The following is a 72,089-nucleotide window of genomic DNA, read 5'->3' as shown; positions in this document are numbered from 1 at the left end:
CCTTTTTTAAATAACTTCTATTTCGGTTTATACCCTGAAATTCTGAAACTTTTAAGATCTCTTTTAGTCAATGCCTAGAGGTCCATATCCTTTTATAATCACATACTCACTTGATTTGGCTGACCTTACCCCATGCTACCTTCTTCAGTACAACTTGAAAGGGTCATTACACCTTCCTAACCTTTAACTGGGTATTTCTGATTAACACAATACTGGAAAAGAGCAGAATATAACCATGCCATGGATTTAGGATTACATTTTCTTGCCATGTCATGTTAAGACCAACTGGACTGAGTAGGCTAAAACTGAGTGACTTGTAATGTGAACTTGACTGTCAACTCAGAGGGTTTACAATTTAAGACACCAAAACTTGTTGACTGTTAAATTGAAAATGGACTCAAAAAAACCTCTCCGAATGAGGCAAACTGACAAAAATCAAACTCAATACACTTGATCTGGTTTCAACTACTAGATAAACAGAGGTTGTCCAAACCAGCACCTTCAAATCAATAGCAGCTCATCGTTTACAAATTCTTTACTTAATTGCAAGTTGGCTTAGTTGAGTGGTTTTGAGTAGACTTGGGTGCCAGCCAACTCTTCGTGTTCGTCTTTGTGTTCTTCTTCTAGGGGGAAAAAAATCTTCATATTCCACTAATATTCGCCCGTTCCTGTGTTTGGTTTGGGCGAATATTCGTGTACATTCTTCGTGTTCGTTTTTTTATAGTCCGGCGCTCAACATGAGATGCTGGCACCGCGACGGAGTCACGGAGAGTAAGGGGCGCCAAGCGGTTGCCGAGAACTTCACGAGCAACCGCTCGGCGCCCCTGACCGGGACTTAGATTAAAGCATCGTTTTTTTTTTTAAACTTTATTTAACATCAATGATGTTAAATAAAGTTAAAAAAAAAAAAACAAAAAAAAACAAACGATGCTTCTAAGTCCCGGTCAGGCGCCCCTGCAACCATGGCGCCCTGTGCGGTCGCACAGGTCGCACACCCCTAAGGCCGGCCCTGTATATAGACACCGATAATAACACAAATTCTGTACAGCATACAATCAAGCCTAATTAGCGTACTGCAGTGTTTTGGAAGTGGCCAGTGACACTGCACATTGTATATGCCTTAGTCGTTGAATTGTACATTATACAGGGCCAGCTCAGCCCTTCTTACTTTTAGTTACTTCAAGGATAGTGAAGAAAGGAAGCCGAAACCACAACTATCTTGCAAACGCTCTCTTTAGTGAAAAACACCATTGTTTCTGTCTATAACATTTACATTTAATTGTTTCAGTACAGATTTGTACATTCACTTACATTGTAGCATTTCTTGTGATTATAGTCTTATTCTATGACTTAAAAGATGTTAATTATACATCGGCATGACAATCTTTTTTTGGCTGATATAGTTTACTACAAAAGCTACGTTTTTCCCCCCTCTGCTTGCAAAGCTGAGCAATCGTTACTTTTTTCTATAAATGTCTTTATTTTGAAATTAAATGTTTTATTATCTATAAAAATATAAAATTAATTATTTTTTTTGGAAGGAGGCACCAAAAAGCCCTCTTGCCTGGGTTGCCATTTGGTCTAGGACAGCACTGCATCTGATATTGTGGATATTTTATATATTTATACTGTATATGCCATATTAGCTAGTCTAGCAATTATATATGAAGCACCTTGTCTTAAAACTTTTTTTATTTGACGGGCAATATTACTGGGGAAAAAAGGAAATTGTTCTAATCTCTTATTTTTTCATTAAAAAAATCGGAGGATGCTAGAGGTATAATCAATCATAACTTACCATTAATATTACATTGGACGGATGCTTACTTCATTTCACAAAATAAAATACTGAATATGTGAACAGCAGAGATAATGATTTTGTCAGGCCTGTAGACAGATGAAAGGAGGTGGAAATCCACTCATCTATGTTATGATCTAACAAGACCCTTGACTGATCCATGAGTAAATGTTACGCATAGCAGAGCATAAAATGTAAAACATAATGCAATGCAGGAAGTGTACTGTGGAGAGAGAGAGAAAGTAAACAAAGCATAATAAATACATCAAGCAAGAAATAGGGTGTTTACATTATGCTGCTTTTTATACTATCGCTAGCCTTCAGTGCATTCAGTGTGCCACAAGAGTAAGTGTGTGCTGGTGTGTGTTACTTTTTTTTATTTTATTTTGCGTTGAGGGGGTTGCAGTAGGTGGGGAGTGGTAGAGCAGCAAGCCACTTACCCTCTTTAATCCGGTGGAAAAAGGTAAGAGTCCTACCTGTATACATATACAGAGAGAAATGAAGATAATATGTAAGAACATACGGTATTTCATATAAAGGCTCTCTAGGATGTACTAAACATATTCTTCCTTTGTACTATTGTGAAATCTACCAAGTATGTCTGCTTTACATATATTAAGACAAAATGATACATAAAAAAAGTTTGCACATCTGGTAGCAATCAAGTGAGAGATAACAGGGCAGATATTGCTTAAAAGCACCTGACTTTTTCATATAAAGAAAACTATTTACAGAACTAAGATAATGTAATAGAAGTATTTTAAGATACAAATCTTTATTTGCACTGAGAAAACAAAAAAATATTACCTTATCTGTGCAGTTTGACATTGAAATTGAAATTAATAATATCAACTTATTTTTTTTTATTATTTGATAAGGTCATTTTTTTGACTTATTGATGCCATGCTTTTAGTGAAATGAGCAGTGACCTCTGTGCCTACTAATGCTCCATCCCCATTCACAGACATTGCGGCCACACATTCAATGGTAAAATATCTGTAAATGTATAAACTCAATAGGGATTTGCAGGAGAGTTGCAGTTTCAGTCCATGAGACATTCTAAAAAGACCAAATCTGGCAAGATGCTCCTACAGAGTGTGGTTGAGCAGGTTGAGAAAATAGAAAGTGATTAGAGAGGATAGCTTCACAAATAGATTCAAACTGATATCACCAAGATCAATAACAATAAATCTCTCATACTAACTCATACAAATCTCTACTGTTATATATGTATATCTGACACACCAAGAAAAAGCCCAGTAGGATACTGGCGACAGCCAGAAGATTGTGCATCCTTAAAGGTCCTTAAAGGTGACATTTATGACCTTTAGCTATAGGGTTTTGTCACATATATTCTTGTATATAATAATATATAAGACTTTTGCATTTGGATCCGTATGAATTGCAAATTTACGGAATTTTGGTACATTGGGTGATTCATACAAAGCCATGAAAACGAGGCCCCACATTCATTCACATGTTCACTCTCTCCCGCTCACATTGTTGTTCACTCTCTTTCATTCTCTAAATGTTTCCCTACCTTCTCTGCCGACCACTTCTGTATCTTCATCTTCTATCTTTTATCTTCTCCAATCTGCTATCTTCAATCACCTATCTTCTTCCTCAGCTCCACGGACATAACCCAGCAAGAACATGCGCCAAAGTGTCCGGTGACATCTTCTCCCTGGTCCTTTAATCGGGGGAGAGGACATCACAGAAACCACCATCACTTTAAGTCAGGACAATATTTTGGCAGAAGTGCCCAATGTGTTTTGTCCGCTGAGTTGCGAATGAAGACGCAAGATAGAAGATTGAAGAGAAGGTAGAAGAGTAAAAGACAGAAGATGCGAAATTGGTAGGCAGAAGCTGTAAGAAATTAAAGAGTTATTCTTTTAGGGAATGCGTGACAAATAAAGCACGAATACAAGTATATCGAAAAACGTATAATGAAATAGAATTAGGTCCCTGTTACAGGTTATAAAACATATAACATACACAAAACATGCAATAATACAAAATAAAAGGGATACTTAAGCATTCTGATACTCATTTTTTTAATTTAGTGCAGATGGATAGCTTGTGTGCATTCAAAGTCTTTGGTTTCATTTACCATATTTTTAACTGTTAAATATAGATAAGAATCATTTATATGCAGATAAGATGCAAATTGCTAGGAACTATAACACATTTATTGTATTTTTGTCTCTGGTTTTAGAAAAGGTGATATAAGTGTCTTGGACAATGTGAAAATCCCACAATAATCAACACATTTAGAAGGTGCTATGTAAAAAAAAAGTGTCTTAATTAAAAGGTATTATGGAATGATGTACATTACACCAGAAATAAACATGTATATGAATTAAAAGGACATTCTAGTGTCACGCGCAGCCTTACCAACCTGTTAAAACAAAAAAATAAAGACTTACCTTTGGGTGAAGTTGTGGATGAAGGGCACCCCCCCCCCTCCCAGTGGTCCCATTTTCACACCACAGTACTTTAAGAAGCCATTGAGTGCAAGAGCAGAGTTCTGGTTAGATTGAACAAGCACTGGAGTTTAATGGAGGCAAAAACAGCATGTAGGTGGAATCCCTCCATGCAAAGGAGGACCATACAAAAATGTAATGGGGACACAATATGCATATGATGTCTAGGTTCCCCTTACAAGAACACACACAAAGTTAAGGTCTGACTGGACATCAGGGAAGAAACATTTTGCAGGCATGACATGTGAAGCCGAGATTAGATACCCTTAAGGAAGGGAGTATGTGTTTATAGCTTTGACATCAAGGTAATCATTGAAGAACACAATTTCCCTGTCAGAATTCTTCTCTTCAAGTCTAATGCCCTGCATTCCACTGACTTTTCCACTTAATATCTATTTTCTTTGTGTGAACTTTGTTTGTACTAAGCTACTATCGCTTACTTCATTTACTTATATCTCCCACAGCCAATGTGTGTTTGGACCAGATGCTGAAGTTTATTAATTACACATAGATGGCCTTTAAACAAGTGCTTATCTCACAAACATTTTTGTGCGCATTACAGCAGTGTCTAAGGACCTGACTCCATGGAGAATGTATAAAGTATAGTACAGCTATTTCTAAGCCTCCTACATTATTTCCTGTGTGCATCGTAAAAATCTGTCCGTTTTCTTTGATATTACGAGAATAAGCGACAACTTTTTTTCTCATATTGTAATTTTTGTCCAAACTACTGGTAGATATTTCTTCTGGAATACCTGTGCATACTGTGCATTTTTAAAATAATTATGCCAAAATTTCACTAGTTTTATTTTTACAGATTAGTTTAATGACAATACTAAGAAGGTATTGAAAAATACATCCAGATGCTATAATATATATATATATATATATATACATATATATATGCGGAACAGGCCTGACAAAGGCTAACTGCCCAACAGGGCGATCAGTGCCTAGCAAAGCTGCCAAGGTGCTGCTACCCCCTGGACTTGCCACCATAGGACAAGGCCTAATCAGCCTATGCACGTATATATCATTATACACACAGTATACACAAGTGAAGTAATTAAAAGCAGACTGGGCTGGCCAGCAGACACACCGTTTAAATGCCTGGTGGGCTGATGCCTGAAGGCACCTTCTAAATACCTTGCTGTGCTTTAGTGTGTGGCCACCAGCTGGATACATATAGCTGCACAAGGAAAATGTTTACGTGCGTAGTGCCCAGCTGCCATTCGCACATATGCCATTTATCCGTCTCTGATCCCCAGTCCAGCACTGATTCTATGCATGGCTTTTTTCTAAAATTGCAAGAATAGGGGAAAAAAGGGATGAGGAATGGAGTAGAACACGGGTCTACGATCAATTAGATAACATATACTGTTTTATGTATTGGGATTATGTATGTTAAGGCAATCACTTAACATCATTGCAAATAAATAATTTGTGAACATTTCGCTCATATGCACAAAAGACAACAAATAATGTGTAATAATACACTACCTTTGTATTTAACTAGCCTCCTGACAGCAGGGGGCAAGAGCAGACTTCTGCTTCCAATTAGTACATTCAGTTAGAGAGAACATTTTAGTATTTTTCACACAACTGAGAGTTATTATACTATTTGAGAGGGTATCATAATAATTATTTGTGATACCGATGTTGACAAATGTTGGGAGAATGTGCCCCTAGATGGGCAATTTGCAGTACTAAACAGATTAGCTAAAATGTGTTCTTAATATACAGTCCCGAGGTCAGTATTGTGTTTGATCTATGTGAAAGTACAATATAATGTAATTAAAGGTTCAAAAGAAAGTTCATCCTTTGGTCATATCTATCTACCTATCTACAAAAGAAAAAAAAAAACTATTTCAAACAAAATACCATAATACCCATATAAAAATACATTCTTTTGGTAGTACAATAATATTGCCTGGTCTAGCCTTAAAGGCAGATGATTAATTTCTGGAAATTGCTTTTGATATGAACCTTAATTTATATGTGTGTTTTCATAGTCACTTACCTTAAACGTGCTTTTACACTTAGAATAACACATTAATTGCATCTTGTAGTATCTTAAGCACATAAACTTTATCTGTCATTTTATTCTCTCTTGACGTAAAAACAACTTGCTGTAAAAGTTTCCATGGCAACATCCTATCAGAGGCAACCTTTACATGATTGACATGATTAAAGAATGTTACATAATGGTACATGTATAATCTAAAATCTTATAGAAGTCCTTCCAAGCTAATGTTCTCCAAAAAATTGGCATATTTAGTAACATGCAGGTTGCTTGCGAGTGCATGCAAGGGAGTTCTACAATAATATTTTGAATATTCCTCCCCGTTAGGTTGTATGCGCCATATTGTCAAGTTGTTGATGTTATTACCTCCAAATATTGCTTGTACCCATGCTACAAGCAATGTCAGTGACATCTTTAAGGATTGCTACATTAGTTCATATATTTTACATAGCTTGCCCTACTTAGATTTGGGGGACCAAAAGCGACTTTTCATTGTAAATACATTTATTTCTATTCACATAAGGAACTATTATTCTGTAACATTACAGCTGTGCTTTAATACTCATGATGGTTATGTTAGTTTAAGCTGTTGGTTTCGAGTCACAGGTGATTGATCCCTAAAAGCAGACCACTTCTTTGGTTCCTATTTATTGCCAAATTCAAACCGATCTTTAGTGGTCTGTGTTATTTTTTGTCCTAGGTGATCCTTTTGTATTGTGATGCACCACCATGCTGGGTCAGGGATGTGGCCAAACACAGCTTTACCTCAGGACCACCTACACAATTTGAGTTTTATAAGTGCATCTGTTCGTAGCCTGCTGAGAAGCAACTTCAGCTTTCCTCCAAGGTATTTCTTACTGTTGTCTTTGTTCACTGTCACTTGATGACAGGCCTGATGTCAAAGGGGACCTCTCTTCTCACTGGCATGTCAAGAACCTTTTCATGTATGCGCAGATCATAGAAATACAAGAGGAGTGGTCAAAGGAGAATAACATCTGTTTACAACTTGAAAATATGGTTTCTACATTGAAACACTTTAAATTCCTCTAATATAGAGATTTGAATTCACGCATCCTCAGTCCAAAACAAGAGGAAAAACATTAGGAAAGTATATTGCAACCAAATCATTTGAAATCCTACACAGTTTGTGGCTGTGGCTAGTAAAATAGAATGCATGCTGATGCAGAGGAGATGCAGAACAAGTAGCTTTGGTTTGTTTCCATGACTGGTATAGATATGCCCACTTCTTTGGGCAATTCTAACACCCTGGCCATATAGCACAGAGGTTTTGGGATGCATGAGCCTGGATCCAACTGCATTGGGGATACATAGGGCTTTATTCAATAAGCCACGCTAATCTTTACTGTGGTTGAAATCCTATGGTTTGGAATTCACCTACATGTCCATAAACAAGGTAGCGGTCATGGAATCTGGATTGCAGCTGCTGAAAAAAAAAATAACATAAAAAGCAAAAGGAAATATCTTCACCTAAGCAGCTTAAATGAGACCAGAGAGGTGGTGCGTCGAAATGTATACATTTCACTCAAGCTTTCTAGATGTTAAGAAACTAAATCTAGAAATATTTAGAGCGTTCTAAACACTGTTCAAAGGTAAAATAAATGGCCAGCATATGTGGTTTGACACATAACACAGACAATTAAACCCTTTTAATGTCATATTAAATTCATTAAATATGCACCAGCACTGATACGGTTGAACATTTTTTGCTGGGTTCATATGATTATTTTTTTCCTCTTAATATGATTAATAGTTTTCTGCATTTCTGAGCTTTATGCCACAGAAATATTAGTACTCAATTAATATAACCATGTGAAGGTTATTTCATTCAAGCGCTTGCTGCAAATGTATACATTTTAAATATTTACATACATTTGCTTTGTGAAATGGGAATTCCATCAATTAAGATTGATATCTAAATAACACTGATTTAAAAGGTTCACGAGTTTGATAATAAACTAATGCTTGGTTGTCTATTACCTGGCTCAGTTATATATATTATATATATTATATATTGTATTTTTAGTTTTAATGTAGTTGTATAGTGGTAACAATTTACACAGCAGTTGACGCAGAACATATTGTAGAACAAATGCAGATAGACAAGGACAAACTAGTACCTAAAGTAAAGTACGAACACCTATATTTAATCACATGCAATGGTTGGTGTATTATGTTCTACAATATATCGTAGCGTTGTACATTTAATATTGATCTGTTATTATTGGCAATCATTTCAGACTTACCTTCTAGCTTCCGCTGCTGGGTCGTCAAATCATAACACAGTTTTTCAATTTTTCCTCAATAATAGTCTTTGCTGCGTTTCCCCCTTAACATTTCTACTTATCTAATTCAGATAAGAACAGTAATAGAACCAAACCCGGCTCTTGTGAGACAAAAAAAATGTACAATATCATGTTTCAGAAAATGTTTTAAACACGACATTAAGGAATGAAAAATAACAAACCTGGGGTTTTAATAACAACAACTCATCAATCACATGTCACTTTATTATATTACTATTCACCGACGCAAGCATACTGACAGGAGGTGGCAAAATAATGAATGAGAAACTCCAAAGACAGATACCAAATGTTGATATTATATTGGAGTTGTAGTAGAACTTTATTACAGATCTACGAGTGCCGTGGTTTGCATCTCAATGAGATTGCCTTGAGGGAAGACAGTCCAAATTTCACTTACTATATTTATAATATATTTATTTAAAATACTAGCAATTTTAAAGAGGCAGTCATGCATTTTAATCTGTGAAGCACTGATAATCTTTTCCGCATTCATGTCATTGCGCATGCATTGGCACAAGGGGGAAAGGGCATTTTCCTTTGAACAAGCTCAGTAGCCATATAAATTTAAATATTCTGAGTAGGGCATTAATATGAGTTTACAGCCTCAGATATCTATACCAAGAAACAGTGTTAATCTGAACAGATTTGTAACTCTAAAATTGACATATGGAGTTTGTATGTAACTTTTGTGTCTAACTTAATTTATCATTTGGTTTTTTACATTTCTAGGGCCCCCCAAAAATTTACCGCTACGTCTATGGGGAATTTTCAAATTATAGCATTAACTTTACGAAGACGAGAAAAAAAACAAAGAATCTTATTAAAACGATTTTTAAAACTTGTGAGCTGAGCAGCATCTAATCACATATTGCCGATGCTGAGCAGTGTGCAGTGTGCTCATAATATGATATTGATAATTAATGGAAAATTATGTTTTGCTATATGGTTAAGCAGTGACAAAATTCTATAAATGCATTTGATGTTAGTTAATAAACCTAATTAAATAAGAACCAAATTATTTTCCTGATAAGTAGTTTCTATGAATTGTAATGTGAAAAAATGCATTTAATTTGACCTGTCAAATGTTGTTTTGGCTGTCAAAAAGCCAAAAATCTGATGAGTGATTTGTATGGGCTACAGAGATGTAGTATGTTAGCGTATGATATATTAAGGCCGTATGCAATCATAAGCAGGGCTATCATCACCACACAGATTTAGCTTATTACTTATTCAGTAACTAAGAATTATTGCAAGAAAGAGACACAATATAAAATAGCTCATTTATTTTAAAGTCAGCAAATTGTCTTCTATTTTCATATGTTGCTATAATGGCTAAAGTGTATTATTGCTTCTTGTCCAATTGCGTAAGACAAAAAAAGTTGAAGGAAAAGGTAACTTTACCTAATCATGCCTTTTTAGATTTTACGTTAAACCTTGCTTGAAGCATTTTTCATTTAAACTCTGCTGCAAAGTAGCTAACTATATAATCAAAAGCACGAGGACTCCTGACCATCACACCTAAGTGAGCTTCTTGGACAACCCTTTCCAAACCCATGGGCAATAATATGGAGTTGCTGGCTATAACCTCCACTCTTCTGGGACGGCTTTCTTTTCCACAAGATTTTGGAGTGTGCCGATGGGAAAATATGCTCATTCATCCAAAAGATCATTTGTGAGACCGGCACTGATGTTGGATGAGAAGACATGGTTGACTATGAGCGGTTTGGAACCTTATGGTGAGCGATGACACAGAGGACAGGATTATTTTTACTCACTATGCGCTTCAGCACTTGGCAGTCCAGCTCTGTGAGTAAGCTTTATCTATTTAAAGGGCCCTCTCAGCTAACACATGCATTAAATTGCTTATTATGTCTGGAGAGTCCCATTAATAAAGAGCAATTCTGGTGGACAGTACTAAACATCATTAGGGGCATTAGTTTTGATTGCCAATTGCTTTTCTGTTTACTATCGGTTCTGATTTCAAATAACAGCTAAACGCTTGAAGGAATGATTGGAACTGGTTATCATCTCTGTTCACCAGTCTACCATACGCAAACTATTAAACAGACATCGGAGTCCATGGCAGGACACCACAAAGGAAGCCCCTGCTCTCCAATTTATTCACGGTATCACACATGATAATGACAAGGGGCTGTCCGCTGGCTAAAAATTAGTAGAATTTATGTAATGCAGCAGCACAATGACCTTGAGCATCAAACTAAATCTACTACAGAATAGTTTAAAAAAATAAAATCCACTTTTTGGAGAGGCCCTGTCAGAGCCCACACCTTAACCCATTTGAGACGCTGCGGAATGACCTCAAGAGAGCCGTTCAAACCAGACATCCTAAGAATATGGCTGAGTGTTTTCAGTTCTGTAAGGAAGATTAGTTTAAAATTCCTCCTTAATGTTTTTCTACCAGCACTTTGAATGTTTAATGGGTGTGTTCAAGCTAAAGCACATCGTGTTTGTCTATACTTGGGACTTAGCTGGTTTTCTGCAATCATTTTTCATAAAATGCAATCTGATCTACATCTAATTCCAAAGGGTTCTAACTTTTTCTTGCCACTGCACTTCATAATGCCAAGATATACAATAAGAACAAAAGAGTTGTTTCAGGAAGAATTTGTTTGCATGCATACAGGTATTTTATGTAATCAAGTATACATTTTGGCACCGTTTGCGGAAATGCTGCAGTGAAAAAACACGGCTGCAGAGTGCACTCAAGAAACACATCTAAGATGACATAAGAAATTATTTCATATCTTTAGAAACAGATCAGATTCAAGGTTTTGTGAGATCATCCATAAAAAAAGTAAACAAGATGGAACAAAAACACACCATACACCATGTAACTGTTTTTTTCAGTTTATTTTAGTGTTGTTGGGATTGTGAATAAGACTGTCTTCCTGTTGGCCTTCAGTAATAATATTTGTTGAAGTGAGGACCAGAGATGCAGAAATCTTATAAGTTATTGTGTGCTACGAAAAATAGTAGTAGATTGTACGTCACAGTCTGTTTCTAACTATAAACATATAAACATATTTTGCAAATACTAAAAAGTTTTCTAATTACCCTCCCTCGTGTCAAATTATAATATTTTTCAAGCATAGTTCTTTTAAAAAACACAATTTAAGACTAATAAAAAGACAATTTAAGACAGTTCGTTTTACAATTCTGGGTACATTGAAAAGAACATACATAATGGCATCTAGCGCTTTTAAGACATATAACACAAAGTGTTTAAAGTGCCACCTCTTCATCAAACACATTAAGCAATAATTCAGCACATTGTGTTGGTCCCAAAAAATGCCTATCCGTATACACAATATTTCCAACAGGCTAGGATACTAAGGATTTGGAAATGGGTAAGACTCGATTTCACATATTTGTTCTAAATACTGGCCTCTGCGAATTAACTCTCAGTTTCCCCATGCACATTCTCCATGTGCACTTTGAGGTAGTCGTTTCTTGTAAACTTCTTGTGGCAGAGCTGACACTCTGCCATCGGACGGTTCGGGTTGTGAGTCAGCTTGTGTCGGATCAACATCTTTTTAAGGCTGAATGACAGATCGCATACCTAACAAAATGGCAAAAGAAACGTGATTTTCATTTCTATAAAGTATATAAATTATAATTAAAAAAGTACAATTGCGTTATTATAGACATCAGAAAAAATATACCCCCAGATATAGATAGACTGTCTGCTACTAGATACATAGCTTTGAGCATGGTGCAGGGTGGAATTGCAAAGGCCAGAGAGGTCCACATACATATAGTTGTTTTAATCTTGTTAGATCACGCAAATGCATACACAAAAATATACAGTATATGCCCAACGCAACAACAAAAACACAATGACACAAGAAAATGCTCAGATATCTAAGATACAAGGTCATTAGCATCCACATGCTGACCTTATAATCAGAATATCCGGCCTAGTCTTCTACTGAGTTATTTGCTTAAGAGCAAAACGCCCAGACATACATGCAATTCAGGCTATAACACAAGAATAACTGCACAAGTATTGTGCGGTTTGTATTTAAGTGTTTAGCGTTTTTTTTTTTTTTTGTATTTACCTTATAAAAACAAGTAAATGAGAAGCCAGCAATACATAATTACAGGTGAAATGGTACTCAATACTTTTTTAGAATAAAAAGTGAAACTCACATCACACTGGAATGGCTTTTCTCCCGTATGGGTCCTCATGTGCTCATCCAGTCCCCGTTTCTGGCTGAAAGCCTTGTTACACTGGGTGCACTGGTATGGCTTTTCCTGTAGCGGATGACAATAGCGAGTGAGTCGACATAACTCGGAACTGATAAATTAAAAAAACAAAGGGTTTGCTAAAATGATGAAATATAGTTGTATGTCTTTAAAGTTGTATTTCCACCCAGAGCATCATTTGCATTAAGTGCAATGATATAGATAGTTTGGATAGTTAGAAAGTTTTGGCCGACTGCTTCGAGCTTTGCACTCACGGATCTGTATGTTAATCATCTAAGAAAACGGCCTAGCCATTATACAGAATTATGAGGTAACAATATGAAAACATGAAGTAAAAAGTGAAGTTGAAAAGCATTTTTAGTTTTCGTCAATTTATTACGGGAAAATGTGTATTTTCAGTAATAGTTTTAGAAGATCGTTACAATGGCATAGCAATACTATTCTTTGTGATCATGTATTCCCAAACATGTACCATCTGTACACAGTTAACATATAAACTGTCTCAATCTGAATTTGCGTAATTTGTAGTGTCCGTATAAATGTTTACGTGTCAGTGATTTTCTGATTACTAGCTTTCCCCAAACCACTCTGATCTCTCAGGTCTCACAACACACTGTGTCCAAATTCCCATGAGAACATAATCTAGCTTTCTGGCTAAAATAATTCCCAGCAGATCTTTTAAGTGGTAAGTTTGTTTTTATCCATAGTATATTTATTGTATCTATATATATATTATATATATATATATATATATATATATATATATATATATATATATATATACACACACACACACACACACACGTATATATATATAAAGTGGTAACAAGTAGAAAAAGGTGAAGCTAACAGAAAAATAGCCAGATGCTGATCTACAATTCTTATGATTCTTAGTCATCTGCTGATCTAGGAAGTAGTAGTGTCACAACATCTGGACAGCTGTTAGCTACCACCTGTTATTTGCCCCTGGTGTAAAAGATCATGTCCGCCCTGTGTAAATTACCATGGTAAACGGCAATCTTCATATTGGAATCATTGGTAAAAATGAAACAATTCTGTAACACAAACCATACAGTATCTTCAACACAACGGTAAAGCCAACAGTTTTGTTTATTACTCAGTACCCCCTCCTGAGAAAAGTTGACAGATATGAAGAAAGGGGATTTGAACTTATATCTGGAAGAGTTTAAAGGAACAAAATATAAGGGCATATATTGGCTTTATTTGAAGAAGAAGAAAAAAGAACAGATCTATTGGGCAAAGTATTGTGCTTAATGGTGACCGATAAAATCGAGCAAAGAGAGTATCCATTTCTAGATAACAATGCGTGTAAGCTGATTTATCGTTTCTGTATGTAATCTTGTTACGTTTTATGCTAATTGTGTCCTGTCTACCCTTTGTACAGTGCTGTTGAATGTGATGGTGCTATATAAAACAATAAATTATAATAATTTGGACACCGTCTGCTCTAACCCCTTAAGTGGCTGTAGTTGAGACACCCCCAAGTAATAAAATGAAAAAGAATTAAAATGAACCTAATATACATTACCAATTAAAGGTTTGGGGTACTTAGCTGTCTTCATGGAAAACAAGGACCTTTCTAGCTGTACCAACATAATTGCAAAAGGGTTTTCAATTAGCCTTTTTTGAACTTAAACTTGGATTAGCGAACACAACGTGCCATCGGAACACAGGAGCGATGGTTGCTAATGAAAGGCATCTGTACGCCTATGAAGAGATTCCATTAAAAATCAGCCGCTTCCAGCTACAATTAACAGCGTTTACACTGTATTTCTGATCCATTTCATGTTATTTTAATGTGCTTGTACATATATGCAGATTGTACCCAAAGCCCACTGAACTAATAATATATAATATCGGTTGTCTTTTCTGCATACAAAAAGGTTGCCTTCACACTTAAATGCAATTTGAATGCTAATGTAAAGTCACGTTCAAAGTAAGAGACAATTTAAATAAGCATTAAAATGATGTTAATAGGACGTTAAGAGGTCTGCTTACATTGTATACACCTAAGCTGGCTTTCCCATACAGGTACATTGCCTATTTTGACCAGCATATAGTGTTCCATGGGCTTCTTTAGTGTGCTAAACTGTAAAATGATCCACATTATATCTATAAAAAGGCACTCTTGAAGGGCTGGAGGGCAATGCTACAAAATGAAAGAACTCTGCCAAAGTACTGTGCCGTCTGATACAGGTTATGTGGAGGAAATCATAAAGCCTGGATATACGGTATCACAAAAGTGCTCTTCAAAAGTTTCTTATGTGTATCTTTCAGGAAGTTCATGTGATTATTTAAGGGTGCACACTAGAATTCTTATTTTTTTTTATTTTAGCCCTAATTAACTTGTGATTTTTGTCTTTCTTGAGCACCTTAGACGTGCATTAATACAAATGTAAAAAAAAAAAAATAATAATATTGTATATTAGTCTCCAAAAATCTGACTGATTAGTTAAAGTTGCTCTACGTAATCATTATTTTCTACCATGTACGTTTAAGCTAATATTTTCTGTAACACCACCCTTTACAGATCGGTAAGAAAGTATCCCTACTTTGTCGTGTATAGTTTTCTGACAGTTTACTTTGGTTTAAAGGTTGTGCACACACATTTAATTTCTCTTTAATAAGACGCACTTCGAGTACAATGAAAGTGTGTTTCCTGTGTTTGGGGTTCAAGTCTTTCTCTCCACTGACCGTGACCTTTATGTTATATTGAAGCACCACTGTGGTACACTTCATCTGAAGGAGCCCATGCTGCTTGAAACTTAGTAAATCTATTTCCACAGCATGCCCTTGCATACCATAGACTCTTAGAAGTTAGAAGAACAGATTTATGATCATAAACAGCCATGGATCTACTAAACAGCATGCAATCACATAAGAATGTTACTTTTCCCTCTTTATTTTTTCACGAACGCATGGGTAGGAGGCTGGAAGTGAACCCCCAGTTGGGTTTAAATGCTCTTGCCGGTATTCATATAGACTACATATAAACCACAGGGCTGTTGGTAAGTTCATACGCAAAAAATAAAATAAATAAATATATATCACATGAAATACAATATTTATGCACAAAGGAAGAGTGGAATAGGCATTAGTCACAGTTTGTTCATCCTTTATTGAAAACTCTATTAAAAGGTAAAAACCTTACTAACTCTGTAAAATGCAATGGTGTGAATCAATGAAGCAACACTAGGCTTAAAAATACAACAAACCACTAATTCCAGTTCTATGCGTTAATGATTTAACGTGGAAAAAAACTGAAATTGCTCCAAATTCCTGTAGCGTTCAGTTTAAAATCAGTGGTGTGGTACATAAAACACGGTTCAAATAAGATGAAAGTGAAACAAATTATGAAACATCGCTCAAAAACGACAAGGTACAACAAGAATCAGCAGTCGAGGGCAGAGATAATGAGAGGAAGAGAGAGAGAAGACAGTAGACATTGAAGGTGGAGTAGAAGAAACTTGTGAGCATGAGCTTAGGTGGCACAACTTAGCATAAGCACAACCCCCACCTGTGGACGTCAGGCCCTCATACCACCCTCATGGAGTCTGTTTCTGACCGTTTGAGTGGACACATGCACATTTGTAGCCTGCTGGAGGTCATTTTGCAGGGCTCTGGCAGTGCTCCTGCTTGCACAAAGGCAGAGGTAGCGGTCCTGCTGCTGGGTTGTTGCCCTCCTACGGCCTTCTTGCCACAGCTCACATTGATGTGCCATCCTGGATGAGCTGCACTACCTGAGCCACCAGTGTGGGTTGTAGACTCCGTCTCATGCTACCACTAGAGTGAAAGCACCGCCAGCATTCAAAAGTGACCAAAACATCAGCCAGGAAGCATAGGAACCGAGAAGTACTCTGTGGTCACCACCCGCAGAATCACACCTTTATTGGGGGTGTCTTGCTAATAGCCTATAATTTCCACCTGTTGTCTGTTCCATTTGTACAACAGCATGTGAAATTGATTGTCCATCGATGTTGCTTCCTGAGTGGACAGTGTGAGTTCACAGAAGTGTGATTGACTTTGAGTTACATTGTGTTGTTTAAGTGTTCCCTTTATTATTTTGAGCAGTGTACTTTTCACACATATCACTTATACTACAACCAACACCAATTATATCTACATCAGGCTTTTTGGCAAACCCTTTTTTTCATAGCATGAATTGCACATTATAAGGGTTTGACTGTGGAAATGTGTAAGCTCAGTGTGTTTGGAAAATGGGTAGCAGAGGGGTTTGGGGTGACAGGGGTTAGAAGAAGGACAGGAGCAGAGAGGACCTGTCCAGGGATCCGAGGGAACAGTGTGTGAAACATTTCATAGTAGCTAATGTGCAGTATAGCCTTATGAACCAGTCTGAGATTTTCTATTTTTAAAGTACAGTGGTCCAACTTTAACCCCCACTTAATGCCTTTAGACACGCTGATGCTCACCGAATCAGGCTAAATATGTGCATGTATCAAAACGTATTAAAACTCCATGGTCTTCATTCCTTACTGCAGAGCGCTCTGTCATTTTGGATTCATATATTTGATATCTTCATTCTCACACATTAGAAGACCGGGCCTTAAAGAATACATGTGAAATAATTTCTACTCTGAGGGTTTAAGTGTACACAGATGGCAGGAAGCAAAATACATACACACATTATCTCCTAACACATGTGGTGCGCGTGTAGTAGCATCAGCATGATGCCATGCATTTAATACCGGGTCTCCTTTCTTCCCTGTATGGATAAAATCAAGCAACTGCAGAGACAAGCATGTTACGAATGAAAACAGAATTAAGATCCCTATCCCTAAGAGTCCTATCAAACTCTTATTGCTCAGTATCTTACTGGTGATGTATGAATATTGGACAAACATAGAAACCATCGAGAAAAATGTATGTTCCGGTGTTCTGGACTACAAAACATAAGAATGGGGATGTGTAAAGTGTCTAATGTCTGTTTTATCTAAACTGGGCATTTTTGAAATATATCTGTAAGAAGGTATATGCGTCCTTTCAGTACATAATGGGTCATGTAGCCAAGCGCTGTTTTCTATTAAGCATTCACAGTAGGTGTATCATCCCCTGCTGGTACCTGGCCTCCATCATAGGTATCATAGTTGCCTGAATCCATGGGGGTCACATTTCATAGCTATGTGTGAAAATGGAAGAAGCACACACAAGTGACCCTTTCTGCCTATTACATTCTAATTTCTCAAGGAAACCAACGACTTACTAAATTTCCTGGCATATTCGTTGTGTTTACTTTATAAGGTTAAGCAAAAATATTTCAGATTTCCGGAACATAGGATGGATTTGGAAGCTGAATCTGTCTACTAATACATATACACTTTTATGTGTGCATAAACAGAAATATTAGTAATTATATATTTTGTGTAAATGCAACACTGAGAGGGTATGACATTTTAAGACTAAAATGTTTGTTACTTTTTGATGAATGATTCATGGCATTATGGACATTTCCACCACAAGTGACATGCAAAAAACCCCTGAAAATGTGTTTTATAGAAGCGATACTTTGTTGACACTCAGGTATAATAGCTATGAATGCATGTCCATTAGATACAAACTAATGGGTTGTAATTTGTGCAATAACACAATTATAATAAAAGGATCCATAGGTTGGCGCTGATGGGGAGCAGCTGGGGCAAATAGGGGCAGTACAGTGGCTTCTGCACAAATATCAATTACGTTAATTATTTTTAATGTCCTGTACATAGGCAACTATGTTCACAGTAAAAATGAAAACAATATATATTTATACCAAGACATACATTACAACAGGCTCAGGCTCTACTTTGCTATGTATGATTGTTTCTGACCAATAGAAGGGATGGCGTACCACCCAACTTCCTATTCAAACAACATTATTGCACTGTGTTATAAAGGGCATGTTGTTATCTATGTACACTGCATATAACAATACACTATCCATTATATTTTTTATATAACAAACAATATGGTCATTTCTAGAATGCATCTGACCAATGACTTAACCCAATTTATTTCATCATAAGTAGTCTGGTAGAATGTTTACAAACCAACATTTGCCTAATGAATTGTTTTGGCCAAGTCTGCCAATTTTGTTTTTGTCATATCCTTTGTATGTACTGTAAAAAGCTTTGCGCTATATAAACAAAACAAAGCTAGAATTCAGCGCACACACAACAAATGTATAGCCTTTTATGCTCTCTAGGTTGTGCGCTTCTCCTTCTGTATATTTATTTTTGCTATATAAGTAAAGGGTAATAATAATAATATTTCCTTCCAGGTTATTAAATCCATTGTACAGCACTATTGAATATTATTGTGCTATGAATAAATAATATAGAACCAAAATGGATTTGCTTTAACACTGCAATACTAGAAAGCATTTTATGTAAATATTCAAGTAGGAAGTTATGAATAATAAATGTAATGATGACAACTGACAATGAAAGCCTTTGATATATATAATAATAATAATAATATTAATCTGAAGTAAACATTATGAGCGGTAGACTAAATATAATATTGGCATGGTTAGAGCGGGATGCTTCCATTGTACACAAACCTTGGCTCTGTTTGCAAAGGTCAAGCAGTGAGCATTTCGTGCTGTGCAGAGACCAAATGAGGAGCTAAAAAAGGTCACGACATTGCATATCACTTTCATGAAATCACACATGGAATATTCCAAAACCTTTGTTTTGTATGTGATTACCAGGCAGCTTTTCTATCGACTGGCAAGTGTGTAATTGTAATAGCAAACTCATTGCCAGTGATCCCCCTGTATTGTTAGGGTGGTCTTCACTCAACACGTCTTCCATTTAGCGTGGAGCCATCAAGATCTGTACTGGGTTCCCTACTGTGCATAACCTTGGCAGCTGCTAGGCCTAAATCAAATACTGGCAGGCCTTTTCAGCAGTACTTAGCAAATGCTAATTGATTTAGAGTTCCGACTAGCATAAACACTGAGTTGACACATTTTAAAGACTACTTTATATACGCTTTTCTTCAGAACTAAACAAGAGATGTATGAAGTCTTGGATAACAGAGAAACATTTGTAGCAAAACAGCAAACAAAGATAAAAAAAAAAAAAAAAAAAAAAAAAAAGATTGTGAATTTTGTACCTATTTATTATTTTCAAATTTGGTGCTTTACCCCAGGAAAAGTGGCCAACAACCACGAGAGTACTGATCTATGGCACATGCAAAACGTGTTACTTATTCTTTATATTTTAAAAAACTAATGGCCTGTAGAGGAACCTAACTCTACGAGTACCCACCAGCAGATAGTTGCTTGTATGAGCTGTGCAACAATTGATACCTCTAAACAAAGGCTTTCTTAATTTGTGCTTATATTTTAGTATGTAATGGTCATTGCCATAACTGGGCTAGCAGGAGCCCTCCTCTGACAGCCAGGGACACACATAGTTGTTTAACTGGGAGATAGGCATGGAGTGGGAAGACACCCAAAACCCAGAGCTTCTCCTGCAGTCTCCGGGCAAAACCCGAAGGGTTCCAAGGTATGGCCATTGCTACTAAGAAATGAGGCACTGAGACAGCAGTGACCGTAGACAGGCTGAAATCAAGACACGCTAACAGCCTCGTCAGACTAAGAGTTTCATCAACCACCCTTTTCAATATTTAGTGTACTCACACAGATTATACAATTTTTTTCTTACAGAATAAGTGGGGCCTTTTTTTTGAAACAATATACATTTGGGCAACATTTTCACCTTATTATTATACCCCTTTTATATATATTTTTTTTTGTCTTTGCCTTGCTCTTAGTGCAACATGATTACGCATGCACTTGTGATATCACTATTGGACCCTAGTGATGTCATGGTGATTGGATTTTTATACAAATTGATAATGCATTCACACGCATTCAGAGTGAGAATTAAACTCACATTCTTGTGCAATTAAGAAGGGTGAAAATGATACAAATGACAAACTGATTATCAGAGTGGGGTGAATAATAAAGAAGAAAAAATATGCCTGGAGTTTATAGAAGAATGACATCAGCCAACATTTAGAATTTGTGGAGATTAAATAACTTTTCTTCGCATAGTCAGCGATTATACCAAGGTGATCCAAAGCAATACATACCAAGAGAACGACTACAATCACTAGTCACTACTTTGTTGTACAAGCATATTATGTATAAATTTAAAAAAAGGCTGTTGCAGAATGTGTTTCTGATTATATAAAAAGAAAGAAAATGCAGATGCAGAAGATAATTCAATTTAATCCACTATTTCCCAGGGCAAACATGGCTCTTACAAACAAGTTAAGCCTTTGTATTTTTAGCCAACAGGAAAGGAAATTACAAATCAAAAGAGTCTATCAGAATCTCCCTTTCATTTTCAGCCGGAACTTTAGAGCTCCTGAGCTGTAAACAGATAACTCGTCATCAAGAGCACAGGCGTACGACTGGCTAGACTTCCTCAACTCCGCAGAAAATGAATTCATTTTCTTTCTCTGATATGATGGGTCAAAACAGTATTGATGTCAAAAGAATGAAATATTTCTATATTAAGTCTCAATACCTATCCACTGGTAAAATAAAAAAATATACAAGAAAATTACATTAAAGCATACTGTGTTTTCCCATACAAAGTAACAAAAATAGCTTGCCAATACTCATTTTATTTGTACAAAATGATGTGAAGTCTCTGAGAAAAAAAATAGACCATTATGATGGCAGAGTACTGACTTCTGCTTGTGAGACCCTATTAATCTCTGACAAACTGGTGATGTGGATAATCTGTTGAGAGAACAAAATTGGGGCTAACAGATCAGTTTAACATCTTCATACAAAAAAGACTCGATAGAAACAGACAAGCCTGTAACGCAACAATTCGTACATTGCTCTAGGGGTTAAGATATGGGAAGAAGACAACATCTACAGTCAAATTAACTTTATACATTTTACAGTAGAGGGATATGAAGTATGTATGTGTTGCAGTATACATAAACATTACATTAGGATGATTGCACACGGAGGCCCACAACAGAGGATAGATGGGAGAGAACTATACAACCCTGACATAAATAAATCAATATTTAATAATAAAACAGCATGAGCAAATATGATTTGTTTCTTAGTTCACATGGAGTGAAATACATTACTTGGGCCCTCTATAATCTTTTCAGCTCCCAGAAACAAAGATCCTCCTCCATACACTGGTACAAAGGAATTAACATTAGTACATCTTCAATTAGTTCAAGTACAAGCCAATATGCCAGAGTAGCACATTACAATAATCATATACACAGCTGTTGGTATTGTAAAGCCATCCGCTTTAAGTAGTGATGTATTTATTGGGTTATTATTCTATGCGTGTCAGACTAATATTTCGGTATTGTTCTAAAAATACATGTCACAATTTGTAAGATATTTGGTTTTAGACATATGACATATTTATGCCTGTTTAAAATATAATTTCATGTAAAAAGCAAAGGTGTGTTTGGAAACACTGCATGATTACCAACATTATTACAATTAGGTCTATTTACTAAGTTAAGGGTTACGCGCCCTTGCATGTTAACAATGCAATATAGTAGCTGTTTGAGAATGCACGCGTGGCTATGTAATGTTATATTTTGTGAGTTTTAGATGAGGGCATGAAACTTCAATGGCAACCTGTTCTCATCTGAGATCCACAAAATGTAACGCTTTAATACGTCCTAAATAGTTATATATATGATATATTAAGGGGGGTGCTGAATTACATCCTGTACTGCCTAAGTCACAACTCACAAAGAAATGGGTTTATGAATCAGAGTTGCTTGCTTTTTTCATCTCAACTCTCCTGCAGTCGAGTGTACGCAAGATGAGAGCGATTCCATGCAATCTCAAAAGGGAGTTGGCATTAGTGAATTTACAATATGGACTTTTGTTGCTGCTGCAAACTTTTATCCAACTCTGTTTTTATTTCGTATTTTTATGGGAGCATGTAAAACAGTTATGCCTGCCTGGAACACAACTGAACATATCTTTATCCCTCATATAATCAAACTAGTGGAGCATGACCTTTAGAAACTCTTTGATGATGCTATCGCTAGCTTTTGGTAGTAGGGCAGCCTCGCTGTCAGCTTGCATACCCCTTGTATTCACAAATCACCCTGCTTCAAATATATAAGCCATACAAATAATCAGGAACAGATTTATGAAAGCATCTCATTTGGAGCAGAAAGTTATGTTATATGGTATAAATTTGTATCCAGTGTGATAAAATCTCATTCAGAATCATGTAATCCTATTATGTACATAGCTGTCACGATTTCCATGAACATAGATCACTATATAAGGGTTGTGTTTAACTAAAACTGTAATCACAATGTAGAGCAATTATCTGCAGAAATCAGAATGAACCTTTATACCCAATCCGCACAGACCAGGATTGACCATCACCGCATGGAAGACAAGATTCAAGACGCATATTTTCACATTCGCTATAGGTTGATCTGGGATTTTAACTTGTTAGACAAGCACAAAACAAGCGAAACAGGTTGAACGTATTCATCTACATTTAGGGGTAACTTCTGAGTGGCAAAGGGGAAATAACAAGAGTAGTATGTAAGTAGTCATGGAAATGTTTATTGCACTCTAGTGAGACTCACTGGGTTAGTGAAGAACACATAGAAAAGTGTCATCTAAGGCACTTACTCAGCCTTTAATAAATACACCCTAAAGTTTAGACCATAAGGGCAGGTAATTCACCTCTATTTAATAAGCTGTCAAACCTAAGGAAGGTGATTGGGAAATGTGTGAATCTAAAACTAAGAATGCCATTGATATAAAAGGCATTGGACAATGCAAGGAGCACCTGGGAAGGTCATCTTATAATGTACATTATTTCATCTATTGGAGTTTAAATAGAAATAGGAATATTTGTATTAATGATTTTGGAACATAATCTATAGAGATGATCGTGTCAATACACACAGTGGATTTAATACAAAGATTTATGTACAGGTAATGTAAGAGAAGTTAATTCATTAGAAAGCACAGCCTTGCAACTCAAATACATCATATATGCACTCTACAGACCTAGCAGTGGTCAGAACCAGTATGCATATAATCATCTTATATTTTATAAGTACAATACTTACATCTGTTATGACATTTTAAGTTTCACTTTGCAAGCTGTATGCGGTTTTGTCCAAAGACATATTCTACTTAAATATTGAGACCATATTAACAATCAATATATGTCATGGAGGTAGGTTTATAACGCTCTAAACGATCGCTTACCCTTGTATGAGTCCGAATGTGCATCTTTAGCCCGTCATTCTTACTGAACGCTTTATCGCAGTAAGGACACTGGTAGGGGCGCTCACCTGCGAATAAGATAAGCATCTTATTGTTAACCATGTGCAGCAGAGGGACAGAAGAAGCTGTCCTAACATCAGAGATGCACAACACGACTATGTCATCTGAGGTTCATATTAATTTAAAAACAACAAAAATGGAAAAAAACTTTAAAAAAAAGTTCACATAAAGAACAAAAGAACCACTGGCTGCACGCTGGGTCGGATCAAAGCACAACTTTTAGATTCCTGAGGTTTCCTAACAACGTATGAATTCACGCAGAGATATGCAAAGCAAAATTGACAGTTCTGCTAACAAGTGAATTATGACCCATTTTGTTGTGGCTGGTAGTTTTTTTTCTTTGCCAGTTTGCTGCTTTGATACACGCTATTTGTAGCGAGTGCTAACATCAGTACACATCTGTTGAGCATTTAAACCATCTGGACTGAAACCATGACATTTAATTAGTATAATCAAATTCTTCTTCTGCACTATATTTAAACTAACAATATGCATGTACTCAAACATGGCCCTTTGTACATCGTTAGATTAAGTAATGACAGTAAGAGCTAAATGGAAGCCAGCAACACCTAGAATCCCTTAGTGGAAGTCCACTACAGAGGAGATCGGTCATATAGTTCCTTATATAGTTTCTTAAAATAACCCGTTATTGCTGTAAATCTGCAGGTTATTTTGGAAGAACTGCCTTTCCTCCTGCCAGTAATAAACCGGTCTATTCAATTGTCAGCTTTGTTGAAGAATATCATCTTTACAGCTACTGTATTATTAAGTTTGCTTTGAGAAAAAAAGTCAAATCCCATACTGATAATATTATTAAAATGGCAGAAGACCTGGGACTCGAGACTCTTGATCAAATCTAGGATGGTCGGATATTGTAGCTCATATCTGGATAATGATATCAGTTTTTAGGTCATTGAATGGTGTTGCTTTCTCATGCATACAAATTGCATGTTGGAATTTGTACGGGTTTAGGAATGTTCTGTTGATGGGAGGCCTCTGGGAATCCCCAATCTGAGCCATGAAGATGATTTATAGTATTGTCATAACTGATTACTCATAAAAACTGAACACAGCCTGCCTTTTATTTTTAAAGTATAATAACAAATACCAAAAGAATCCTTTAAAAAAAAAGCCATATACAGTACACATAGGTTTAGATAAAATTATTAAATTATTTACTGCTTTCATAGTATTATATAAAAAAATGTATTTTATAAATTGTAAATTTTAGATTATTAAGCCTTTGTTATGTATCGACTTATCAAACGCAAACGATAAAACAACAAAATCAATAGTCAGATATTGATTTTCATACGTCCTTTGCCGAGTAAATAGCACAATGTCATTGGACATTCAGTAAATCTGAATATAACAAAATATAAACAATTGGGTAGATGGACAAAGGTTAGAGCTGCGGGTATCACCTGCTCTTCCAAAGGAACTCATTGTCCAAAGTCTTTTAGACTCTTTAAGCTGCTTAGTAGACAACTACTCACATAAGGTGGTTTATTCTCTAAAGGGTGAGTTGGCAGGAGAATTTGCAGCAGAGTTGCGTTTAATTCTCTCACGTTGCTGTTGATTATGAAGTGCCAACCCTAGCAGGTTTCTCCAGTTTGAATAGCTAAGATTGCCTTTCGTAATCCTTAGTTCGAAGGGCGAAGTGACCGGGGGAAATCCTATTCATTTAACTATACATTATACAGGACCAGCCGGGTTCCTCCTGCAGAAGAAGCTCTCAAGGAACGGACCTTCATAATGTATAGTGAATTTGAGAAGCTAAAACACAACTCTCCTGTCCACTCTCCCTTTAGTGAACAGATCCCATTTCCGGTTGTTATGGTAATATGATGTTTTTTTAACTAAATGTGCATAATAAGCCCCAGATTATTTGACCGTATAGAATATTTTTGTGTATTATTGATGAATGCTAATAATAATAATGAGAATAATTTTATTCAGACAATTACATGATTCAGTTGCAATGCAAGGTCGTCTCTGTTACACAACAACATGAACCTAGCTGGCCCGAACTGTGGCCCTACGGTTTCTAGCAACCTAGTCATATGTAATTAGAGCCCCCCTTCTGCATGAACATGTTTTCCGAATGGAGGGGACCTGACAGAGGTGTCCCCTATATTGTCACCTAGCATTTATGGTAGAGCCCCTGACAATAAAAAAAAACCCAACAAAGTGCAAGCTTCAATTCACACAAGAGCAGAATAAATTTACTGCATATAGGAGAATAAATACAAAATATTTTAACATGACACAAGGTCCACATTGGTAAAGTGGAGGCGTTGTGTACTCCCCAATCCATCCCACTGATGAACTCACTATACGGCACCCGTTCTTGGTAGTCAAGGAAAATATTTTCATTATAAAAGAATGTCTTTTTCAATATGCCCTCGCCGATTTGTTTTGCAAGCCACTGTTAAATTAGTAATAGGCCCACGATGTTGACTTTGCATCTGACTTATATTTATAGTAAATGACTTCTAACTAATGTGCGCCAAGTGTAATCAGAACTTTGCTTAGCAATTTTCATCATCTGTACAAACAGTGCTGGTTGTTTTTGGACAGGCCGAACAATCAGCAAGTCATTAACCCCTTGCTATGCTCTGCTAGGACTCTAACCCCTTCAGATAAAATGTAATGCAAGAGATATAATCATATACATTAGCACAATGGGCTTAAAATAATATCCACAAACAAGTATCTGTACATATATACTACAATACGTATACACATACAAAGCTAAAACAAACAAACATTATTATTAAATAAAACTTTCAATTTTTAATATCAGCAAAAAAACTGAGAAAGTTACAAAAGGATAAAGGTATTATTCACAAAAGGAAACGGGGCGATAATAAATCTAATTATTTTTACTAAAATGTTCTATTTTTAAACTCATGGGATGTTACTGTATCTTATTAATTAGCAAGAAATGAATACCTGGCTGCATAGAATGGCTCTTCACTTTCATTTGAGATTAATAAATGAATTAAAGGTAAAACAAGTAGTTATTTATTCCTATCAATGCACATAATTATCTGAAAATCCAACTAGAAATGTTTTTTTTTTTTTTATCAGCAGCTACGTTGCCCAATTTGGTTTTCATTACATATTTTACGAGGCCAATGTATACATTAAACTAAAACAGAATCTATATTCATGAAAATGTAAATGTTAGGTAATTTAAATGGAGGTTTCTGGAAATCAAAGCCCTGTTAACGATGCACGACTTCTCATGGAAAGCAGTAGGTCTGAATCATCCAATGGTGAATGTCTTAAGTATTAACATTTTAAATGAAGTGAACATCCATTACTCGATGTTTTCACAGACAACAAACAGAGTTTCACTTATTTCGCTACTGAATACAGTTCTTTCTCTCCCACGCTTCTATGTGATTGTGATCAATTCAAGACCATCTCAAAAGGGATCATGTGCCTGAAAACCTTGGAACAAAGAATTTAGTGGGATAAAAATAGATGATGGGCAGACGGGATTGTCCATTTTAATTAGTCCAACTTAAGAATGTGAAAACGTGTTGGTGCTCTCCTTGGTTAGACAGGACAAAACATCCACACATTAGATGAACTCAAATGTTCTTAGATGTTTGGTACACTCTTCTGATGTATAAATGAAAGAAAAATATACAATGTAAACTGAATTATTTCCCAATATATTTCACCATAGATATATAGGGTAACCAGACAGATCATTTAGCCAAGAATACTTCTTAAAATGCATTATGTAAAGGATCACTAGTCCTGCAAGATGCAGTTTTCATAATGATGCAAGGTCACCCTACTATAACTGGAAGGTTTAAATGTATCGAAATATTTTACGATAGAGGGAATGAAACGCTGAAATAAAGGGTATGGTTGTAAAGGAGCCCACTGAACCAGGGTTCTAAACAGTTACCAAATTCCCTTGCTAAACCCGCAGTTGACATCTTGTAAAATGAACTTAAGAACTTAATGACAGATGATGAAGATTCAACTTTTCCACTCTTCTGGGAAAGCTTTCTACAAGATTTTTAAGTGTTTCTGTAGGGATTTTTGCCCGTTCAGTCAAATGAGCATTTGTGAGGACTAGCACTGTTTTTGGAGAGAAGGCTCGTGCTCACCGTTCCAATTAAACTCAAAAGGTGCTTAATGGGGTTATGGTCAGTGCTCTGTCCAGGCCACTCGAGTTACTTCACACCAAACTAGCCAAACCATGTCTGTATAGACACATGGGCACAAGCATGCTGGAAAAGCCTTTCTTTAAACTGGTGCCACAAAGTTGGAAACATGCAATTGTGTAAATGTTTTCACATTAACATTACCCTTCACTGGAATTAAGGGGACCAAACTCGGAAAATCAGACCATTATCCCTCCAAAACTAAATTTTACAGTAGGTACTATGCATTCTTATAAGTATTCTATGCCAAACCCAGATTCACCCATCGGACCTTCAGATAGTGAAGCATGATTCATCACTCCAGAGAACATGTTTCAACTGCTCCAGAGTCCAGTGGTGGTGTGCTTTACATCACTCTAGCCGACGCTTGGCATTGCGCACAGTGATCTTGTGTGCCGCTGCTTAACCATGGAAACCCATTCCTGACACACAGTGATTGTGCTATTTTTGCTTTCAAAGGCAGTTTGGAACTCTGTAGTGAGTGGTGCTACAAAAGGGACAATTTTTACGCACTTCAGCACTCAGCAGCCCCGCTTGGTGAGTGTGCGTGGTCTACCATTTACTCCTAGAAGCTTCCACTTCACATTAATAGCACTTACAGGGGACCAGGGCAAATCTAAAAGGGCTGAAATTTTACCAACCGACTTGTTGACGGTGCCACATTTAAAGTCACTAAGCATTTCAATTTGGTCCATTCTACCAATGTTTGTCTATGGAGACGGCTGCCTATGTGCTTGATTTGATACATCTGTTAGCAATGGGTGTGGCTGAAACACCTAAACTCAATAATTAGTAGGGGTGTCCACATACTTTTGGTCATACAATGTATGTAGGTAAGGCTGCACCTCAGCAATCCCTCATGACCAGCCTCAAAGACCGCTATGATTTCTGCTGAATGCTGGGACATAATGTCTCATAATAACAAGTGGCACCAGGGAAAGATACTATGGAAGCTATGCCAGCTAGGCACAGATAACCATAGTTAAAATGGGCTGGCTGCAAGGGAGATCAGAGAAATATCCTCAACCAGCCCAACATTAAGGACCGCGACTCTGTATAGTAGCGTGACCTGTCACAGTTTTACTCACCTCTCGCCTATGTCAGCAAACTTCAGTGATTATACAGTTGTGTGACGGGAAGGACCTGTACCTCGACTGGGTACACCCGCCAGATGATCCTTCTCCCCATGGCCACCGGGAACACGAAACTTCAACCGTCAAGCAGGACTAGCAACGAAGACAGCAGGAAACATAGCTCTTTGGGAACCTTGGTGGCACTGTAGTATACAGAAGCATAGCAATACAGTGCTTTACCGCCCTGACAAGGGCAGCACTGAGGCTTACCCCAATATCAAGACGGAACTCGTATTGACTTTATTGAAGAAACAATCACCACCAGCCTCCAAGAGCCTTTCAATAGGCTGGCGGTGAGTTACGCCCAGCATGCATCACGCCATATATAAAACACAATATGCAGATCATATGCAAATTGTTTATAACAGAAAACCACACCAACTTACACAATTCTGCCATCAGAGCCAATAATATTGGTCAGACAGGCAGGAGGACGGGGGAACTGGAATCTAGAGAGCTCTGGCTCTCTCGCTGTTGCAACCCTGTACAGGTACAGGGTGACAAACACAAATCCAAGCAAAGAAACCAGATATTGCACTGTAATTAGTGTCCACTGTCGCCTGCTGGAAGTATGTAATGCAATCCAGGGGTCCACGTCTATAATGGGAAATAAAGCCTCTAGGTGCCCCCCAAGTCACAGAGGCTCCAGTGACAAGGTGTATTACAAAAATCTCTACAAAGTACTTCCCAACTTTCTGGGGCCCTTTTTCCAAGACACACTATCGCTTTGTAAATTGTTGCCGCTATAGAAATAAATAATAATTTTGAGGTCTTTTCAGAACCCAGTTTCATTGTCAAAGATATCCAGCTATAACTTCAGCATACTCTTTGTGCTTTGTATTTTTAAATAATTACATAAACGTTTTCAGTAAATTAATGACCGTTTCAGCCATTTGACTAAAAGTTAAACATTTTGACTTCTGCATTGGATCAGCAGATAAGCAAATGAAAAGGCTCCATGCTGGGAGCAACGGGGTGATACAAGGAGACAGAGGAATGGTAAAATAATGGATATTATATCTCGCCACAACTGACCTCAAAAGCCTTTGAAGGCTAATAAGCCTGAAAACACACTGCTCTTCTCAAACACAAGAAGTCTTTACCTGTTCAAAGATTCATTAATCACAATGACAAAAGTTATGTTAAATATTTCACATGGGGGGTTGTAACATGATTATGTGTTCCAAATCCAGACACTTTACAGCTTGCTAACAAGGACATTCTCTACCATGGCATTCCAGGGATATATGACATATTCTTAAGCATTTAATATAAAAAATATATATTTCACTATAGCACTATACATTAAAAAGTTCTGTTAGCTGAAAAACATTTCCTGTTAGTGGGGCTTTAAGAGAAAGGTAAGGGTATCTGTTGCATTGGTCTGAAAACTATTATAAATGTCTTTCTGATATGGATCACCATCTTAATGGATCATAATGGCCACAGCTTTAACATCTGTCATCAGATGCCAGTGAAGGGAGATATCGTAACTTAATAACCATGTGCTCCGTATGATAAGATAGGGCTTTGATCAACACACGTCCATCTGTGGTTATGTCTTCTTGATTATCATTGAAACATTTTCATTGAAATTAATGGTTTAGAAACTGTTACAATGGATAAATAATGACCGATTCAAAGTAAATCGTTTGCAGGGTATTTGTAAAGTCTCAAAATGTATTGGTATGCTGGAGAGTTTCAAGACTAAGAAAACAGTAACTAGAAAAGGTTACAAATTTACTGAGAGTGCTACAACGTTTATGATTAGTTTAGTAAGAATTACAAAATATTATCTCCAACATGGTAACTCAAGATTAGGTAACGCAAAAGCAAAGCATTGTAATGTTTTAGCAGTTTTAGTATGTTAATTTGTCACATGGCATGCATTATGTAAAGTGATGCGTAAGTTATAGTGCTATATAAAACAACTGCAAAAAAGGGAGGGTGCACAATAAAATACGAATACTTATCGCCTTTGTTGAAGAGAGATGTATTCACATTTTAAGCAAAGGTCAATATATATATATATAAAAAATATTGCATAGTATATTTTGACAGTAGGATAATGGATCCACCAAAAATAGTGTATTAGTGTATCATCTCTATGTTCCATTTTTTCCCAGTACAAAACAGAGGGATTCCATAAAATGCTGCAAAAGGAAAAATTACATTTTTTGCACAAAAATAACTTGTCCTGGCTATGAAAATGGAAAAATTTTCTGCATGACAGCAGATATCTTGTCATAACTTTGCATCATGTTCAACAAAAGTAACTGTTAAAAGAATAGAGCTATAACTCTCCATGATCAACTATTTGGGGGAAATATTTTACAGAACATATATTAAAGATATATGAGAAAACTAGAACAGAAAAATTAAGACAAGCTGATACATTAAATAAAAGAGGCCCTGCTCGCAAACATACACTCTATTGTAGATACTTAAAAGTCCAAATTACTATAGCTTCTCTGACGGTGGTCTATGCTGACCTGACAAACCGATCATGCCATTGCTAATGGTAGCCCATATGATCTAAGGCATATGGATGTCTAACATTATTTCGACTAAATTGTGGATAAAGATGTGTAAATCCATAACTGCCTTAAAATTTTAATGTCTTCCATAGGTAACATTTTGTCCTAATCTCTAAGGGCAAAACCGTGTTTAAAGATACGCCAAAAGGCATTAAAAAAATTAATGTCATGATCAGTGTTGCTACGGAGAATTTAAGGTAAGATTTAATCCAATTATCCCCCTTTTCCAGAGCATAACATTTAATTCCATAATTAAAGCTGAGGAATGAATTGCAGATACAAGCCCATACACCTTTCATCATTGACTGTCTAAACGAACAGGGACAAAAGTGGCTTCATAATAAATTCTGATTACACAGGATGCCATAGAATAAATACAAAACTCCTTCAAAATCTCCTTAAATACGCAATCAATTAAACACACATATGCTTATGTTTGATTTTTTTTGTAGCATCCCTCTGAAAACCATCAGGAAACAATCATTCTAGTCCTCACCTCCATGGTGAACCACATCTGCGTCTATTAAATCCTACCAAACACTGATTGAGCCTAGAAGATACTCATGAGACACTTGCTCGCTGGTGACACTTTGCTTTGAAAAGTTAGTGACTAATGAGAGCATACAAGCTCGTCCTAACTTATTCCAGTATAAACTGTGAAATTACAATGTAAACTATGGCAATAATGTGTAGGAATCTCCTTTCCTTAGGAAACAAAAAGAAGAATCCAATTCCCATAAATCTCTTGCCATGTTGTAAATTCATATCTAATGATCCTCCGAATCCCATGCCTTAGGGAACAAACTTGCTTAAGGGTCACGTCACAAAAAAAGCGATCATACGATGATTAATCTACGCATGCCACATAGCGATGACAGAGTATTCAGCTAATGATCCAATTTACTACTCAATATGAAAGAAGCTTTACTAAGGGTCGAACACAAAGCATAATTTGGGAAGCCATTCTAAGTTAGTTTCTAACATTTAGCGTAGCGAGTCTGACAAAAAGCCAAAACATTAGCATAAGTAAGCAATTTACCTGCATTTACGTTCCCAACTACAATCACATGCTATTTCTGTAGCACATACAGTCATGGAAGACATGTAAAATCAGGCGACTTACTGTAAATGCTACTAGTCAGCTCCTGTCACAATCAGTATAACACACCATAGTTAAAATGGGCTGGCTGCAAGGGAGATCAGAGAAATATCCTCAACCAGCCCAACATTAAGGACCGCGACTCTGTATAGTAGCGTGACCTGTCACCGTTTTACTCACCTCTCGCCTATGTCAGCATACTTCAGTGATTATACAGTTGTGTGACAGGAAGGACCTGTACCTCGACTGGGTACACCCGCCAGATGATCCTTCCTTCTCCCCATGGCCACCGGGAACACGAAACTTCAACCGTCAGGCAGGACTAGCAACGAAGACAGCAGGAAACATAGCTTTTTGGGAACCTTGGCGGCAATGTAGTATACAGAAGCATAGCAATACAGTGCTTTACCGCCCTAACAAGGGCATCACTGAGGCTTACCCCAATATCAAGACGGAACTCGTATTGACTTTATTGAAGAAACAATCACCACCAGCCTCCAAGAGCCTTTCAATAGGCTGGCGGTGAGTTAACACACCATTTACCCAATCCTGGGTAAAAATTTTACTAAGAACCTAAATCCTTAGTCGGAGTCAATACATGTGCCTACCTCACACAGTAAACCAGCAATCATTTAAAACCAATATCTAATATCCAACATTTCATTCTTCTATGGAGAAGCCACTTCCTATTAACAGCCGGTGTGAAGTCATAATTCTTTATCTATGGGAAGTCTCCTATAAAAAACTCAGAATTAAGAATTAAGGGTATGTTCTAGTGGTATGACGTAGCTCATGATGAGTCTTTTTTGGTAAAAGAAGATGCATGTACTATAGGAGCGACATTTGAAGAGTGGACAGGCCTTACCAAACCATATAAACCTGACATAAAAAATAGGTGATTTTTTGTGTTCAGACAAGATGGGTTTTAGGTACCATAAGAAATATTGCAAAAGAAAAAGGTCCACAGTAAAAGTACATAGGTCAACCTAATTCTAAACCTAGCTCAACATCTGTGAAATAAAGCGGCATGAAATTAAATGGAGGTGGAAAATCTGGGCGGAGGGGTCTGTGAAAATGTACATATCCAAAACAAATCCACATAATAGTCAAGAAGCTGTAACATAAAAAAAAGCTAAAGATAATGCTTTAAACGTACTATCAACAAACAAAAACATACATTTACATTAAAATGACAGATGACGGCCTCTATTTACATTTAAAAGCAAATACATGTAACAGCCGAAATGCTTTTATATGCAATACATTGATCACCATGTTACCTCTTACTAAAAGAGAAGGGATTGATTTAAAAAGCTGCAAGAGCTTTTTGTTTAATAAAAGTGTGGTTAACACACCAAAATTGGACAAAAAAATCAATAACAATATTAAAATATATATATATATATATATATATATATATATATATATATATATATGTATATATAATATTGTCAACAGCAATCACACTCCTATCATGCCCAGGCAACCAGTACATGCTAGAACCTGGGCATGATAGGAGTATGATGTTAACAATATTTTATATATATATATATATATATATATATATATATATATATATATATATATATATATATATATAATATATATTATATATATATTGTTATTGATTTTTTTTGTCTAATTTTGGTGTTTTACTTACTTTTAATAAAAGTGTGTTTTTTTTGGTTTCGGCCAAGTGAATGCAGAATTTTTGGTTTTGGTGCAGAAGTTTCATTTTGGTGCATCCCTACTATATACTAAGCCAGGCACTGAAAGTGGTAGGCCTACACCACATCAATGTTTTGCTTAGGATATAGTGATAGGAGTTATGCTGCATTATTGTCAATGTATGGCTCAATGTATAATGATAGGTGTTATGCTGTACCACCGTCAATGTTTGTCTCAGTATATAGTGATAGGTGTTATGCTGTACGACCATCAGTGCGTAATGCCTTAGTATATAATGATAACAGTTATGCTGGACCACTGTCAATGTTTGCCTCAGTATATAAGTTACGTTGTACCCCCATCAATGTCTACCTCAGTATATAATGATAAGTTATATTTTTAAAGATACCCTCACTTCCAAAATGTGAATACAATTTAAATAAGAGCTTTGATGTCATATGATACATGGGATATGGCTGAAGAACCCAGAGATAAACCTAAGGTTTTCTTCAGAATTGTGTATGAGCTTTATAACATTGTCCGCCTGTTATTTACGCATCCTCTGATGAAGGCTTTTAATTTAAGGATATGCAGGAACAGCCGTAGTCTTGTCTTTATGGTGCCTTGTAAGTTAATTTGGCCCCTGCATCAGTCTATTCACTCACAACATAGATGGTTAATCATTCATAAGAAAAATCTGGTGGGCTCTTGCAAATCATTCGAGTTTCCATTGAAATAGGAAGGTGAAATAACCTAAAATATTTACACTCTATTAATTATTCCTCTAATGCATGTTATTTGTTGACTTTATCCAAGCCAAACAGCAAACACCAACCATGTTTTTTGTGCCATTACCATCTGTTAACATTTTTTTTGTACGATGTGAAAAAGGGTATAATAATGTTAATGTATAACCTGTGTCCTGGCAGATCCCTAAGAATGATTTCATTTAAAACACTTTCTAGATCTCACTAAAGGTAAATGCTATCTGCCATACAGTTACATTTGTAAATAAGAATCAGATAGCTAGAATCTGATCTGCTGTCAGAGAAGTATTAAAAACTGGTTCTCAAGTTAGAATGGATTTATCAAGCTAATATAAAAAAATAAACGGTCCCAGAAGGATTTTATCTGTAACATGCACAGATAATTGAAACAGTGACTGGTCTGGTAGGAATCAGAAACAATCGTTACAGGAGGCAGTGTAGTTTCTCACCAGTGCTGATAGCACATGTTTAAGAGGAAGAGATGAAAGTGTAGTTAGAGAGATGTGGTGCTGATCATGAGCAGACATGATCTGCCAAGCCACAAATGGACAAAATGCAAAAAATTTAAAAGTTATATTGTAGCCTGCTTTAGATGAACCAGATTAAAACATACAGCGCCGAAGGGCTTCCAAAGCTTCAGTCATCTTGTACTTTACTATATATACACTTTCGTACTATATTAGATTATTTTAATAAGCCAAAATATAACAATTGTATCATTAGGATCGGATTGTACAGGACTCCACCCTGCCAGCCTGGACTATGTAATATTTATACATTGCCATGCCTACCTGCAGCCACTAGTGGCCACCCTTCCCTCTCAGGAGCACTAGTTATTTGGGACAGCTGAGCCACGTTATCGGGATGTTAGGCCTGCCCTTATATACCTGCTCTGCCGTTCAGTCTGGGCCTTTGCATTTTGGTGTAATCATTTTGCCGTTTCTCTGCTTCCTGGCCCTATGCTGTTCCTAGCTGTTGGATTCTACCCGTTTTGACCCAGCTTGTCTTGACCATGATCTTGGCTTCTGATTTGGCTCTTGTTCCTGTTATCTCCTGGTACTGACCTGGCTTGCCGACTACATGTGCCCTGACAGAGGGCTCCCTGCCATGTGTCCAGTGCCCTACCTGTCCGCTTCTAGCCGTGTTCCAGCTTTGTGCTCCATGGTCCCCTATCCGAAGTCTATATCCTGCTGTGGTGCATCTGCCTTTATCACGCTTATTGACCAGTCATGTTTCTCCAGCACAGTCCAATATATATAATATATATATATATGTATGTGTGTGTATCCAGCATCTTGTGTCTTTATTTGCCTGTCGGTATGATGCACTGTGGGGTACAGACAGAGCCCCTCGTATCCCCTGCAACTGGGCTCCTACCCGACCTGCTTGCTCGAGTTCCGACAGATTTTTGCAGTTTTTGCAGCATACTTGGAAACTACCAAACACCCAATGAAATCTTAATCTGGCTACACAGCCAAAGATACCATAGATTACTTAATGCAAGCAACAGCAGTTGTCATTGGTTACACAGAATCCCACTGCAGACATAATCTGAAAACCAAATGCAGATCTGCATAAAAAAACTCATTTAACACATTTTCCTAAATTATTTATAGCTAAACAATTGATCACCACCTAGAATTTTGCATATTTTTGGCACTTTAGGTTATTGGGTCTTTAGACACAACCGCAGATAATTTTGATTATTATGCAACTTATTTATTAAAGAAACATATGCCCCTGTGTGAAATAGTAATTACCATCTTAATTACCACCTTAATCACAATCTAGCAATTTTAGCAGCAATAACAGCAATCAAACACTTCTTGTAGCTATCAGTGTCTTTCAACAACATGAGATCATTTCTGGCCCACTCTACCATGTTGGTTTTTCATGGTTCTTCATTAAGTGGTTGGTTCAGGTCCTACTACATCTCTAGGTTTGGGCTTACACTTTAATTAGGCAATTCCAAAACATCAACCACCCTAGCATGTATTTGGTCTTGCTGCACGACCTAGAAGCACTTCAGCATCAGCTCATGTATGCCCCGACATTCTGCAGCAGAATTCTCCAATACAAAGTAGAATTCATGGTTGCTTCAATGGTGGGAAGTTATCCAAGTCCAGATGCAGCAAAGCATCCACAAACCATGATAGTGTCAGCCACTGTCTGATTAACCACTGTCCTATACCCTCTATATTTAGCCAGAATGGATCTGCCAGTGACGTGGTGGAGCCTCCGAGCCTTATATACAGTATATGGCTGTGTATACTGATGGCAAGAACCAAGGTTAGCTAGATTTATATTTGTTGGCCCGAATCAGGTCTGATTAGTTACGAAGATCTTCAAACACCCTATTCTAGCAATTCATTTCATTGGGCTGAGTTTACTGACTGGGAGCCAATTACTTTTTCACACTTAATGAGTGTGTGTTTAACTGCCTACATGAACACATGAAACAAGCACCAAACTCTAGGGTTATTCGTTCTACCTTTAAATATAACTACAACACACAAAGCCAATGTAAATAATGCGCAACAGAGAAAATCAGACACGGCAAAAACCTTTTCTACGCAATTCTACATGTTAACAAAATAAAGGCAAATTGTTTCATCAAAATGTCAGTAATTTATTTAAATGATAAAAAAGTAATTTTACATACCAGTGTGACTCCGTATATGAACACGAAGGGTCCCATTACTAGCAAACTTCTGGCCACAGTATGGACAAATCTTTTCTTTTTCCCCTGTGTGAGTCTGCAAAAGCATAACGCAAAGTTGTTAGGGCCACCATAGAAGGGAACGGTTTACTGTTTATTGCATTATGCGGTAATTAATGGATTATTGTATAATGTTTGCAGGTAAGCCTTCTCTTGCAACCATCCCCCTCACATGCTTTGTGTCCCTGATAATGGAAAGCAGGACATATGACATCATATCCCAACACCCTGCAGCAGGCAGCATCCAGACCACAGAGAAAGGGTTACTGGATGGAGTTCTGTGGGTAGCCACACAGGCCTCCACTCAGATAGAAGTGGTCTGGGGGGGTGTCAAAGGGGGAGCTTGTCCCAAGTTCCTTTATGTTTAAACATACCCCTAGACGGCAGCATTAAAAAATCCAGCATTGAATATCTTTCAACATAGCTCATCCCAGTCACCTTTCTTAAGACACTGGTGCTTATAGTCTGCTCTTCAGTGTAAAGGATAAGTAAGCAATTCTTAGAATTCTTCTGTCAAGTGTTAAAGAGACACTTATGTTAATAAGTATCAGAACATCTGTAGTACAGTGAAAAGAATGTCTGCTGGGGCTCTGTTTCGCCCAAATCCACACTCCGTTTCCATGACATGTAAATCAGTCACTGAAATGATCCCCTTCAAAACAACACGATGTTTGCTGTATAGTATTTTCTGGCCATCCCGGTGAGGGAGCGGGCATCTGTTGTAAGCCGTTATAAGGCATGCCTCTCACTCGTCCGCTTTGCACAAGACAGCCCCAATTTTGCCACTCTACCCTGTTGTACAACCAAGCTCTACGTGACAGCGGGATTGGGGACCGCAATTGTTTAATTTTCAGATTCTTGGGACACCAGCGAATGCATGCTACACATAAGCCGTATTGGGTGCATGCACAGTAGCGCTGCCAGTTTGAGCTTGAGAGGTAGAGCGTCAACTAGTTTCCCAACCCTATCGATTCATCGAGGGTAGATAAGGGGAGCTGGCATATTGATAACCTGATGGCATGGGCAAGACTTTCATAAGTGTAGCTGACTAGGTCGGTGTTTTTAAGAACAAATGAATGTGAATTTGGGGATAAATAGGGAGCAGTTACATACACCCACAAAGTGATATGGACATTCATTTCTCTTTCATGAGAGGGTATCAAATATTTGAAAAGGAGGGGATAATTTCAGAAGAGGTGTTGTCATATGGTAATTACGTGCTTAGCCGCATTCACAGCACAGAATACAACAAAGATGCCATATTCCTTTTGTGTTCTTTAGTGCCGCTAATAGTGAACAAATGCACACCATTTAGAACACATTCCCACTCGTACTCTCTGCAAGGACAGGAAGTCTGATGCGTTTGTTGAGTAGGACATATTGTTTGGGATTAAATGCATGTGCACCTGTCCATAAACACGACCTGCCAATAATCTGAACTGTCCACTTTCAGCTAGGTTTATTAATTAAATTGTCTAACAATATAACTTTTTTTTTTTTATTAATTATTCCACCTACTACTAATAAGGTCTCTGTTTTAATACCATTTTATATGCATTAAATATGATTAACATGTTTAAAAACAGAGAAGAAAGCTTAAACACATACACACATTTATGCAATTTTACTTAGTATTCCATCAACAAGTTAGGTGCCACTTTTTTCCCCTTTCTTTTAAAATTATTTATTACGTTTTAAACTTTTTGACTGGAGATCCCTTTGGCATTTCTCTTATAAGAAGACGGTATCCCTTATTATGTCATGTGACATTATTGGGGTGGGTTTGATTCTTCCATTTTTTACTTTGATCACTACTGCATGTGAGCAGCGATAATCAGCGAGCAGGACTCTATTGCCCTGTATTGCAGTCCTGGTGATCAGGGGGTCATCAGAGGTCCCAGGAGGTTCTGGATAGACCCTCTGGGAACTATTTTACTTTAATCATTGTTTCTGGTAGCATTCTCAGTTAGCTAAGTGTAACTGGCAATTGCACTGAGTGGCTTTACACTTAATCTGTCAGGCCCTATGACATAGAAGACCTCAGGCTACTGACAGTCTCATCTCCTGTTTACCAGTGGGGGGAAAGTCCCTGCCGACGCAAAACACATTGGACTTATTATTAAGTCATCTATCACATATGTATCATGTTGTCTTATTTTTTAGTCAATGCATGTTGTGACAGAAAAGCAGGCATTGATTGAGCAGGGACTGAGGTTGTCATAGAAGCTGGAAGATCTTAAATTTGTGTTTTTATAATCTTCAGAGGAAACTAATAAGGTTGCTTTGCTCTACTTAAAAGATGGTTCAATTATTATTGTCTATATAGAACAACAACCTTAAAACTGCCCTCTGGTAAGTGATAAACTCATTATGTTATATATTACACTTTTAAGGTGGTTAAAGTTTAAAACATGGAAAAGAAAAAATGTCGGTGCGCTAAGCTAGTCACAGGCTCAAATAATACAAATGTGTAATACGAGGCCTACCAAACAGGTGTAAGCATGCTGCCAGAAACAGTGTATTGGCTGTACAATGTATACAAGAAACAAAAACTGTCTGTGCTTCTTACCCTAATAAAGTTGGCAACAAATATATAAACATAATATAAATGAGAGGTTTTGGTTATATGAATTGGCCAAAGCATAATTAAGCTCACCCGCCACGTCAAGGCACACTCAATAGGGTGAGAACCTACTCTCACCTCCTACATAGTGGGCACACAAAGCAGTTTATACTGCTACCAAAACCTTATTAATGTGTTGCTTGCTGTCCAGGGGTTAATAGGGAGAAGGTTTAATTGCACCTCCCCCAACACATTAATAAAACTGCTTTGTGTGCCCACTATGTAGGAGGTGAGAGTAGGTTCTCACCCTATTGAGAGTGTGCCTTGACGTGGCGGGTGAGCTTAATTATGCTTTGGCCAATTCATCTAACCAAAACCTCTCATTTATATTATGTTTATATATTTGTTGCCAACTTTATTAGGGTAAGAAGCGCAGACAGTTTTTGTTTCTTGTATACAAAGTTTAAAACATGAACATGCTTTTCCCTCAAAAGAGATATAAACAATAACACTGATCAAGGATGCCAATTTTGCAATGTTTGTTTTTGCAAGTGGTCTTGCTGATGAGAGGTTCTTGATATTGTGACATTCATGGATTGGTGGTGGAAGGAAGTTATGTTTCTCCTAGGTTCCTTTCCTATGTGAAGTAACACCAGAGTCTTCCACCTGCTAGGTGATTAATTTAGGTGAATGAGAGAAGCTCTCCAGCTGGTAGTGAGGGACATCCTTTGTATAGTAAGTGCCGGACAGGCAAGGTATTTCTTTTGTTGCTGTGTTGTTATATTTCTTTTGTCTTTGCAATCTTTCTAATAAACCTGACCCTGTGTCAGATTGCACGAAATTACTGCTGTTTGCCTGGTTTGAATGAAGACGGGCACTTGTCCCTTGACCTCAGCGAGGGGCGATCCCTGACCTATCTCGCAATAGGTACACATCAGCGAGCTTTACATGCTGTGCTGACACTTGTTGGAATATTCTTGATTTTATTATCGCGTTGTTTTTTCCTATTCGCCTTAGTTCCTACCTCACAATGGAGTTTTAGTGGCTATTACAGTACTTACTTTTTTATGGCTTTTGAGCACTGATGGGGTCACAAAGGCTTTGTCACAAAGATCACATTTGTACTTCTTGTGACCATCATGTACAACTTGAATATGAACATTTAGCGTGTCCTTTCTTTTGAATGTGGCATCACAATGGTCACATTTAAATGTGCGTTCACCTTAGAAAGAAGACACAAAATAGAATGTATAAACTAACACACTTAAAATACACCACACTATGATATGCTGTAGTATGTTATTGCTTGCCTACACAACCCATGGCCCGGTATGCCCACACATGCCTAAGAGGTCAAAAAGCCATCTCAAAAATCATAAAAACCCACCATATCTCCAATATACTTTATACATTTTTGGCAGGCAGGCAGGCAGGCAGGCAGGCAAACAATTATGAAAGAAGAATAATTTTTGGCCACACTTTGTCATCTCTTATGCTGATTTCCAATAACCATCCTTTACAGCCTTCACTAAATCCCAGTTCTTTTCTCTTGCATTAGAAGTTGCGGCGTTGGCACCACTACTCACTTACTCACCTGCCTTGGGAGAATCTTTACAACCAGGGTGATATTTGCTGACAACAGTAGACTATAAGAAAGCTCATTATATATTTATAGTACAGCTTTTAATTTAATTTAAAAATAAATGTGCCGGACAATAGCCATGGATGCACACTTCTGGTCCAGTTTCTGAGCAAAACTCATTTCATTAAAAAAGACATGATGCCATTTTTGGAAAACATCTACTTTTCTGCATCACTCTACAGTGCCATTAACAAGCATCCCCCCACAACACCCTCCTAATTCACTGAATAGTCACACTTTTTTTTATGAGGCTGTTTATGTTCAAGGAGACAAAAGCCAGTACCGGTGTTGTGGAGGAACAGCGGAAGTGTTTTCGCTTTTATTCTATGTCCGATAAAAGTACCTATTTATGCTGTATTGTTATGTTTTATTCTGCCCTGTCATCAATCTATTTGCTGCTCCCGGTAAGCCTACTCAAATATTGTGCAATTGAGGAAAGCAGTATTTACCAGGTAAAAAGAACAGGAGACATACACATGTAAATTAAAGGAGGTCTTTTGCCCTCCAATTAGCACTTACTGTTATGTATTAGCAGGTGCCTCTGCAATGAGAACGGAGTGCGGAACAAAGCCTTGCATTCCTCGCACTGGAATGGTCTCTCTTCAGAATGGGTCTGTAAGAGGGGGAAATAATTGGGATGAAAGATTGTGGCAATCAATTAGGACTAATTACAATAATTAAAATTAATCCTACTAAAATGGGTTTAAAAGGACCAGAGGAAACAAAAAAAAAACTGAAACAAGGACCATGAACAAGCATTCAGTTGCGTGATATCTCAAGATATGCAGTTTGGATTAAAGTATCTCACAACCTGATAATACAATATTGATAAAATAATCAATTATACTTTAAAAAACACAACTATTGAATTTTATTAGGCTTGCTGATCTTAATACCATTTAATAATTATATGATGTAATATTATAATTTTTATTATATTTCATTAATACTGTCAATAAAAAAAAAATATGCAAAATGACAATTAGGTTACACACTTGTGATAAAAATATCCAGCATTAACTTTTAAGAGAATAGTAGACCGTGGTTGTTATTTAATACATTTTGAGTGCAAAACTACTTGGAGATCTTATTAGGAATGAAGCAATCCTGGCGTAGATATGATCGGCTGTGAAGCATAAAAGAAGCCAGCCAGCATTCAGCAAGACAGCTGCTGTGATTTTAAGAATTTAAATTCTGGAAACCAATGGAATGTTCTTGTTGCTCTACCTTTAGCACTTGGCCTCAGAAATGTGCTTCACAAAATGGCCTTATCAACAAATAGCTCTACTGCAACACTATAAGCCTACTGCGAAATGTAACCAGGAACAATTTGGCTTTGCACTGGAGGCCCAGGTAGAACAGCTCATTGCTGGGCCTTCAGAGGAATATTTTCCACTTTAGAAGGAGGGAACGTTTTCAGCACTTCCAACTTCATGCCCTATCACACTTAATCTCTACCCACTTTTTCCACACTCCCAACCCAGTGCCGCACTACTTCATCTGAGTCCAGGCATGACTGCCTTCTGTACCATAGAATAGGCCCACAGAGGGACATCTTCCTAGATACAGTGTAGCGGAACACATCAATGATCAACCTGTTACCTACTCCATAGGTTTTGAAATAATTGCAACAGTGTTCTAATCTTCGGAAACGTTAATAATTTAATTGATTTTATTATTGTTTTATACACAATATTGGTCTCTATGAGGATTCTCACTGAGGGAATATATATCAAATTAAAAAAGCAGGAGATTAGTGTAATTTAAGGCATTTAATCTATTCACTTATATCAGTATGATGATTTTTAGCACCCTATTTTCAATTTAAACACAGCATTAAAGCACTCAGCAGGAAAACATTTTTGATCTCTTACAAATCAGGAAAGAAGGCCATAAAAACCCTTTCCTGTGAATTACCATTGACCAATTGGCAGTAAAACCATAAGCCAACAATGTCCACATATTGATGGTGTGCATGGGGATGCGTATGTAAAATGCATATCGCAAGGCTGAGTCACAGTCATAAAATAAAAATCAAATAGTTATGTGGTTTATGTGCTCATAATATTTAAGGAGAGCGCTCTTGCACTACTCTTAAACTAATATCTACTAATATGGAAGAAATGTGTGCTCTGGCCATAATTCAAGCATTTCCATGTAAATGTATCCAGATTATAGGTGTGGGGGGGGGATGCTAGAAATTTGTCCGCAGCACATACACAAATGAGCAGGTTTCCTTTTTTATGAACGATAGATGCACATGATTTATGGCTATTCCTATGAAAGATGAAGCAAAAAATCTCATATTTAGTTCCCATATGGCATACAGCACAAATAAACTTGAAGGAGCTCCCTATCTCAGACAGAAGCAAAGCTTCACATACCAAGAAGTAAACTACCCACATCATTCTGCATCTCTAGACAGCTGTTGGATTCGCTAAGAGCAGCCACTACACAAAGCAGTAGACAGATACAGACCGAAAGGCTACACAAGCAAACAATTATCATCAGCTATAAGTATTTCAGGGAACTGACCCTATGCAACGGTCCACTTAGTATCCAGCATGGGAAGTTATACATTAGAACAAGGGCAATTAAGGGGGCATCGTAGGTATGTTGGGTGTGGGAACGAGGAACACAAGAATTGTTAATGAGGTTCAACGAAGGAAGGGTACAATTACAAAGCACTGGACATGTTTCATTAAGATACACTAATCACTTAACTGCTTATTTGGAAGCTAAAGTCTTTTAGTAAAACTACATATAGATTGTGCTTTTTATTTTTCAGTGAAACTGGGAAAACAGTTGGCTTTCTCTTCTGAGATCCTCTTCTTAATCCTCATACCAACGTTTCAAAGGCTGTCAGAGCCAATCACCTTCTATGAAAACGAATTAGAGAGGAGAGGAGGAATAACTTAATGGGTGTGAATAATCATGCAAATCACGGAAAAAAGAAAGTTAACATGGCTGCACTGATACAACACCCATAAGGTGTCCTTCAAACTGTAAACATCGTTATGTATGTATTTAGCGTACAGAACTGCAAAATATAGGATTTGGGATAAAGGTTTGTACATTATATGCACTGTGCATACTATGGAACAAACTAGGGCTGTGTTGAAACCAGGCCACAAATGCTGTAAGTACAAATACTTTACAAAAACCTGAGCTGAATCTGGTCAATCAAAATGTTTAAAACTTTAAGACTTAAATACGTACATCATTTTTTTTTTTACTAAGAATTGTAGTACCTGAATATGAGCTAAATAACTAAAATACTTTAACATTGCTCTAAACGTTTCACTCGTAAATCTGAATATATTTACAGATAATAAAGTCACGTTAAAAGCCTTCTGACTGCTCCCAGGCCATCATCCCAAACCCACTTCCCCTAAAACAAAAGCGTCCCTCTTTGGCTGTTGGGAGGCATGCACTGTGTTAATATTTAATAAACTGGACAGACTGTGAAACTGTACATACTACTGGGATTTCCTATACCATCTAAACAGACAATAAAATTATTAGAGTTAGTTATGCTAGTAACTCTTTTAGAGAAGTTAAACTTAAACTGTCACCTCAAACATTTGACCTTAAATCAACAGAACATAGGAAATGTGAAACAAGTGTTTAGATTTTATTTAAGGATGAACAAACTACTACTGTAAGTCAGGCTCCTTAAACATTACCCACCTCCTCTGTACCCCAATAGTAAGTGAGAATTATCTAAAAACAGACAGTCAAGAAGATGAGGCCAAGGGCACAATGGGGAATACCATATGTTGGGGAATGTTGTGAACATGGAAAGATGCTATGGCATGACCTCAAGAGAGCTTCTCACACCAGACATCCCAAGAACACAACTGAACTGAAACACAGTTGCACACAGGAATGGTCCAAAATTCCTGGCCATTGTGCAGGTGTGATCCACAACTACAGGTAACGTTTGGCTGAAGTCAACCAGTTATTAAATCCAAGGGCTCACATACTTCTTTCTATCCTATCCTGTGAATGTTTACACTGCGTGTCCAATAAAGACATGTATAGTTGTTTGTGTGTTAATCGGAGGCAGACTATGTATGTCTATAGGCAGGGCCGGCCTTAGTGGTGTGCGACCTGTGCGACCGCACAGGGCACCATGGCAGCAGGGGCGCCGGCCCGGGACACGTTAAAACATCATTTTTTTTTTTGTTTTTAAAACTTTATTTAAGATCCTCCATGTTAAATAAAGTAAAAAAAAAAAATGATGCTTACATTTAAGTCTCGGGCAGGGGCGCTGAGCGGCTGCTCGTGAAGTTATCAGCAACTGCTCGGCGCCCCTCACTCTCCGTGACTCTGTCGCGGGCCCGGCATTTCATGTTGAGTGCCGGAATATGACATCATATTCCGGCGCTCAACATGAAATGCCGGCACCGCGGTAGAGCGGGAAGACGGATGCCTCCCGCTCCCACCGCAGTAGGGAGAGGGAGTAGATAGAAGGGCGGGGGGAGGTAGTTAGAAACGGCAGGGGGGAAGATAGTGAGAAGGGGCAGAGGGGGGGATAGTGAGAAGGGGCAGAGGGGGGTAGTGAGAAGGGGGCACCAGAAGAGTAGTCCGCACAGGGTGCCAGAACACTTAAGGCCGGCTCTGTCTATAGGTGTGACTTTGTTAAAGATTAGATCTTAGATTTAATGACCAATATATGCAGAAATCCAGGTAAGTCCACATTAACAACTGTGCTTAAAACAAACAGAACTTTTGCGATTTTCATCTGGACGTGCCAGTCAGGGTGCTTTACCTTCTTATGATTCTTGTAAACATTTCTGTGGGCAAATCCCTTTCCACAGAGCTTGCATTGGTAAGGTTTGTCTTCGCTGTGTATAATTTTGTGTGCTGTGACTTGATCAAGTCGTTTGAAGGATTTACAGCAAACCTCACAGGTGTAAGGGCGCTTTTCTGTGGAAAATGATTGGGGACATTTAAGTTGCTGTGCATTTGAGTGGAGGTAGAAGATGAAAGGCAAATAAAGTCATCTCCACAGAGACTGATGCATTTATGTCAGTCCAATTAGACTTTAACCAAATAGAAAACAAGAGACTAATGCCCTTTATTTATTCTGTAATGCTTAGCATTTCTACGTACTGCCATATTCTTCACAATAATCTTTTCAAAAATTAATTGGCTTATACTGAAAGAAAACGAATGACTTCAAAGAAAGTTAGCTTCAAGATTATGAATATGAAAAATGTTCAAGGCATTTGACGGTAAATAGAGCTAATCAGAAGTCTATAGCGTTTCACAAGAAAGATGTATAAAAAATAGTCTGGTGAGAAAAAGTGTACGATTGTTAAAAGGGATTATAAATGTATGTAGCGTAAAACTAATGTTTACATGTTTATATACTTATATACAGTAGCTCACAAAACTGAGTACACAAATATTTTATTATAACTTTTCATGTGACAACGCTGAAGAAATGACTCTGCTACAATGTAAAGTAGTGAGTGTACAGCCTGTATAACGGTGTAAATGTGCTGTCCCCTCAAAAATAACTCAACACACAGCCATTAATGTCTAAACCTTGGAAACAAAAGTGACTACACCCCTAAGTGGAAATGTCCAAATTGGGCCCAAAGTGTTAATATTTTGTGTGGCCACCATTATTTTGCAGCACTGCCTTAACCCTCTTGGGCACGGAGTTCACAGGTTGCCATTGGAGTCCTCTTCCACTCCTCCATGACGTCATCACGGAGCTGGTGGATGTTAGAGACCTTGCACTCACCCCCACTTTCCGTTTGAGGATGTCCCAGAGATGCTCAATATGGTTCAGGTCTGGAGACATGCTTGGCCAGTCCATCACCTTTACCCTCAGCTTCTTTAGCAAGGCAGTGGTTGTCTTGGAGGAGGGTTTGCCATGTTGGAATACTGCCCTGTGGCCCAGTCTACGAAGGGAGGGGATAATGCTCTGCTTCAGTACATGTTGGCATTCATGGTTCCCCCAATGAACTGTAGCTCCCCAGTGCCAGTAGCACTTATGCAGGCCCAGACCATGACACTCCCACCACCATGCTTGACTGAAGGCAAGACACACTTGTCTTTGTACTCCTCACCTGAATGCCGCCACACACGCTTGACACCATCTGAACCAAATAAGTTTATCTTGGTCTCATCGAACCACAGGACATGGTTCCAGTAATCCATGTCCTTACTCTGCTTGTCTTCAGCAAACTGTATGCAGGCTTTCTTGTGCATCATTTTTAGAAGAGGCTTCCTTCTGGGACAACAGCCATGCAGACCAATTTGATGCAGTGTGCGGCGTATGGTCTGAGCACTGACAGGGAAAATGGCTAATTGGGCCCAATTTGGACGTTTCCACTTAGGCGTGTACTCACTTTTGGTGCCAAGGTTTAGACATTAGTGGCTGTGTGTTGAGTTATGTTGAGGGGACAGCAAATTTACACTGTTATATAGGCTGTACACTCACTACTTTACATTGTAGCAGAGTGTTATTTCTTCAGTGTTGTCACATGAAAAGATGTAATAAAATATTTACAAAAATGTGAGGGGTGTACTCACTTTTGTGAGATACTGTACATACACATTCAGAGTCTAAAAACTGTTAAAAAAAAAAAAAAAAAAAAAAAAAAAACACTGACACTATAAGACTTGTCCTGGTATTAATGTTAGCAGTCACACGCGCATGCAGATGTAGCAGTTTTACCTGAGTGGGTTATCATATGCCGTCTAAGTTGGTTTGCTGAAATAAATTTCTTGTCACAATCCTGACACTCATAAATTTCATGAACCTGCAAAATGAGTGTTTAGTGATAATTAAATATGTGGCTTCTCACACTGCATGTATTTAATGCTAAATTAAATGTATTCACAGATTGATTTTCTCAGTTTTTTGTTTTGTTATTTTTTACAGCAAATCTATTTCTAGGGCACATTCACAAGAGTATTATCACTGAATAAATGTTTAACAGCAAAACACTCATAACTAGATAATTTGTTTTAGAAATTGTGTTATTTTGTTTCCGCTATCAACCTATTTGCTATTGTAAAATGAAGATAATAAGAAAGCAATCGGTAGAATGTGTTGCAGGTAGCATTCACCTTTTTTTATTTTACCAACCTAATGAAAATGTGCGGGCTGTTAAGAGATTAGAAATAAACTGTTATTTCTAACATTTTTTTTTGAAATTTGCAAAATTTCCAGGTCTTGGATAAACAGGGTTCTGTGAGTCAAAAAAGATGAAAACTATATCATATTATCTTCATTTAAAGTGACTTACTTAAAAAACTTAGCGTTGTCCCTTCAGCCTCATTTAGGGAAATGAGCTAATGGTTACAAGTAAATATACCACCTTGAACGGAGTTGTGGCTCTGCGGAAGGTAGTGTAGGGGTTTATTCACTAAAGTGGGAGTTGACAGGAGAGTTTGAAGATACTATATTACCCAATATGAAGAGCCAAAGCCAGTGAACCTCTTCTACAAGAAGCGCTTGCCTGGCCCTATTTACCTGTAGTTTTCTAGCTTATATATGTATATGTATATATATACACACATATATATATATATATATATATATATATATATATATATATATATATATATATATATATATATATATATATATATATACATACCGTATTTGCTCGATTATAAGACAAGGTTTCTTCCAGAGCAAATGCTCAGAAAAATACCCCTCGTCTTATAATCGAGGTCGTCTTCTAATTAGACCTCAAAAAACTGTCTGCTGGGGCCAGGCTGCTTACCAGTGCTTTGGTCCCGAGCAGCGTCTCTTCTATTAGCAGCAGGAAGCTAGCAGAGTGTCACATAATTCTGCCTCCCCCTCCTTCCTCTGGGGGCGGGGCCAGAGAAGTTGCTCGCACAGCCGGGCCCCTGCAGAAGTCTGCGAGTGGGAGATCTGCAGTTCAGGTAAGGGGGTGGGGGGTTTGAGCGTGTGTGTGTATGTGTGATTAATGGAATGAATGAGTATTTAAATGTTTGTGAATGAGTGTGTGTGTGTGATAGCATGGATGTGTAAGGGGGGGGTGGTAGCATGGCATAGGGAGGCTGTACTCAAACTCCTATCATCCCCAGGTTCCAGCATGTACTGGCTGCCTTGGCTTGATAGGAGTTTGATTGCTGTTAGCAGTTATATATACTATTGGCAAATAAAAGGAAATAAAAAATATATATTTTTCTCAATCATAGCTTTTATTAAATATGAAAAAATTGTTTAAATGAATTAATATTTACTGGTAAAACTTTTTTCCTATAGGGTAGTCTTATATTCAGGCTTTTTGTTTTTTTTCTAAATGAATATTTAGATTTTGGGGGGTCGTCTTATAATCAGGGTCGTCTTATAATCGAGCAAATACGGTGTATATATATATATATGTGAAACACTGGCTGCTAGTCAGGCTAGATGTGCATTCACAAGTCCCTCCACCATGTCACAGAAGTAGGGCTGCAACAACTAATCGATAAAATCGATAATAATCGATAATGAAATTCGTTGCCAACGAATTTCATTATCGATTAGTTGAATCGATTATTATCGATTATAAAATGAGGGTTTTTTCACAGCAAACGCTCTGAAAAATCCCCCTCATTATATAATAGTTTAGTCTGACTCACAGCAGCAGCTCCTACTTACCAGCCCCTCCCTGTAATCACTGTGACAACTGGCCCCGCCCCCTTCCTTCTCCCAGAAGGCCAGAACCACATGGCTGTGACACTCATCTAACTGTAAGTATAAAATTAATATTTGGGCTGCTGAAAGTTAGGGGAGGTGGGGGTTAATTTAGGGGTTGTTATGGTTAATGGGGTGTTTAGGGTTAATTTAGGGGGAGCTATGGTTAATGGGGTGTTTAGGGGCAGCTATGGTTAATGGGGTGTTTAGGGGCAGCTATGGTTAATAGGGTGTTTAGGGCTAATTTAGGGGCAGCTATGGTTAATGGGGTGTTTAGGGTTAATTTAGGAGCAGCTGTGGTTAATTGGGTGTTTGGGGTTAATTTGAGGCAGTTGTGGTTAATGGTGTGTTTAGGGTTAATTTAGGGGCTGTTGTGGTTGACAGGGTCTTTAGGGTTAATTTAGGGGATGCTGTGGTTAATGGGGTGTTTAGGGTTAATTTAATGATGAGGACTGAGGGTTAATTTGATTAATTTAATAAAGTTAACTTAAGGTGCAGTTAGAGATAAAGGGGGGCCAAACTAAGGGGAATCTAAATCCTGGGGGCAGTGAAGATTATGTATTAAAGTATGGTGTCAGTGTGCTGTGAACGGGTCTGTGACTCTATGAGGGGACTATGAGATATCTGGGGGGGGTATAAGGCATATCTGGGGAGGACGGAGTGACATATCTGGGGGTATAAGGCATATACATTATATAAGGCATATGTGGGGAGGGCAGCGTGGCATGTCTGGGAGGCAGTGTGGCATGCCTGGGGAGGATGGAGTGGTGTATCAGGGGGTATAAGGCGTATCAGGCACAGTGGCATATGTGGGAGGCAGCGTGGAGTGGCATATGTGGGAGGCAGCGTGGAGTGGCATATGTGGGAGGCAGCGTGGCATATGTGGGAGGCAGCGTGGAGTGGCATATGTGGGAGGCAGCGTGGAGTGGCATATGTGGGAGGCAGCGTGGAGTGGCATATGTGGGAGGCAGCGTGGAGTGGCGTATGTGGGAGGCAGCGTGGAGTGGCGTATGTGGGAGGCAGCGTGGAGTGGCGTATGTGGGAGGCAGCGTGGAGTGGCGTATGTGGGAGGCAGCGTGGAGTGGCGTATGTGGGAGGCAGCGTGGAGTGGCGTATGTGGGAGGCAGCGTGGAGTGGTATATGTGGGAGGCAGCGTGGAGTGGCGTATGTGGGAGGCAGCGTGGAGTGGTATATGTGGGAGGCAGCGTGGAGTGGCATATGTGGGAGGCAGCGTGGAGTGGCATGTCTGGGAGGCAGCGTGGAGTGGCATATGTGGGAGGCAGCGTGGAGTGGTAAATGTGGGAGGCAGCGTGGCATATGTGGGAGACAGCATGGAGTGGCATATGTGGGAGACAGCGTGGAGCGGCATGTCTGGGAGGCAGCGTGGAGTGGTATATGTGGGAGGCAGCGTGGAATGGTATATGTGGGAGGCAGCGTGGCATATGTGGAAGGCAGCGTGGCATGTCTGGGAGGCAGCATGGCAAGCCTGGGCTCAAATGTGCATACATTGGGGGGGCTGGTTGGGAAATAAAGACAAGAAATGCATTTTATCAAAGTTTTTTTTTTATTCTGCTGTTTGTATTTAACATCATTTGTTTATTAACCCCTTAATGACAAAGCCCGTACATGTACGGGCTCAAAATGCATTGTTTTCAATGGGTTTAGGGACCGCCCATTGTCCTTAAGGGGTTAAATTATTTTAAATAAATGAAAAATTTACATTCATTTTTTTTATCCGATTAATCGATTAATCGACAAAATAATCGGCCAACTAATCGATTATGAAAATAATCGTTAGTTGCAGCCCTACACAGAAGGAAGTTTTGGGGAATGCATGCACAGCACTCAGGCAACCATATTGGAAATGACCAGAGCCAGTCTTATGTGTACACACTTATTTTGAAAAATGTATATATATATGTATGTATGTATGTATGAAGTGTGATACTTACCTGTAGTGGATCCTACACATTTGTGGATGACAGGTCCCTATCATGCTGAACTAAGACATGATTGGGATGGTTATAATTCATTATGAATTCTGTGAATTGAAACCACAAAATGTATCTGCCAGACGCCAGAGATCTTTTTCCAAGCAGGGGAAATCCTTGTGATGTCATGATGACACAGTGCACTTCTCCTTCTTCTCATACTCCTGCTGGGTGCTGTGACAACCTGTCACAGTGCCTGCAGTGAGCTCCCCTCACACATCACACAGTGACTATACACTCTACAGACCCCTTCGGGTCTCCAAGGAAAAATGCCCGAATAGAAGTTCGGCCATTTAACTCTCCATAACGTGAACAAGCTTACTTTGAGCACTCTCATAATAACTTGCTGAGCTTCAGCCATTTTGGATTCATCCCTGCTGATGGTTGAAGCCTTAGGATGTACTAGCATCTCCTCTGTTGCCAAAGATGTACTAGTACATCAATCGTCGTAAAGGGGTTAATACTAGTGAGACTTTCTGCCCAGAAATCCCTTTGAGGATCACTATACAAACAGATACTACTCCTTCATTGTGGCTTTACTGGGGTCAGCATATTTTTTCTCAATTTTAAAATATTATTCACGTAACTTGCAGTACTTGGCTGTCTTTATTTAACAAAAAGAAAATGAATCATTTTGAAAATTATGAGAATAGGAAATTTGGATAACTGCTCCCATGGTATAAAATTAGGTAGCTTTTTAATTTGTGTACCGTATATATTGCTTATTTTACTTTACGTGGGCTAATTAAGTGTACTGAATGATAATGTTAAATTTGGGAATGGGACAGATATACTTTAAATGAAAACGTATCGGACTTTGATTTCTACTGAATGTTCTCCATCTATAACTTTACTATGGAACCACTCCAATTTACGCTTCAGCATTAAACCCTATGCATCAGAAAAACAAAACTAGCTTCCATTATGCCAGAGAAGCCTTTACATAACACAGTATTGTCTCTCATACATTCCCCCAAGCAACATTAACACTATACTGTTTGAATCTAACTAAGAAAACACCGGGATGGGGAATGTAAGGAGATGCAGCTTATTGGGATAAAATGAATTGTTATATACCTAGAGTGCAGCCCAGCAAAACTATGTACACGTTTACGAGTCACTGCAATGCAATTTTATATATGGTACAAATAAGATGTTTGCTTTCTTAAGAGATTCAATGTGTGCCTATAACAGGCCATTGGCTGGTCAGAAACTGCTTTCATACATCTATGCTCATGATGAAACAACCCTTACCTTTTATTAAATAATTCAGTTCCAAGATCTTCCAAACATTATATAAAGTCATCACAGTGAAAGCCAAATCAAGGCGTCAAAGACGACATGGTTGGGGATTAATCCGACCCATTATTTTGCATTAAATGCAACTTTATGTGATGCTTGAATAATCTTATAGGACAACTCTGCATTTGGATGCATTGAATGTTTTTTTACTAGAGGATAAAAGCTTTAAAAATATTTCAAGCAAGAAGCCAGCTAGAAGTTGTCAGAGGCCCACAGGTTAATGTTATCTAAGAAGCACAAGAGGAAGTTAATGTGATTAAAACTATTACATAAAACACTATTTTCAGAACTGTTTAACCCCTTAAGGACAATAGGGGTTATTACTCGTAGTATATTGTGGGACAATGGCTATTTTAACATTTTTCGGTGTTCCTGTTTAGCTGTGATTTTCTTCTTTCTCATTTCGTGCTCCCACACATATTATATATTGTTTTTTTCAGGACAAACAGGGCTTTCTTTAGATACCATTAATTTTATCATATCATCTAATTTACTATAAAAAAAATGATAAAATATGGGGATTTTTTGTTAAAAAATTACTTTTTCTCACTTTTTAAACAAAAAACTTTTACTCATCTGCAAAAACGAATGAAAAAACCTGCTAAATAGATTCTACTATTTGTCCTGAGTTTAGAAATACCCAATGTTTTTATGTTTTTTTGCTTGTCTCTGCACGTTATGGGGCAATAAGTACAGGTAGCGTTTTGCTATTTCAAAACCTTTTTTTCCAAATCTGGTAATTCTTCCCCCCATGTGCCATTTCGGGTATCTTTGAAGCCGGCCAATGCAATTTACCCCATCAAGTCATATATTTTTAAAAACTAGACACCCCAAGGTATTTCACATGCTGGTAATTTAACCCTTTCCATGCACTAACTTTACCACCAGCCTTTGTGAAACTTTATGGTAGTAAATTTTTTTGTATTTTTTTCACACACGTTGTACTTCAGGTATGAATTTATCGCTCCTGGTGTATGTCCCTGTCAAACAACACCCCAATATGTGTTCAGTAACATCTCCTGAGCGCAGTGATACCCCACATGTATGGGTTTGTTGGGTTATTTGGGAGGTAAAAGGCCACCTTTGTGAGGTGTGTATTTTTTGGCCATTTAGACATCTGATCCTACTGCCCCCATGTCCCATATTTGGGACACCTTTGAACCCGGCCAATTCAATTTATCCCATCCACTCATGCATTTTTTAATACGAGACACCCTATGGGCATTTGTAATGCCAATATTTTAACTCTTTCCATGCTGGAATTTTTGTACAGATAAAGAATTTTAGGACTCGCTTATTAATTTTTTTTTATTTTTTTTTGGTGACAGTGGGGATTTTTCTATGTTACCATATTATTTTTATTTTTTTTAAACATTTTTTAAATTTTTTTTTTTTTTAATTTTTTAATTTAATTTTTTTTTTTTTTTTACTAATCACTCATTAGTGAGCTGGGCTCCATTGACCTTGCATGGTTGGATGCAGTACCTGCATTCAACCTGCAGGAGGAGCTCGAGAGTTCACAAGAGGGTCTGGATAGACCCTCTTGTGAACTCATTTCTATTGTTGATGCCATCCTGTGAATGACGGCAACGTCATTTACAGGATGGCACTTGTGGTTGCTCTTCGGAGCAATCACAAGGTGATCGGGGTAGGGGGGTAGTGTTACTGACATGCCTCGATATCGAGGCATGTCAGTAACACCATTTATGCTTAGGAAGCGATTCCGATCGCTTCCTAAGCTGTTTTAGCCGGGCGCCGCCGCGATCTTTCATGATCGGTGCGGCGGCGGCCATTTTTCTTCCGGGGAGGGCTGCCGAGGGCTGCCCTCCCCGGATCCACGGTCAGCCTCACTTGGGAGGCTTCCGTGGATGCTGCAAAGCCGCCGATCGCGGCGAAAACGCCGCGATCGCGGCGATGCAGCTATTTAACGGCAGCCCGTACATGTACGGGCATTGTCGTTAACCCGTTGCACGGCAACCCCGTACATGTACGTGGATTGTCGTTAAGGGGTTAAGGGGTTAAGTATGTTAATTCCCCAAATATCAAAACATTTGTTATGCTCTACTGATTAATGAAAATTCTTTAGGTGGCAAGTGTACTTCAAGAATAAGCCGAAAGTACATGGCAAATCATGAAACCGTCCACTCTCACATTTATTTACATATAACCGATAATTGTGTTTCCTAAAAGGAGTTTTAAAGTTTACGAGTTCAAAAGTACCCAATGGCTAAATCTTTTACGTACCATCATGTTGGCCAATTCAGTCACACAGTCTGTACAACAATTGTATGTATGATCTTACATTTCTATACTAGCTGTGTGTTCACCTTCAATGAACTGACCTTTCTATGCTCTTGGAGGTTGACTGATGAAGAACACTTCTTGTTACAGACAGTACACATCAGCCTTTTTCTAGAGTTCCCTAAAAAAAGAAAAACATATATCCTTACTAAAAACAGAGAAGTGGGAAGAAAACAGTTCTCATGGTACAATCAAACGCCATCGTTGGGGCTTTGCTTAAGGGAAATTGGACTGTATTATAAATTAGTCCCAATGCAGCAGTTCTCAATAGGTGTTCCAATTGTTTAGTATATTTCAAAGCAGTTTTCATTAACAAAACAATGCAGAGCTAACAACACTCGTGTAATTCACGTCATATGACTCGGAAAGTATGGACACAGAGCCAACTAATTTCACGCTAACATTTGTTGACAATTTATGGTTTAATTGTTTGTTTGGGAAAATATAGCTCTCTGAAAACTGAACATCGAGTAGCGAGATCATGAGGCGTCTTAAAGATGCCTTAAAAAGAATATTGATATCATATGGTTTTCACCTACTACGAAGTTCACATGGTGAGTCGTGTGTACTACTCATCATTTTAAATATGGGATCAGGGGCGTAACTAGACCCCTCAGGGCCCGGGTGCGAGAATCTGTTAAGGGCCCCCCACCCCCCCAAAAAAACATGATTTTTACCCAACAATTTTTTTTCAACAAATTCAATTTACATATTGAATCATTTCTGTAAAAAAATCAAAGAAAAAGGGGCGCATGTTCAAAGGGCATAATCAAAGAAAAAGGGGCGCATGTACATAGGGCCCTTTTTGTACATGCGCCCCTTTTTCTTTGAATACATAAATAATCTTTCCACCAAAACAGCCCGCCTGTGGCATCTTTGCCACCAAAACACCCCGCCTGTGGCATCTTTGGCCCCATAACAGCCCGCCTGTGGCATCTTTGGCCCCATAACAGCCCTCCTGTGGCATCTTTGCCACCATAACAGCCCTCCTGTGGCATCTTTGGCCCCATAACAGCCCGCCTGTGGCATCTTTGGCCCCATAACAGCCCGCCTGTGGCATCTTTGCCACCATAACAGCCCTCCTGTGGCATCTTTGCCACCATAACAGCCCTCCTGTGGCATCTTTGCCACCATAACAGCCCGCCTGTGGCATCTTTGGCCCCATAACAGCCCGCCTGTGGCATCTTTGGCCCCATAACAGCCCTCCTGTGGCATCTTTGCCACCATAACAGCCCTCCTGTGGCATCTTTGGCCCCAAAACAGCCCTCCTGTGGCATCTTTGGCCCCAAAACAGCACTCCTGTGGCATCTTTGGCCCCAAAACAGCCCGCCTGTGGCATCTTTGCCACCAAAACAGCCCGCCTGTGGCATCTTTGGCCCCATAACAGCCCGCCTGTGGCATCTTTGGCCCCATAACAGCCCGCCTGTGGCATCTTTGCCACCATAACAGCCCTCCTGTGGCATCTTTGGCCCCAAAACAGCCCTCCTGTGGCATCTTTGGCCCCAAAACAGCACTCCTGTGGCATCTTTGGCCCCATAACAGCCCGCCTGTGGCATCTTTGGCCCCATAACAGCCCTCCTGTGGCATCTTTGCCACCATAACAGCCCGCCTGTGGGATCTTTGGCCCCATAACAGCCCGCCTGTGGCATCTTTGCCACCATAACAGCTCTCCTGTGGCATTTTTGGCCCCAAAACAGCCCTCCTGTGGCATCTTTCCACCAAAACACCCTGACTGTGGTATCTTTGCCCCCCCCTTACACATCCATGCTATCTCTCACACACACACACACACATATATATTAATTCACAAATATTTACTCACTAATTCACAGATAATCCATTCAATCATTCAGATATTCATACATTGATACTCATTAATTCCCTCATTCAGATACTCATTTACATATACTCATTCACAAACATTCATTCACTCACTCCTTCACAGATATTCATTAATTCTCTCACTCAATCTCAAATACTCCTTCATGCAGCCTCCCCTTACCTGAACAACCGAAGATGTAAAAAGTATGTGCCGCTCGGCGCTCGCAGACCAACTTGTTCAGTGCATAGGGGGAAGCAGATGCGCAGCAGGGTCATGTGACGTACGTCACGTACGTCACGTGACTGTTGGATTCCTGCGTCCCCCGGCATCCTCGTCTGCCAGTAAGTAGCGGCCCCCCGCGGAATTAATCGTGGGGGTTGCCCGGGCCCCCTAGAGTGGCGGGCCCGGTAGCAGCTGCTGCAGGGTTAAGGGGCAAGTGCCCCTTTTGCCCTGAGTTATAGACGGCCGTAGAGGCCGCATAGGCCCAGTCAGTCCGGTCCTGACTGGGCCTATGCGGCCTCTACGGCCGTCTATAACTCATAGACCTTGGGGCCCCTTGCCGCCGGGGCCCGATTTCGGGCGGCCCCTTGGCTTGGGCCCCCCTGCCACCGGGGCCCGGTCGCAGTCGCGACCCCTGCGACCCCGGTAGTTCCGCCACTGTATGGGATGCATATAGTTCTGGAAACAGAATTTAAAAGGAGAGAATAAATTGTACCATATCTGAATAACATGGCAAGCCTGTGGTGAGAAACACATGCTCACATATGTGGAGACCTTCTCCCCTCTGGGCTCCTATTTAAGAAACATTTTATGCAAATGGCCATATGGTAGCAAGCGAGGATGCAAAATGCATCATCCTTGACTGCAGCTCTTAAAGTTATTGGAAACAGCAATTTATTGCATGTTTCTTCTATTGATTGTTAGTATTGGTATTATTCCTGAACATTTGGTAGAAATACCACAATATAAAAGTGAAAAAATACACACCATATAAAACCATGGTTCCTCTATATTATACTAAACTAACGTTTTTAACAACAAAAAGGCACTCTTACATATCTGGTTCATTTAGGAGTGTCGTGGGTTAAACACATAAGCCCAAAACTGTACATTTTGTCTGCTGTCACGGCAACTACATATACCAGCCTAACAGTCATATACTTATGTCATGTGACTAAAGTTGGAAATAAGCATTCCCCAAGAAAATAGAACTATGGGGAAAAACTTGATTACATGATATGAGTTATCTCTGGATTTCAGCATTTAGGCATCCAGTGGCATTCCATGTGAACGTTCTAAAAGGCTATATTTAGTTTTTTGGGTTTTTTTAAGTTAGGGGAGGTGGGGGTTAATTTAGGAGCAGTTATGGTTAATAGGGCCTTTAGAGTTAACTTAGGAGCAGTTATGGTTGATGGGGTCTTTAGGTTTAATTTAGGGGCAGTTAATGGATAGGAGTGATGAGGATAATGAGTATGAATTTTATGATAATACATTTTTTTTTTCAAATTCCGGGCCCCAAAATTAAAGTGTGTCTTATACATGGGTACGGTAATGGGAAAAGTATTTCGATACTTACGTTTATTTAAATGGAAGAGAAAGGAATTTTAGGATTACTCATGTGTGGAAAAGCAAATGGAATGACGTGGTAACATCTGAGAACTAAAACTTAATATAACTTAATACATAAACATATTGAAAAAAAACCCACTTGAATAGCATATCCAGTTCCTCCAGCATTGAATACATTCTGCCATGGTTTTAAACAGAATGTTGGGTGTGAAACTGGAGAACATGCACATGTTTGTCGAGATTATCCAAAATTACAGTGTACTCCAAAAGGAACTTGGTGGGGCTGTCTGGCCATTAAACTATCCAACATGGTCCACTAATCAAGTTAAGGAACCAAACAGAATTAGAATTTATGTCACAATGGACAGTCCATGATTCCTCACCCGAATGAACATTTTCTTTGTGCTTCTTCAGTGTATCTTTGCTTCGGAACCTCTTTCCACAGCTGTCAGCCTTACAGATAAACCTGGTTTCTCCTTTGCATGCTTCCTTATGCTGTTCAAAACTATATTAAACACAACACGGAATATCAGTGAGGAACATAAAATGACACATTCTTTGATCATGCGCTACAGTTAAGGATAATGTGTACACGTGCATTACCTATATAGAAAGTAAGGAGGTACTTCTTTTTCTTGGTTAAAAAAGGCTAGGAAGTTCAAAAGCAGACATGCAAGAAGGAAGCCAGAAATATAGACAGCAGTTCAGTAATTCAATCACAAAACCTCAACGCTGAGCCGAAGGAAATACTGCAGATTGAACAGTGATAACTCCCAGAAGAGTCTCCAGAGATGATATTATCTGCACATTGAAGCACACTAAGAAAAAACAGAGGACAACACATTACTTTAAGAAACATATTAAACATGTAGGCTATATAACTACATTTTTAAATATCATCAACTACCGTATTTGCTCGATTATAAGACGACCCTGATTATAAGACGACCCCCCAAAATCTGAATATTAACTTAGGAAAAAAAGAAAAAGCCTGAATATAAGACGACCCCAAAGGAAAAAAGTTTTACCAGTAAATGTTAATTCATGTAAACTATTTTTTTTAATAAAAGCTATGATTGAGAAAAAGATTTTTTTGTTTTTATTTCTCGTATTTTTCAACCTGTCCCCCAGTTACGCACATCTGCCCCCAGGCTTGCCACTCCAATATGGCACTGTGGCCCATGATATGCCTTTTAACCCTCTATATGCCACTGTGCCCCATGGTATGCCTTTTGACCCCCTATGTGCCACTCTGCCTCCAGAAATGCCTTATACCCCTATATCCCATTCTGGCATTTAGGGGGTTAAAATGCATATTATGGGGCAGAGTGGCATATAGGGAGGTATAAGGCATTTCAGGAGGCAGAGTGGCATTAAGGGAGTTAAAAGGCATTGTATAGAGCACTCTGCCTCCAGAAATGCCTTATACCCCTATATGCCACTCTGGCATTTAGGGGGTTAAAAGGCATATTATGGGGCAGAGTGGTCTGTGAAAAGAGCTGTTATATGAAAAGGTCTATAGGCGACTTGAAGATCTACTTACAACCTTTATAAATATTCATAGTTTAAAAAAGTCCATAGTCTGAACTTTTTTCTTTTCTTTGTGTAGCGTTTATAAAAACTTGTTAGGATTAACTTGTTTTCCATATATATTTATTACGCATGTGTGTGTTTTTCTTATTTAAGATGTTAATACATTTAAATAAAATGGAATAACTTGAACAATACCAATTTAACAAAAATAGCACACATACTGTCGTTGAAGAGCCTGTTTCACTGGGAATTTTTTGCCGCAATTCCTGCATTTAAACTCCTTTTCTTCACTTGGCTTCTGGTGAAGAGCTTGAAGATGTTCTGCTAGAATCTCCTGACTGGGGAAACTAGACTCACAGAGAGGGCAGCCATGGTCTTCTTTACATTTAAAGTACTCTATTAAAAATAAAATTATATCACCTATGAATGAGCTGTGATCCTGATTAATTGATCCAAATGTCCCTGCTAAACATGAAAAAAACATATCTTGGGACTGTCTAAATTGTCCAACACTTTTACCACTGTGGGTTTTGTAAATAGTGTCAAAGTTACAATAGATTTATATGTTGGATGCCTTTGGTGTGGTATGAAAAGCCACAAAATTACTGTAAGGCAAAATTCAGGGTTCTAAATAGTCCTCAATTCACCTTTTTCTCCAGACTGCTGTGTATCTTTGTGATTTTCATCATCTTCTTTGATGCAAACATTGCTGATTTCTTCATTCTCTTCTTCAGCTTCCTCCATGTCACTATCCAAGTAGCCAATTAGTAACTCAGTGTCAGTTTCTATGTCATCAATAGCCAAATAGAATATATTCTCCCCTTCCTGAAGTTCACACAAAGAAACATAAATTAAAAATAGCTCATAACAATATGTATGTAGTTAAAATGATATTAGAATCTATGAAGTTTTGAAACACATGAGACCATTTATTTCCCAGGTCTAAAATAAGGTCAGAATTTGCTACAGGAGGGGTCACATCCATCAAAGTGGACTTAATTAAGCATGGTTAATTGAATGTCCTAGATTTAAAAGAGTATTCATACTAAAGTTCATCTATACACACATAGTTCTCACCACCTCAGTGTTTTATGGATGTAGATCAGTCTACTACTGCCATATATGCACACTACCACACTCTAACGCCATACACATATACTATATGACTAGTATGTGGACACTTGCCTATCACACCCACATCTCTTTTGTGCTTTCTACAAGATTGTTGAGTGTATCTGTTGGAATTTGCGCCCATTTAGCCAAAACAGCATTTGTGAGGTCAGGCAAGGATGTTGAACAAGAAGGCCATGCTAGTAATTGGCATTCTAATTCATCCCAAAGTTGTTCAACTCGCCAAACCACGTCTTTATAGACTGTACGTTGTGCATGGTCATGCTGGAACAGGAAAGGGCCTTCTCCAAACCGATGCCACAAAGTTGGAAGCATACAATGGTGTAAAATTTATTTGTATGCTGTAGCATCAACATTACCCGTTACTGGAACTAAGGGCCCCATACTTTTGATTCAGAGAGCACATTTCCACCGCTCCAGAGTCCAGTGACAATATGCTTTACACCACTCCAGCCAACAATTGGCACTGCACATAGTGATCTTCGGTTTCTGTGCATCTGCATGGCCTTGGAAACCCATTTCATGAAGCTCCTGGCTCATAGTGCTCATGCTGATGTTGCTTCCAGAGGCAGTTTGGAACTGCCTAGTGAGGGATGCTACATAGGGCAGGTGATTTTTATGTACTATGTTCGGTCCTGCTTATGGTTATTTAGTGTACATACACACTTCTCCCTCCCTTACTCTTACCTCAAGCAAGGCTGCGGCTCTACTACTGCGTGGTCGTGGAAGACACGTATCATGATAATGCTTGGCGTTTCATTTATCAGGATGGAATGCATCTGTCTTAGCACACCCCTGACATTATATAGGGCCAGCAAGCGAAGCTTATTCACGATGGGCCTTCATAATAAATAGTGAAGCCAGGGAGTTGCAACAACAACAACTCTTCCTTTAGTGAATAAATCCCAAAAGTATTACATAAAATACCTATTTTTAACTGAACCGTTTTAGAACCTTTTATGTTACTGCATATAGTGCGGTTGAAAGCGCAAATTAAGACCACTTTCATTTTCAAATATTCTATGATGAGAGGCATATTTTCAAAGGTAATTTCAGATTTCAACACGCAACATTATTTCATCTAACCCAAGTCTCTGGGAAATTTAACGCTGGTTACTTCTATCATAAAAGAGTGCGCTGAAAAGAAATGTTTACTGGATAAGTTTGATAACCTTGAAAGAACTTAGAATCCTTCAAAAATAAAGAAATCAAGCAGACAGTCTAATTCTGTCCTCGGTGTATCCTTGACACAAATTCTAACTGGGCTTTACAACATGTATTGCATTACAAGTTAATCTTCCCTTTGTAGTTGTAAAGACTGCAGTAGAATTGCTGCGTTCACTAAATGTTTCAGCAATATGTAAATTCAAATAAGTAGCTTAGCATAGTGCCCTTCACCAAGTTTCTGCCTGGCATACAGCGATAGTCTAGCTAGACAGTGTGTGGGATATCTGTAATATAGCCTTATAAAATCAATCCTAATCCAGAATTTTTATTGGTATTGATAAAGACAAGCAGTTACGTAAATTAATTGTGCTACTTTGCACTCACTGCACCAACGCTATTATCGTCATCATTGTATTAATGATTTATATAGCACCCTATTCCATTGAGTACGTCACTACAGATACATATACGTGCTGGACATAGCCCTGGGACTGACATTTAAGCAAATGCTTCATAGACTCCACTTGTGTCTCTGTATGGACAGTGTAAATGGGGCTTATTTACTAATGAGAGAATTGACAGGAGCATTTCAGTTACATCTCATTGGTCTTCTATCTTCTTCTCCCTCTATCTGGTTTCCACCCCTTCACTCTGGCAGATGCTCTTTCACAGGCACAAAGTCTCTACCTGGGCAGAGACAGTTTGCATGCTGCAGACGCAAGGTAGTTTATTGCAAAAATGTATTGCAGCGAGGGTTAGTTAACACTCTAGATTGTTGAGACTACATTTCCCATGACTCTCAGCCAGTCTGGTATGTATCAAGGGAAAGTGAGTACTAAACTTCTGTAGAAGGCACATACATTTGGTTGGCTGATCATGAGAAATGTAATAACAGCACTTTAAATGCCAGATGAACTACCAAGTGACCTATCTTGGTTCCAAGCCTATGTCCCTTATTTACTACCGTCTTTTTTTGTAATACTTCAGAATGTTTGCTCTGCATGACAGACCTGCACTACACAACATTAACTTCTTATGACTGCAACTCCCATGCTAGTTGATTATTATTGGGGTAGTAGCTAGTAACTGTAGATTGGTCTTAGGGGGCTACAGTAACTTTTGTTTGTTGACTGCATCTACACTATTATTCAGCCAGCCATATTGCTAGCTAAACATAATGGGAATTGTGGATGTAGACTGGAGTTGTGGTGACCTACACTACATGCTAACTTGTTTGTTCTTGACTGTAGCTCCCATGATATACAGTCAGCCTTTACTGTCTGAACACCATAGGAATTGTAGACTGTGGTAGTTCTCATGCTGCGCAAGACATGCTAGTCTGTTAGCTACTACTACCACCATGTCATTATTTTACTATTTATGGGTAATTAACATCTGCCTCCAGCGAAAAGCGAGGAGGATATTTTTTGCCCCCCCCGGAAAAAAACGTATTTGCTTGATTATAAGACAAGGTTTGCTCTGAAAAAATACCCCTCGTCTTATATTCGTCGAGGCTGTCTTATAATCAGACCTCAAATAGAGGTCTGACTACAAGACTTAGATCCAGATCCCCCGCAGTGCTACAAGGGACCTGGATCGTCCTCTCTGGCAGCCGGTGGACATCTGCACGATGCGCACAGACAACCTCTGCCACTACCCGAAACTTCCCCTAAAGCTTCTATGACGGAGCACCGGTGTGGCGTTACCATCCGGTGCTCAGTCATAGAAGCCCCGGCAGAGGTCCCGGGTAGCAGCAGAGGTTGTCACTGGGCAGACGTCCACCGGCTGCCCCCACTTGACACCAGGGAGTCTGGAGCACGGGTGACAAGTCTAGGGAAGCATCGGTAAGTTGGGGGGGTGCATATAGGGGGGCAAAGTGGCATATCAGGGAGTGAGAGTGGCATATAGGGGGTATAAATCATATCGGGGACAGAATAGCAAGCTGTGGGGCAGGTTGGCAAAATTAATATTATTTTTAAATGCATTTTTCTCATAGTTTTTATTAAATATGAAAAATAGTTTACATGTTAACTAATATTTGCTAGAAAAAGTTTTTCCTATAGGGTAGTCTTTTTCTTTTTTTTCTAAATTAATATTCAAATTTTCAGGGGGTCGTCCTCTAATCGATCAAATACGGTAATTGGCCAGATCGTTGACATGACAGACAAGTTGTTTCCTTCATGTAGTCTACATACACTAAATAAGAAGTGGCTGAGTTGGAATGAAGCCAGCTAGTTCCAATGAGCATTTCAGATTACACTATTACTGCAAGATCATCAACCATAATAAGAAAAACATATCTGTTACTAGGATTAATAGAATTACTGCGCCCAGACATCATAGAAAATATACTTCCCGGCTTTTTCAGAGAATGACATGAGATATTCAAGTTATGTTACCTGAATAGCTGCCAGGTTCTTCTGCTCTTGGGATGGTGCCTCATGGACAAAGCGCAACCAATTGGAATGGCGTGGGTTTGTTGCATCTAAAATATACAGTACCTCTCCTTTACTTCCACGGACCTGGAAATAGAGCGAAGCATCTTACAAAAACGTACCCAACCTTTACTCTTCATGGAAAATAAAAACAGGGTTAGCAATATGCTAAGATACACATAAATATTCTTATTCTTACATATAGTGCAACAATTCTGCAGCCCTTGATAGCAGGGAGCATGGGCGTACTAATGCGGGTGCACAGCACACAGAGGCTCATTTACAGTGAAGGAAAAAAATATTTGATCCCCTGCTGATTTTGTACATTTGCCCACTGACAAAGACAGTCTATAATTTGAACAGTGAGAGACAGAATAACAACAAAAAATCCAGAATAACGCATTTCAAATAAGTAATACATTGATTTGCATTTTGACCCCTTTGCAAAACATGACTTAGTGGCAAAACCCTTGTTGGCAATCACAGAGGTCAGACGTTTCTTGTAGTTGGCCACCAGGTTTGCACACATCTCACCTTCAGCTACCTCCACAGATTTTGTGGGATTAAGGTCTGGAGACTGGCTAGGCCACTCCACGACCTTAATGTGCTTCCTCTTGAGCCACTCCTTTGTTGTCTTGGCCGTGTGCTCTGGGTCATTGTCATGCTGGAATATCCATCCACGACCCATTGTAGACCTACACAAGACCGGAATGGGGTACAAGACCATCGCCAAGCAGCTTGGTGAGATGGTGACAACAGTTGGTGTGATTATTCGCAAATGGAAGAAACACAAAATAATTGTCAATCTCTCTTGGTCTGGGGCTTCATGCAAGATCCCACCATGTGGAGTTTCAATAATCATGAGAACGATGAGGAATCAGCCCAGAACTACACAGGGAATCTTGTCAATGATCTCAAGGCAGCTGGGACTATAGTCACCAACAAAACAAATTTTTAGGGATGGAAGAAATTGCAATGTGAATGTACTGAGGAGTAACAGGGGGTACTGGAGATTTGAGGAGAGGTTATATTAGAGATGTGATGGGAGTTAAGTCTGTAAGTCATTGGAATGTATAAACTGATAGAAAGGAGTCAGCAGACGTACACAACAGAAGGCATTGTGACATTGCAGTAAGCGTTGTCCTTGTGCAGGCACTTTGCCTACCCTTGGGAGTCAGTTACTTTATTATTGTATATATTATGTACAGTTTATTTGTGTTGTTTATCAACAAATTAAATAAATGTGTGCACTGAAACAAAATATCAAGCATGATTTTTATCATCCTCTTGTCGGTGCAAGCCAAACCATATACAAGCTCTAAAATATTTCAAGTGCATGTTGGAAGAATTATGTATATACAAACCCCTCTTGTTTGGGGTACAGTTCTGGAGACACTATCTCAAAAAGGATATTGACATAATGGAGAGCAATCAGGGAAGGGCTACCAAAATGGTGAATGGTTTGCAGGATAAAAATTATAAGGAAAGACTACATAATCTCAATATTTATAGCTTGGAGGAAAGAAGAAGAGAAGAGATGAGAAACATTTAAAAAGCGAAAGTACAGGATGGAAGGGCTTTCCTGAATCTAGGGCAAGACCAAGGACCGATTAAGGTCTGAGTCTTTACATCAGGAAAATGGGCAGACAAGATGAGCAGAATGGTTCTTAGCAAATTCTATGTTTCTATGTTCTAATTTAAGATATATGCTTGGGGTGCTTATCCCGCACGTTATGTTTAATAACCAACATAGTTTTTCTTATTGATGTTGTCATGTTCTGGCAGACAAGCTTTGATGTCTTGCCCAAAATACTGCATTAAAGTCTTTTTGGTTTGTTTTTCTTTAATTCCTAAATTTGGCTAAATATTTGCCCTTGTATTTACCCATTTAATATGGGTCTGAGTGGGGCATACTGTATCTAAATAGATAAGATACACACACATACAGAGAACGTATCCTTATAGAAGAGTATAGGAAATGCATGGCCTCTTGATACTATTCTAAGCAGTTCAGAAAACCGATGGGAAATTTCATTTCAATGAGAGAGAAAAAAAATCTTATTACCTTTGATACAATTTAAAAAAAACAATATTTCTAGAGAACGAGTGAATATTGGCCATATTTTATTTAATAATATAAATTGCCCGAATTATATTTTAGCTTCAGAATAAGTATCTCACACAAAGAAATATAAAATAATATTTTTTCAGACTTAATAAAAACAATAGGGTTTTTTCCTAAGTTATGCGCATAAAAGAAAAAAGAACAAGACAAAATTATATAAAGCAAAGCTTCCTGATTGATAGCATTTTATATCATTATAAACAAATATAGGGCTGCCAGCTGATGTGGACTTTGCAATAGATTTTCTAGTAAGTATCAAGTTATGTCTAAGATGTATTTTTAAAAACATGGAAATTATTTATCAGAGTGAGAAGAAAATATAGAAATATTATAATATCAGTCCTATTCCGCTCACCTCTGAAACACGTTTAATGTAGTTTTGGGTATCAAAAAAAGAAGAAGAAAAAAAATATTAGTGAGTGGGCTAAAATAAGCGCTAAAAAAATAAATAAATACAGTCTCAACCCAATGTATGGTGAAAGTAAATAGAACAATGATAATGAACACAAAAATGTAATAATTACTTATAGAATAATGGTAATGAATAAATCAAAATATAAGAAATCTTAAGAAAGTCCTCAAAATCAATGGAATCCAAAAACAGGACTTTCTCAAGATTTCTTTGCATATTTTGTGTATATTTTGATTTATTCATTACCATTATTATCAGTAATGATCACATTTTTATGTTTATTATCATTGTTACATTTACTATCACTAGACATTGGGTTGAGACTGTATTTTTTTTTGCACTGGCCTCTTTTTTGTGTTTCTTTGCTATTTCAATGCAGTTTTGGGGTCAACATTAAAAAGACGGAAGAAGGGTCAGTCTAGAATTCCAGCAAGAATCTAAAACTAAGGACTGGCACTTAAAATCCATGACTAGTAGATGGTTTATATATAGAAATAACTAAGCTTCTTACCTCCCACATTAGTCTGTTATCCATGTTTTCATCCACTTCATTAGGTATCCGCTTTTCACCAGCAAAAGGACGAAACTTTTCCCCCTATTAAATGAAATATATATCTTTTGAATGTCGCTCACACTTTATAAAGTCACCTTAAAGGGTGGTTTCATTATTAGTATATTAAAAGTTTTTTTGGGTTTAACACTTCTAATTTTTACATAATATATCTTCAGATGGCTATATTAGCTATTTGTATGCGTTATCGTAGTCCAATCTAATAGACAAACACTGTGACCTTCATTAAAGTCTACGAAGGAACAGACTTCATTAGCATTGCCATAAAGAATCAGCACAGTGTGGTGATTGAGCAGGAAAAGTCACCAAATAAGTAACATGACCAACGACAATGGCAGCCTCCGGGTCTGTGGATAAAGGAAGTTTATTGGAACAAAATGTGATAAAACAAATTTTTAACCAATTCTAACCTACATTACTGCATATAGCACTGGGTTTTGAGGTCAGAAAGAATAATATTTGCCCATGGGGAAAAGGCCGTGTACTTACTGCAGTAAAGAGTAATGAGATATTTTACAACAGGGAACTGTCAAAAATGGTTCAATTACATGACTTATTTAAATGTGCTGCATCAACCTCATTTAATGTTCTTATCATTGTACGCAGGAACGCGGCAACGGCACACATAATAAAGGCAGATGCCGCGTTACAACCTGCGCACCCATTATTTCGGGCTATTGTTCCGTCCTGAAGCATCTTGATAAATAACCTCATCGCTACACCGGCACATCACACTCTAGTTAGGCCTGCGGCTCTATGAACAGTTGCCTTGGGTCAGGCAACAAGATGCCCCATTGCAAGATCCCTAATCTGTAAAAATAATGGCTATGTGCTTCTTGTGGACCATATGCCATTTTTTACTGGCCTTAATATAATATTAGCGAAGGGTAAACCCTAATAGAGCTACTCAGATGTTTATCCTTAAAACACCTCCAAGTGCTGCTTGTGAAGAATTTTCTGATCCAAACTACCACTGCGGACATAACTATGAATCAATCACACCAGGGATACCTCTGACACTAATACACTGAGAGGGGATGGATGTATATATATATATATATATATATATATATATAGGTCAGCGAGTTAAAAGACAGAAGAGCAATTATTTTAAGACTAGATGTTGTAGAAATAATTATTGTGATAGGGTCATATCCCACAGCACAGGTTCAAATAAGTGGGTCAACCACATAGAAAAAAACAGTACCAGAAACAGAGCATCGAAGTCTCATACGATGTGACGGCAGATATGAACCATTCGGCCCATCTAGGTTGTTTCTTCTTGCCTTAAAGACTCAGACCTTAATCTTGTCTTAGACTAGGGGTAAGCTTTATGCCTGCCCCATGTATGTTTAAATTCCTTCACTGTAATAGCCACTACCACTTCTGCATGGGTACCATTCCACTTATCTACCACCCTCTCAGTAAAGCATACGTACATGACATCTAATGCCCTTTGGCTTTATAGTTTATAAGCAAGGAGAGAGAGACATATTTAAACAGTAACAGAGGAAGGAGGAATACTCTATTTTCTTTTATTATAACTTAAGCTCCATTAACCCACTAAGTGCCAGAGTGACTGCAGAACACATAGACCGTGTGAGACCTCTTAAAAGGGACTCCTGTGGTGCAGATATGAACGTACAGCAGCCCCCGGTCCCCTCCGCATTCCAGCCCCGAGTGCTCCTCGTGTTAAGCCTGTGGAGAGTGTGTAGACGTGGCATCTCCCCACCCGGCTGCAGCTGCACAGCTCTCCCATCCACGGGCACAGCTCTCCCGTACACGGGCACACCGGCACTGAGTGCTGGGAGTGGGAGCGCGCAAACAGCCCTCCGATCCCATCGTAACACCCGCTTCCGCTGCTATTTAATCGGACAAACCTTTTTCACTCGCCTGCTGGTGTACAGCCCCATCCCGTCTTGGACTTGGGAAGACTTCAGGGAAAATCTGTCTGGCACGTACATGCCCAGCATGTTTATGGCTTTTAATGGCTTAACACGGGCTGCATGGAGACGGATTGGGGCGGGTGTTTATTTCATGTTGGGGTAACGCGGACTGCATAGGGGTACAGCAGGCTCCATGTCAGCCCGGGCTCCCGTACGGGCAGCGGCAACCAAACAAGGAGGGGTTAAAGCTGACTTCCTATTGGCTAGAAGTCTGGCTCGTCCCAAATCTATGCAGCATTCCGAGAAGAACGTTCGCTTTCCGTGCCCGGAGAGCAGTGATTTCATCGCGTCTGCTGTGTGCTTAATCATTTCCCTCCATGAGACTCTGGGCGACTTATATATCGCCTTTCACAAGCAATAAAAACTAATGCCACTCACTTCGGTGTCGATAGGGTGTGGACGCTACTTGGCGAGAGGTGAGCGACGCCTCTGGTTAACAGCAAGGGCCAACTGACATGTTTACAGTAAGAAATAGTTCTTACTGTAAACCCCTATCCAATAGCCAAAATACTTAAGCAGATCCAGTAACCATAGGCCGATCCAATAACTACAAGCAGATCCAAGAAGCATAGGCAGATCTAATA

General features: G+C 38.5%; 1 protein-coding gene across 2 annotated transcripts; it reads right to left on the bottom strand.

Annotated features, from left to right (window-relative positions):
- Positions 1-11,795: 11,795 nt before the first annotated feature.
- PRDM5 (PR/SET domain 5) lies at positions 11,796-71,664 on the bottom strand. 2 transcript variants are annotated; one of them, XM_053461420.1, is made up of 16 exons: positions 71,440-71,664; positions 69,500-69,583; positions 66,416-66,538; positions 62,366-62,543; positions 61,940-62,114; positions 60,911-61,003; positions 60,569-60,690; positions 56,836-56,915; positions 49,221-49,305; positions 47,298-47,455; positions 43,043-43,136; positions 41,943-42,103; positions 38,262-38,355; positions 24,128-24,213; positions 12,799-12,903; positions 11,796-12,208 (listed from the first exon to the last, which is right to left on the bottom strand). In XM_053461420.1, the coding sequence occupies exons 1-16, from the start codon at positions 71,530-71,532 to the stop codon at positions 12,044-12,046; spliced, it is 1,896 nt and encodes a 631-aa protein (XP_053317395.1). In that variant the 5' UTR covers positions 71,533-71,664; the 3' UTR covers positions 11,796-12,043. The 2 variants fall into 2 exon arrangements, with proteins under 2 accessions (XP_053317395.1, XP_053317396.1); XM_053461421.1 differs by lacking the exons at positions 47,298-47,455; positions 49,221-49,305.
- Between the last annotated feature and the right edge of the window lie 425 nt (positions 71,665-72,089).

This window comes from Spea bombifrons, chromosome 1 (genome assembly GCF_027358695.1).
Source record: "Spea bombifrons isolate aSpeBom1 chromosome 1, aSpeBom1.2.pri, whole genome shotgun sequence".
In the NCBI taxonomy this organism is placed as follows: domain Eukaryota; kingdom Metazoa; phylum Chordata; class Amphibia; order Anura; family Pelobatidae; genus Spea; species Spea bombifrons.
The sequence above is the reverse complement of the archived record's forward strand: the minus strand, read 5'-3'. Positions and strand labels throughout refer to the sequence as shown.

Coding starts and splice junctions, on each gene's coding strand:
- PRDM5 (XM_053461420.1), bottom strand. CDS start 71,532: ATGCTGGGCATGTACGTGCCAGACAGATTTTCCCTGAAGTCTTCCCAA. Junction 61,004..61,939: donor AAACAGGCTCTTCAACGACA/GTATGTGTGCTA, acceptor GTTTTTTCTTAG/TGTGCTTCAATGTGCAGATA. Junction 56,916..60,568: donor CAAAGAAAATGTTCATTCGG/GTGAGGAATCAT, acceptor TTCTTTTTTTAG/GGAACTCTAGAAAAAGGCTG.